Consider the following 71,087-nt stretch of genomic DNA (forward strand, 5'->3'; position numbering starts at 1 on the left):
CACTCAATCCCTACTCTGATTGGCACTGAAAAACAACACTAGGCTTCGCCTTCCAACCAGGACCTCCTACCTGAAGTCACCCTGCCTCCAGGAGAAAGTCGGCTTGCGTTCCTATTGCCACTAAAGCACAGTTTTTCCTGTAGCACTGCAGGCTTCTGAAGAGGCACGGGCCCAGAGGTCTAGCTAGGGCGCGCCTTGGTTGAGGCCGTTCACTACATGCAGAACACCCTGCCTCGAGGAGTTGATTCAGGGAAGGACGAAGTGTGTGCTCTGTGTCTCTTTTGACTTGTCAGAAACCACAGGGATGTATGCTGCGTGTGCCCATGGAAATGGGGGCGGGATGGTACTAGCCTTGCTTTTCCATTTGGAAAGCCCCATTCATGCTCCCTGGAAGCTCCCTGAAATTCTCTGCTGTTGTCAGGCCTCTGGACGCCGTAGGCATGGGTCTGGGAAGAAAATGGGTTTTCTCTGGCTACACAGGGTGCTTCCATGGCCGGGGTGGGGCTCATCTAGCCATGCTCTAGAGCTAAAGGGAATCTCAACGTGAGTCCTTGCCTCGAGGTAAGGCCCCGAGTAGCCATGCAGAACGGGAGGCAGGCAGCTCTTCCCATGAGCTCTTAGTCGCTGTTCTGCTTTATTTTAAAGAAGGTACCCTTTGAGAACTCCTAGGCCCCTCGGGTGAGCATCATTTTCGTTCCAAGATCACTGAGTACCCCCACACCCCTGTGGGCCTACTGAGCAACATCGAGGCCCATAGGTCCCTCGGAGGCCCTCTGTGTCTGCCGAGTGATGGGCAACACAGTGCACGTTACTTCAGGCGTGCTACATTTCCAGAGCCCTCGAACAACATCAGAACCACATTTCTAGGCAGTCCAACATGGCCTGGAAGTCTTCGACATTGCCCTCGTTTGAGCTGCCATGAGAAAACACTCTGCTTAGAATTCTTAGAGGACCTCGTACCTGAAGTCTCTCTACTCAAGGAGAAAGTCAGCATCCTACCATGCGGTGTCGCTCACGGGACACTCAACGTGAGGACTTGCCTCGAGGTAAGGCCCTGAATTGCTCTGCAGAAGCGGAGGCGTGCAGCAGTTTCCATGAGGCGGTAGCCGCTGCTCTGCAGCATTTGAACGCCAGTACGCTTTGCGGGACACCTAGATGCCTCGCCTGGAAACCCTATTCCCTGCAAGAACACTGAGTACCCCCAGGCTCCCCTGGCTCTTCTAAACAACATCCAGGCCCGTAGGCCTTCGTACTCACACTGTGTATGCCGAGTGATGGGCAAAACAGTACACTCTTTCTTGGGACAGCTTGATTTCCCCAGCACTACCACAGGTTCACGGGCACGGTTCTAGCAGGTTCCAACATGCCGTGGAAGTCGCACTCAATCCCTACTCTGATTGGCACTGAAAAACAACACTAGGCTTCGCCTTCCAACCAGGACCTCCTACCTGAAGTCACCCTGCCTCCAGGAGAAAGTCGGCTTGCGTTCCTATTGCCACTAAAGCACAGTTTTTCCTGTAGCACTGCAGGCTTCTGAAGAGGCACGGGCCCAGAGGTCTAGCTAGGGCGCGCCTTGGTTGAGGCCGTTCACTACATGCAGAACACCCTGCCTCGAGGAGTTGATTCAGGGAAGGACGAAGTGTGTGCTCTGTGTCTCTTTTGACTTGTCAGAAACCACAGGGATGTATGCTGCGTGTGCCCATGGAAATGGGGGCGGGATGGTACTAGCCTTGCTTTTCCATTTGGAAAGCCCCATTCATGCTCCCTGGAAGCTCCCTGAAATTCTCTGCTGTTGTCAGGCCTCTGGACGCCGTAGGCATGGGTCTGGGAAGAAAATGGGTTTTCTCTGGCTACACAGGGTGCTTCCATGGCCGGGGTGGGGCTCATCTAGCCATGCTCTAGAGCTAAAGGGAATCTCAACGTGAGTCCTTGCCTCGAGGTAAGGCCCCGAGTAGCCATGCAGAACGGGAGGCAGGCAGCTCTTCCCATGAGCTCTTAGTTGCTGTTCTGCTTTATTTTAAAGAAGGTACCCTTTGAGAACTCCTAGGCCCCTCGGGTGAGCATCATTTTCGTTCCAAGATCACTGAGTACCCCCACACCCCTGTGGGCCTACTGAGCAACATCGAGGCCCATAGGTCCCTCGGAGGCCCTCTGTGTCTGCCGAGTGATGGGCAACACACTGCACGTTACTTCAGGCGTGCTACATTTCCAGAGCCCTCGAACAACAGCAGAACCAGATTTCTAGGCAGTCCAACATGGCCTGGAAGTCTTCGACATTGCCCTCGTTTGAGCTGCCATGAGAAAACACTCTGCTTAGAATTCTTAGAGGACCTCGTACCTGAAGTCTCTCTACTCAAGGAGAAAGTCAGCATCCTACCATGCGGTGTCGCTCACGGGACACTCAACGTGAGGACTTGCCTCGAGGTAAGGCCCTGAATTGCTCTGCAGAAGCGGAGGCGTGCAGCAGTTTCCATGAGGCGGTAGCCGCTGCTCTGCAGCATTTGAACGCCAGTACGCTTTGCGGGACACCTAGGTGCCTCGCCTGGAAACCCTATTCCCTGCAAGAACACTGAGTACCCCCAGGCTCCCCTGGCTCTTCTAAACAACATCCAGGCCCGTAGGCCTTCGTACTCACACTGTGTATGCCGAGTGATGGGCAAAACAGTACACTCTTTCTTGGGACAGCTTGATTTCCCCAGCACTACCACAGGTTCACGGGCACGGTTCTAGCAGGTTCCAACATGCCGTGGAAGTCGCACTCATTCCCTACTCTGATTGGCACTGAAAAACAACACTAGGCTTCGCCTTCCAACCAGGACCTCCTACCTGAAGTCACCCTGCCTCCAGGAGAAAGTCGGCTTGCGTTCCTATTGCCACTAAAGCACAGTTTTTCCTGTAGCACTGCAGGCTTCTGAAGAGGCACGGGCCCAGAGGTCTAGCTAGGGCGCGCCTTGGTTGAGGCCGTTCACTACATGCAGAACACCCTGCCTCGAGGAGTTGATTCAGGGAAGGACGAAGTGTGTGCTCTGTGTCTCTTTTGACTTGTCAGAAACCACAGGGATGTATGCTGCGTGTGCCCATGGAAATGGGGGCGGGATGGTACTAGCCTTGCTTTTCCATTTGGAAAGCCCCATTCATGCTCCCTGGAAGCTCCCTGAAATTCTCTGCTGTTGTCAGGCCTCTGGACGCCGTAGGCATGGGTCTGGGAAGAAAATGGGTTTTCTCTGGCTACACAGGGTGCTTCCATGGCCGGGGTGGGGCTCATCTAGCCATGCTCTAGAGCTAAAGGGAATCTCAACGTGAGTCCTTGCCTCGAGGTAAGGCCCCGAGTAGCCATGCAGAACGGGAGGCAGGCAGCTCTTCCCATGAGCTCTTAGTCGCTGTTCTGCTTTATTTTAAAGAAGGTACCCTTTGAGAACTCCTAGGCCCCTCGGGTGAGCATCATTTTCGTTCCAAGATCACTGAGTACCCCCACACCCCTGTGGGCCTACTGAGCAACATCGAGGCCCATAGGTCCCTCGGAGGCCCTCTGTGTCTGCCGAGTGATGGGCAACACACTGCACGTTACTTCAGGCGTGCTACATTTCCAGAGCCCTCGAACAACAGCAGAACCACATTTCTAGGCAGTCCAACATGGCCTGGAAGTCTTCGACATTGCCCTCGTTTGAGCTGCCATGAGAAAACACTCTGCTTAGAATTCTTAGAGGACCTCGTACCTGAAGTCTCTCTACTCAAGGAGAAAGTCAGCATCCTACCATGCGGTGTCGCTCACGGGACACTCAACGTGAGGACTTGCCTCGAGGTAAGGCCCTGAATTGCTCTGCAGAAGCGGAGGCGTGCAGCAGTTTCCATGAGGCGGTAGCCGCTGCTCTGCAGCATTTGAACGCCAGTACGCTTTGCGGGACACCTAGGTGCCTCGCCTGGAAACCCTATTCCCTGCAAGAACACTGAGTACCCCCAGGCTCCCCTGGCTCTTCTAAACAACATCCAGGCCCGTAGGCCTTCGTACTCACACTGTGTATGCCGAGTGATGGGCAAAACAGTACACTCTTTCTTGGGACAGCTTGATTTCCCCAGCACTACCACAGGTTCACGGGCACGGTTCTAGCAGGTTCCAACATGCCGTGGAAGTCGCACTCATTCCCTACTCTGATTGGCACTGAAAAACAACACTAGGCTTCGCCTTCCAACCAGGACCTCCTACCTGAAGTCACCCTGCCTCCAGGAGAAAGTCGGCTTGCGTTCCTATTGCCACTAAAGCACAGTTTTTCCTGTAGCACTGCAGGCTTCTGAAGAGGCACGGGCCCAGAGGTCTAGCTAGGGCGCGCCTTGGTTGAGGCCGTTCACTACATGCAGAACACCCTGCCTCGAGGAGTTGATTCAGGGAAGGACGAAGTGTGTGCTCTGTGTCTCTTTTGACTTGTCAGAAACCACAGGGATGTATGCTGCGTGTGCCCATGGAAATGGGGGCGGGATGGTACTAGCCTTGCTTTTCCATTTGGAAAGCCCCATTCATGCTCCCTGGAAGCTCCCTGAAATTCTCTGCTGTTGTCAGGCCTCTGGACGCCGTAGGCATGGGTCTGGGAAGAAAATGGGTTTTCTCTGGCTACACAGGGTGCTTCCATGGCCGGGGTGGGGCTCATCTAGCCATGCTCTAGAGCTAAAGGGAATCTCAACGTGAGTCCTTGCCTCGAGGTAAGGCCCCGAGTAGCCATGCAGAACGGGAGGCAGGCAGCTCTTCCCATGAGCTCTTAGTCGCTGTTCTGCTTTATTTTAAAGAAGGTACCCTTTGAGAACTCCTAGGCCCCTCGGGTGAGCATCATTTTCGTTCCAAGATCACTGAGTACCCCCACACCCCTGTGGGCCTACTGAGCAACATCGAGGCCCATAGGTCCCTCGGAGGCCCTCTGTGTCTGCCGAGTGATGGGCAACACACTGCACGTTACTTCAGGCGTGCTACATTTCCAGAGCCCTCGAACAACAGCAGAACCACATTTCTAGGCAGTCCAACATGGCCTGGAAGTCTTCGACATTGCCCTCGTTTGAGCTGCCATGAGAAAACACTCTGCTTAGAATTCTTAGAGGACCTCGTACCTGAAGTCTCTCTACTCAAGGAGAAAGTCAGCATCCTACCATGCGGTGTCGCTCACGGGACACTCAACGTGAGGACTTGCCTCGAGGTAAGGCCCTGAATTGCTCTGCAGAAGCGGAGGCGTGCAGCAGTTTCCATGAGGCGGTAGCCGCTGCTCTGCAGCATTTGAACGCCAGTACGCTTTGCGGGACACCTAGGTGCCTCGCCTGGAAACCCTATTCCCTGCAAGAACACTGAGTACCCCCAGGCTCCCCTGGCTCTTCTAAACAACATCCAGGCCCGTAGGCCTTCGTACTCACACTGTGTATGCCGAGTGATGGGCAAAACAGTACACTCTTTCTTGGGACAGCTTGATTTCCCCAGCACTACCACAGGTTCACGGGCACGGTTCTAGCAGGTTCCAACATGCCGTGGAAGTCGCACTCATTCCCTACTCTGATTGGCACTGAAAAACAACACTAGGCTTCGCCTTCCAACCAGGACCTCCTACCTGAAGTCACCCTGCCTCCAGGAGAAAGTCGGCTTGCGTTCCTATTGCCACTAAAGCACAGTTTTTCCTGTAGCACTGCAGGCTTCTGAAGAGGCCCGGGCCCAGAGGTCTAGCTAGGGCGCGCCTTGGTTGAGGCCGTTCACTACATGCAGAACACCCTGCCTCGAGGAGTTGATTCAGGGAAGGACGAAGTGTGTGCTCTGTGTCTCTTTTGACTTGTCAGAAACCACAGGGATGTATGCTGCGTGTGCCCATGGAAATGGGGGCGGGATGGTACTAGCCTTGCTTTTCCATTTGGAAAGCCCCATTCATGCTCCCTGGAAGCTCCCTGAAATTCTCTGCTGTTGTCAGGCCTCTGGACGCCGTAGGCATGGGTCTGGGAAGAAAATGGGTTTTCTCTGGCTACACAGGGTGCTTCCATGGCCGGGGTGGGGCTCATCTAGCCATGCTCTAGAGCTAAAGGGAATCTCAACGTGAGTCCTTGCCTCGAGGTAAGGCCCCGAGTAGCCATGCAGAACGGGAGGCAGGCAGCTCTTCCCATGAGCTCTTAGTCGCTGTTCTGCTTTATTTTAAAGAAGGTACCCTTTGAGAACTCCTAGGCCCCTCGGGTGAGCATCATTTTCGTTCCAAGATCACTGAGTACCCCCACACCCCTGTGGGCCTACTGAGCAACATCGAGGCCCATAGGTCCCTCGGAGGCCCTCTGTGTCTGCCGAGTGATGGGCAACACACTGCACGTTACTTCAGGCGTGCTACATTTCCAGAGCCCTCGAACAACAGCAGAACCACATTTCTAGGCAGTCCAACATGGCCTGGAAGTCTTCGACATTGCCCTCGTTTGAGCTGCCATGAGAAAACACTCTGCTTAGAATTCTTAGAGGACCTCGTACCTGAAGTCTCTCTACTCAAGGAGAAAGTCAGCATCCTACCATGCGGTGTCGCTCACGGGACACTCAACGTGAGGACTTGCCTCGAGGTAAGGCCCTGAATTGCTCTGCAGAAGCGGAGGCGTGCAGCAGTTTCCATGAGGCGGTAGCCGCTGCTCTGCAGCATTTGAACGCCAGTACGCTTTGCGGGACACCTAGGTGCCTCGCCTGGAAACCCTATTCCCTGCAAGAACACTGAGTACCCCCAGGCTCCCCTGGCTCTTCTAAACAACATCCAGGCCCGTAGGCCTTCGTACTCACACTGTGTATGCCGAGTGATGGGCAAAACAGTACACTCTTTCTTGGGACAGCTTGATTTCCCCAGCACTACCACAGGTTCACGGGCACGGTTCTAGCAGGTTCCAACATGCCGTGGAAGTCGCACTCATTCCCTACTCTGATTGGCACTGAAAAACAACACTAGGCTTCGCCTTCCAACCAGGACCTCCTACCTGAAGTCACCCTGCCTCCAGGAGAAAGTCGGCTTGCGTTCCTATTGCCACTAAAGCACAGTTTTTCCTGTAGCACTGCAGGCTTCTGAAGAGGCACGGGCCCAGAGGTCTAGCTAGGGCGCGCCTTGGTTGAGGCCGTTCACTACATGCAGAACACCCTGCCTCGAGGAGTTGATTCAGGGAAGGACGAAGTGTGTGCTCTGTGTCTCTTTTGACTTGTCAGAAACCACAGGGATGTATGCTGCGTGTGCCCATGGAAATGGGGGCGGGATGGTACTAGCCTTGCTTTTCCATTTGGAAAGCCCCATTCATGCTCCCTGGAAGCTCCCTGAAATTCTCTGCTGTTGTCAGGCCTCTGGACGCCGTAGGCATGGGTCTGGGAAGAAAATGGGTTTTCTCTGGCTACACAGGGTGCTTCCATGGCCGGGGTGGGGCTCATCTAGCCATGCTCTAGAGCTAAAGGGAATCTCAACGTGAGTCCTTGCCTCGAGGTAAGGCCCCGAGTAGCCATGCAGAACGGGAGGCAGGCAGCTCTTCCCATGAGCTCTTAGTCGCTGTTCTGCTTTATTTTAAAGAAGGTACCCTTTGAGAACTCCTAGGCCCCTCGGGTGAGCATCATTTTCGTTCCAAGATCACTGAGTACCCCCACACCCCTGTGGGCCTACTGAGCAACATCGAGGCCCATAGGTCCCTCGGAGGCCCTCTGTGTCTGCCGAGTGATGGGCAACACACTGCACGTTACTTCAGGCGTGCTACATTTCCAGAGCCCTCGAACAACAGCAGAACCACATTTCTAGGCAGTCCAACATGGCCTGGAAGTCTTCGACATTGCCCTCGTTTGAGCTGCCATGAGAAAACACTCTGCTTAGAATTCTTAGAGGACCTCGTACCTGAAGTCTCTCTACTCAAGGAGAAAGTCAGCATCCTACCATGCGGTGTCGCTCACGGGACACTCAACGTGAGGACTTGCCTCGAGGTAAGGCCCTGAATTGCTCTGCAGAAGCGGAGGCGTGCAGCAGTTTCCATGAGGCGGTAGCCGCTGCTCTGCAGCATTTGAACGCCAGTACGCTTTGCGGGACACCTAGGTGCCTCGCCTGGAAACCCTATTCCCTGCAAGAACACTGAGTACCCCCAGGCTCCCCTGGCTCTTCTAAACAACATCCAGGCCCGTAGGCCTTCGTACTCACACTGTGTATGCCGAGTGATGGGCAAAACAGTACACTCTTTCTTGGGACAGCTTGATTTCCCCAGCACTACCACAGGTTCACGGGCACGGTTCTAGCAGGTTCCAACATGCCGTGGAAGTCGCACTCATTCCCTACTCTGATTGGCACTGAAAAACAACACTAGGCTTCGCCTTCCAACCAGGACCTCCTACCTGAAGTCACCCTGCCTCCAGGAGAAAGTCGGCTTGCGTTCCTATTGCCACTAAAGCACAGTTTTTCCTGTAGCACTGCAGGCTTCTGAAGAGGCCCGGGCCCAGAGGTCTAGCTAGGGCGCGCCTTGGTTGAGGCCGTTCACTACATGCAGAACACCCTGCCTCGAGGAGTTGATTCAGGGAAGGACGAAGTGTGTGCTCTGTGTCTCTTTTGACTTGTCAGAAACCACAGGGATGTATGCTGCGTGTGCCCATGGAAATGGGGGCGGGATGGTACTAGCCTTGCTTTTCCATTTGGAAAGCCCCATTCATGCTCCCTGGAAGCTCCCTGAAATTCTCTGCTGTTGTCAGGCCTCTGGACGCCGTAGGCATGGGTCTGGGAAGAAAATGGGTTTTCTCTGGCTACACAGGGTGCTTCCATGGCCGGGGTGGGGCTCATCTAGCCATGCTCTAGAGCTAAAGGGAATCTCAACGTGAGTCCTTGCCTCGAGGTAAGGCCCCGAGTAGCCATGCAGAACGGGAGGCAGGCAGCTCTTCCCATGAGCTCTTAGTCGCTGTTCTGCTTTATTTTAAAGAAGGTACCCTTTGAGAACTCCTAGGCCCCTCGGGTGAGCATCATTTTCGTTCCAAGATCACTGAGTACCCCCACACCCCTGTGGGCCTACTGAGCAACATCGAGGCCCATAGGTCCCTCGGAGGCCCTCTGTGTCTGCCGAGTGATGGGCAACACACTGCACGTTACTTCAGGCGTGCTACATTTCCAGAGCCCTCGAACAACAGCAGAACCACATTTCTAGGCAGTCCAACATGGCCTGGAAGTCTTCGACATTGCCCTCGTTTGAGCTGCCATGAGAAAACACTCTGCTTAGAATTCTTAGAGGACCTCGTACCTGAAGTCTCTCTACTCAAGGAGAAAGTCAGCATCCTACCATGCGGTGTCGCTCACGGGACACTCAACGTGAGGACTTGCCTCGAGGTAAGGCCCTGAATTGCTCTGCAGAAGCGGAGGCGTGCAGCAGTTTCCATGAGGCGGTAGCCGCTGCTCTGCAGCATTTGAACGCCAGTACGCTTTGCGGGACACCTAGGTGCCTCGCCTGGAAACCCTATTCCCTGCAAGAACACTGAGTACCCCCAGGCTCCCCTGGCTCTTCTAAACAACATCCAGGCCCGTAGGCCTTCGTACTCACACTGTGTATGCCGAGTGATGGGCAAAACAGTACACTCTTTCTTGGGACAGCTTGATTTCCCCAGCACTACCACAGGTTCACGGGCACGGTTCTAGCAGGTTCCAACATGCCGTGGAAGTCGCACTCATTCCCTACTCTGATTGGCACTGAAAAACAACACTAGGCTTCGCCTTCCAACCAGGACCTCCTACCTGAAGTCACCCTGCCTCCAGGAGAAAGTCGGCTTGCGTTCCTATTGCCACTAAAGCACAGTTTTTCCTGTAGCACTGCAGGCTTCTGAAGAGGCACGGGCCCAGAGGTCTAGCTAGGGCGCGCCTTGGTTGAGGCCGTTCACTACATGCAGAACACCCTGCCTCGAGGAGTTGATTCAGGGAAGGACGAAGTGTGTGCTCTGTGTCTCTTTTGACTTGTCAGAAACCACAGGGATGTATGCTGCGTGTGCCCATGGAAATGGGGGCGGGATGGTACTAGCCTTGCTTTTCCATTTGGAAAGCCCCATTCATGCTCCCTGGAAGCTCCCTGAAATTCTCTGCTGTTGTCAGGCCTCTGGACGCCGTAGGCATGGGTCTGGGAAGAAAATGGGTTTTCTCTGGCTACACAGGGTGCTTCCATGGCCGGGGTGGGGCTCATCTAGCCATGCTCTAGAGCTAAAGGGAATCTCAACGTGAGTCCTTGCCTCGAGGTAAGGCCCCGAGTAGCCATGCAGAACGGGAGGCAGGCAGCTCTTCCCATGAGCTCTTAGTCGCTGTTCTGCTTTATTTTAAAGAAGGTACCCTTTGAGAACTCCTAGGCCCCTCGGGTGAGCATCATTTTCGTTCCAAGATCACTGAGTACCCCCACACCCCTGTGGGCCTACTGAGCAACATCGAGGCCCATAGGTCCCTCGGAGGCCCTCTGTGTCTGCCGAGTGATGGGCAACACACTGCACGTTACTTCAGGCGTGCTACATTTCCAGAGCCCTCGAACAACAGCAGAACCACATTTCTAGGCAGTCCAACATGGCCTGGAAGTCTTCGACATTGCCCTCGTTTGAGCTGCCATGAGAAAACACTCTGCTTAGAATTCTTAGAGGACCTCGTACCTGAAGTCTCTCTACTCAAGGAGAAAGTCAGCATCCTACCATGCGGTGTCGCTCACGGGACACTCAACGTGAGGACTTGCCTCGAGGTAAGGCCCTGAATTGCTCTGCAGAAGCGGAGGCGTGCAGCAGTTTCCATGAGGCGGTAGCCGCTGCTCTGCAGCATTTGAACGCCAGTACGCTTTGCGGGACACCTAGGTGCCTCGCCTGGAAACCCTATTCCCTGCAAGAACACTGAGTACCCCCAGGCTCCCCTGGCTCTTCTAAACAACATCCAGGCCCGTAGGCCTTCGTACTCACACTGTGTATGCCGAGTGATGGGCAAAACAGTACACTCTTTCTTGGGACAGCTTGATTTCCCCAGCACTACCACAGGTTCACGGGCACGGTTCTAGCAGGTTCCAACATGCCGTGGAAGTCGCACTCATTCCCTACTCTGATTGGCACTGAAAAACAACACTAGGCTTCGCCTTCCAACCAGGACCTCCTACCTGAAGTCACCCTGCCTCCAGGAGAAAGTCGGCTTGCGTTCCTATTGCCACTAAAGCACAGTTTTTCCTGTAGCACTGCAGGCTTCTGAAGAGGCCCGGGCCCAGAGGTCTAGCTAGGGCGCGCCTTGGTTGAGGCCGTTCACTACATGCAGAACACCCTGCCTCGAGGAGTTGATTCAGGGAAGGACGAAGTGTGTGCTCTGTGTCTCTTTTGACTTGTCAGAAACCACAGGGATGTATGCTGCGTGTGCCCATGGAAATGGGGGCGGGATGGTACTAGCCTTGCTTTTCCATTTGGAAAGCCCCATTCATGCTCCCTGGAAGCTCCCTGAAATTCTCTGCTGTTGTCAGGCCTCTGGACGCCGTAGGCATGGGTCTGGGAAGAAAATGGGTTTTCTCTGGCTACACAGGGTGCTTCCATGGCCGGGGTGGGGCTCATCTAGCCATGCTCTAGAGCTAAAGGGAATCTCAACGTGAGTCCTTGCCTCGAGGTAAGGCCCCGAGTAGCCATGCAGAACGGGAGGCAGGCAGCTCTTCCCATGAGCTCTTAGTCGCTGTTCTGCTTTATTTTAAAGAAGGTACCCTTTGAGAACTCCTAGGCCCCTCGGGTGAGCATCATTTTCGTTCCAAGATCACTGAGTACCCCCACACCCCTGTGGGCCTACTGAGCAACATCGAGGCCCATAGGTCCCTCGGAGGCCCTCTGTGTCTGCCGAGTGATGGGCAACACACTGCACGTTACTTCAGGCGTGCTACATTTCCAGAGCCCTCGAACAACATCAGAACCACAATTCTAGGCAGTCCAACATGGCCTGGAAGTCTTCGACATTGCCCTCGTTTGAGCTGCCATGAGAAAACACTCTGCTTAGAATTCTTAGAGGACCTCGTACCTGAAGTCTCTCTACTCAAGGAGAAAGTCAGCATCCTACCATGCGGTGTCGCTCACGGGACACTCAACGTGAGGACTTGCCTCGAGGTAAGGCCCTGAATTGCTCTGCAGAAGCGGAGGCGTGCAGCAGTTTCCATGAGGCGGTAGCCGCTGCTCTGCAGCATTTGAACGCCAGTACGCTTTGCGGGACACCTAGGTGCCTCGCCTGGAAACCCTATTCCCTGCAAGAACACTGAGTACCCCCAGGCTCCCCTGGCTCTTCTAAACAACATCCAGGCCCGTAGGCCTTCGTACTCACACTGTGTATGCCGAGTGATGGGCAAAACAGTACACTCTTTCTTGGGACAGCTTGATTTCCCCAGCACTACCACAGGTTCACGGGCACGGTTCTAGCAGGTTCCAACATGCCGTGGAAGTCGCACTCATTCCCTCCTCTGATTGGCACTGAAAAAAAACACTAGGCTTCGCCTTCCAACCAGGACCTCCTACCTGAAGTCACCCTGCCTCCAGGAGAAAGTCGGCTTGCGTTCCTATTGCCACTAAAGCACAGTTTTTCCTGTAGCACTGCAGGCTTCTGAAGAGGCACGGGCCCAGAGGTCTAGCTAGGGCGCGCCTTGGTTGAGGCCGTTCACTACATGCAGAACACCCTGCCTCGAGGAGTTGATTCAGGGAAGGACGAAGTGTGTGCTCTGTGTCTCTTTTGTCTTGTCAGAAACCACAGGGATGTATGCTGCGTGTGCCCATGGAAATGGGGGCGGGATGGTACTAGCCTTGCTTTTCCATTTGGAAAGCCCCATTCATGCTCCCTGGAAGCTCCCTGAAATTCTCTGCTGTTGTCAGGCCTCTGGACGCCGTAGGCATGGGTCTGGGAAGAAAATGGGTTTTCTCTGGCTACACAGGGTGCTTCCATGGCCGGGGTGGGGCTCATCTAGCCATGCTCTAGAGCTAAAGGGAATCTCAACGTGAGTCCTTGCCTCGAGGTAAGGCCCCGAGTAGCCATGCAGAACGGGAGGCAGGCAGCTCTTCCCATGAGCTCTTAGTCGCTGTTCTGCTTTATTTTAAAGAAGGTACCCTTTGAGAACTCCTAGGCCCCTCGGGTGAGCATCATTTTCGTTCCAAGATCACTGAGTACCCCCACACCCCTGTGGGCCTACTGAGCAACATCGAGGCCCATAGGTCCCTCGGAGGCCCTCTGTGTGTGCCGAGTGATGGGCAACACACTGCACGTTACTTCAGGCGTGCTACATTTCCAGAGCCCTCGAACAACAGCAGAACCACATTTCTAGGCAGTCCAACATGGCCTGGAAGTCTTCGACATTGCCCTCGTTTGAGCTGCCATGAGAAAACACTCTGCTTAGAATTCTTAGAGGACCTCGTACCTGAAGTCTCTCTACTCAAGGAGAAAGTCAGCATCCTACCATGCGGTGTCGCTCACGGGACACTCAACGTGAGGACTTGCCTCGAGGTAAGGCCCTGAATTGCTCTGCAGAAGCGGAGGCGTGCAGCAGTTTCCATGAGGCGGTAGCCGCTGCTCTGCAGCATTTGAACGCCAGTACGCTTTGCGGGACACCTAGGTGCCTCGCCTGGAAACCCTATTCCCTGCAAGAACACTGAGTACCCCCAGGCTCCCCTGGCTCTTCTAAACAACATCCAGGCCCGTAGGCCTTCGTACTCACACTGTGTATGCCGAGTGATGGGCAAAACAGTACACTCTTTCTTGGGACAGCTTGATTTCCCCAGCACTACCACAGGTTCACGGGCACGGTTCTAGCAGGTTCCAACATGCCGTGGAAGTCGCACTCATTCCCTACTCTGATTGGCACTGAAAAAAAACACTAGGCTTCGCCTTCCAACCAGAACCTCCTACCTGAAGTCACCCTGCCTCCAGGAGAAAGTCGGCTTGCGTTCCTATTGCCACTAAAGCACAGTTTTTCCTGTAGCACTGCAGGCTTCTGAAGAGGCACGGGCCCAGAGGTCTAGCTAGGGCGCGCCTTGGTTGAGGCCGTTCACTACATGCAGAACACCCTGCCTCGAGGAGTTGATTCAGGGAAGGACGAAGTGTGTGCTCTGTGTCTCTTTTGTCTTGTCAGAAACCACAGGGATGTATGCTGCGTGTGCCCATGGAAATGGGGGCGGGATGGTACTAGCCTTGCTTTTCCATTTGGAAAGCCCCATTCATGCTCCCTGGAAGCTCCCTGAAATTCTCTGCTGTTGTCAGGCCTCTGGACGCCGTAGGCATGGGTCTGGGAAGAAAATGGGTTTTCTCTGGCTACACAGGGTGCTTCCATGGCCGGGGTGGGGCTCATCTAGCCATGCTCTAGAGCTAAAGGGAATCTCAACGTGAGTCCTTGCCTCGAGGTAAGGCCCCGAGTAGCCATGCAGAACGGGAGGCAGGCAGCTCTTCCCATGAGCTCTTAGTGGCTGTTCTGCTTTATTTTAAAGAAGGTACCCTTTGAGAACTCCTAGGCCCCTCGGGTGAGCATCATTTTCGTTCCAAGATCACTGAGTACCCCCACACCCCTGTGGGCCTACTGAGCAACATCGAGGCCCATAGGTCCCTCGGAGGCCCTCTGTGTCTGCCGAGTGATGGGCAACACACTGCACGTTACTTCAGGCGTGCTACATTTCCAGAGCCCTCGAACAACAGCAGAACCACATTTCTAGGCAGTCCAACATGGCCTGGAAGTCTTCGACATTGCCCTCGTTTGAGCTGCCATGAGAAAACACTCTGCTTAGAATTCTTAGAGGACCTCGTACCTGAAGTCTCTCTACTCAAGGAGAAAGTCAGCATCCTACCATGCGGTGTCGCTCACGGGACACTCAACGTGAGGACTTGCCTCGAGGTAAGGCCCTGAATTGCTCTGCAGAAGCGGAGGCGTGCAGCAGTTTCCATGAGGCGGTAGCCGCTGCTCTGCAGCATTTGAACGCCAGTACGCTTTGCGGGACACCTAGGTGCCTCGCCTGGAAACCCTATTCCCTGCAAGAACACTGAGTACCCCCAGGCTCCCCTGGCTCTTCTAAACAACATCCAGGCCCGTAGGCCTTCGTACTCACACTGTGTATGCCGAGTGATGGGCAAAACAGTACACTCTTTCTTGGGACAGCTTGATTTCCCCAGCACTACCACAGGTTCACGGGCACGGTTCTAGCAGGTTCCAACATGCCGTGGAAGTCGCACTCATTCCCTACTCTGATTGGCACTGAAAAACAACACTAGGCTTCGCCTTCCAACCAGGACCTCCTACCTGAAGTCACCCTGCCTCCAGGAGAAAGTCGGCTTGCGTTCCTATTGCCACTAAAGCACAGTTTTTCCTGTAGCACTGCAGGCTTCTGAAGAGGCACGGGCCCAGAGGTCTAGCTAGGGCGCGCCTTGGTTGAGGCCGTTCACTACATGCAGAACACCCTGCCTCGAGGAGTTGATTCAGGGAAGGACGAAGTGTGTGCTCTGTGTCTCTTTTGACTTGTCAGAAACCACAGGGATGTATGCTGCGTGTGCCCATGGAAATGGGGGCGGGATGGTACTAGCCTTGCTTTTCCATTTGGAAAGCCCCATTCATGCTCCCTGGAAGCTCCCTGAAATTCTCTGCTGTTGTCAGGCCTCTGGACGCCGTAGGCATGGGTCTGGGAAGAAAATGGGTTTTCTCTGGCTACACAGGGTGCTTCCATGGCCGGGGTGGGGCTCATCTAGCCATGCTCTAGAGCTAAAGGGAATCTCAACGTGAGTCCTTGCCTCGAGGTAAGGCCCCGAGTAGCCATGCAGAACGGGAGGCAGGCAGCTCTTCCCATGAGCTCTTAGTCGCTGTTCTGCTTTATTTTAAAGAAGGTACCCTTTGAGAACTCCTAGGCCCCTCGGGTGAGCATCATTTTCGTTCCAAGATCACTGAGTACCCCCACACCCCTGTGGGCCTACTGAGCAACATCGAGGCCCATAGGTCCCTCGGAGGCCCTCTGTGTCTGCCGAGTGATGGGCAACACACTGCACGTTACTTCAGGCGTGCTACATTTCCAGAGCCCTCGAACAACATCAGAACCACAATTCTAGGCAGTCCAACATGGCCTGGAAGTCTTCGACATTGCCCTCGTTTGAGCTGCCATGAGAAAACACTCTGCTTAGAATTCTTAGAGGACCTCGTACCTGAAGTCTCTCTACTCAAGGAGAAAGTCAGCATCCTACCATGCGGTGTCGCTCACGGGACACTCAACGTGAGGACTTGCCTCGAGGTAAGGCCCTGAATTGCTCTGCAGAAGCGGAGGCGTGCAGCAGTTTCCATGAGGCCGTAGTCGCTGCTCTGCAGCATTTGAACGCCAGTACGCTTTGCGGGACACCTAGGTGCCTCGCCTGGAAACCCTATTCCCTGCAAGAACACTGAGTACCCCCAGGCTCCCCTGGCTCTTCTAAACAACATCCAGGCCCGTAGGCCTTCGTACTCACACTGTGTATGCCGAGTGATGGGCAAAACAGTACACTCTTTCTTGGGACAGCTTGATTTCCCCAGCACTACCACAGGTTCACGGGCACGGTTCTAGCAGGTTCCAACATGCCGTGGAAGTCGCACTCATTCCCTACTCTGATTGGCACTGAAAAACAACACTAGGCTTCGCCTTCCAACCAGGACCTCCTACCTGAAGTCACCCTGCCTCCAGGAGAAAGTCGGCTTGCGTTCCTATTGCCACTAAAGCACAGTTTTTCCTGTAGCACTGCAGGCTTCTGAAGAGGCACGGGCCCAGAGGTCTAGCTAGGGCGCGCCTTGGTTGAGGCCGTTCACTACATGCAGAACACCCTGCCTCGAGGAGTTGATTCAGGGAAGGACGAAGTGTGTGCTCTGTGTCTCTTTTGTCTTGTCAGAAACCACAGGGATGTATGCTGCGTGTGCCCATGGAAATGGGGGCGGGATGGTACTAGCCTTGCTTTTCCATTTGGAAAGCCCCATTCATGCTCCCTGGAAGCTCCCTGAAATTCTCTGCTGTTGTCAGGCCTCTGGACGCCGTAGGCATGGGTCTGGGAAGAAAATGGGTTTTCTCTGGCTACACAGGGTGCTTCCATGGCCGGGGTGGGGCTCATCTAGCCATGCTCTAGAGCTAAAGGGAATCTCAACGTGAGTCCTTGCCTCGAGGTAAGGCCCCGAGTAGCCATGCAGAACGGGAGGCAGGCAGCTCTTCCCATGAGCTCTTAGTCGCTGTTCTGCTTTATTTTAAAGAAGGTACCCTTTGAGAACTCCTAGGCCCCTCGGGTGAGCATCATTTTCGTTCCAAGATCACTGAGTACCCCCACACCCCTGTGGGCCTACTGAGCAACATCGAGGCCCATAGGTCCCTCGGAGGCCCTCTGTGTGTGCCGAGTGATGGGCAACACACTGCACGTTACTTCAGGCGTGCTACATTTCCAGAGCCCTCGAACAACAGCAGAACCACATTTCTAGGCAGTCCAACATGGCCTGGAAGTCTTCGACATTGCCCTCGTTTGAGCTGCCATGAGAAAACACTCTGCTTAGAATTCTTAGAGGACCTCGTACCTGAAGTCTCTCTACTCAAGGAGAAAGTCAGCATCCTACCATGCGGTGTCGCTCACGGGACACTCAACGTGAGGACTTGCCTCGAGGTAAGGCCCTGAATTGCTCTGCAGAAGCGGAGGCGTGCAGCAGTTTCCATGAGGCGGTAGCCGCTGCTCTGCAGCATTTGAACGCCAGTACGCTTTGCGGGACACCTAGGTGCCTCGCCTGGAAACCCTATTCCCTGCAAGAACACTGAGTACCCCCAGGCTCCCCTGGCTCTTCTAAACAACATCCAGGCCCGTAGGCCTTCGTACTCACACTGTGTATGCCGAGTGATGGGCAAAACAGTACACTCTTTCTTGGGACAGCTTGATTTCCCCAGCACTACCACAGGTTCACGGGCACGGTTCTAGCAGGTTCCAACATGCCGTGGAAGTCGCACTCATTCCCTACTCTGATTGGCACTGAAAAAAAAACAATAGGCTTCGCCTTCCAACCAGGACCTCCTACCTGAAGTCACCCTGCCTCCAGGAGAAAGTCGGCTTGCGTTCCTATTGCCACTAAAGCACAGTTTTTCCTGTAGCACTGCAGGCTTCTGAAGAAGCAAGGGCCCAGAGGTCTAGCTAGGGCGCGCCTTGGTTGAGGCCGTTCACTACATGCAGAACACCCTGCCTCGAGGAGTTGATTCAGGGAAGGACGAAGTGTGTGCTCTGTGTCTCTTTTGACTTGTCAGAAACCACAGGGATGTATGCTGCGTGTGCCCATGGAAATGGGGGCGGGATGGTACTAGCCTTGCTTTTCCATTTGGAAAGCCCCATTCATGCTCCCTGGAAGCTCCCTGAAATTCTCTGCTGTTGTCAGGCCTCTGGACGCCGTAGGCATGGGTCTGGGAAGAAAATGGGTTTTCTCTGGCTACACAGGGTGCTTCCATGGCCGGGGTGGGGCTCATCTAGCCATGCTCTAGAGCTAAAGGGAATCTCAACGTGAGTCCTTGCCTCGAGGTAAGGCCCCGAGTAGCCATGCAGAACGGGAGGCAGGCAGCTCTTCCCATGAGCTCTTAGTGGCTGTTCTGCTTTATTTTAAAGAAGGTACCCTTTGAGAACTCCTAGGCCCCTCGGGTGAGCATCATTTTCGTTCCAAGATCACTGAGTACCCCCACACCCCTGTGGGCCTACTGAGCAACATCGAGGCCCATAGGTCCCTCGGAGGCCCTCTGTGTCTGCCGAGTGATGGGCAACACACTGCACGTTACTTCAGGCGTGCTACATTTCCAGAGCCCTCGAACAACAGCAGAACCACATTTCTAGGCAGTCCAACATGGCCTGGAAGTCTTCGACATTGCCCTCGTTTGAGCTGCCATGAGAAAACACTCTGCTTAGAATTCTTAGAGGACCTCGTACCTGAAGTCTCTCTACTCAAGGAGAAAGTCAGCATCCTACCATGCGGTGTCGCTCACGGGACACTCAACGTGAGGACTTGCCTCGAGGTAAGGCCCTGAATTGCTCTGCAGAAGCGGAGGCGTGCAGCAGTTTCCATGAGGCGGTAGCCGCTGCTCTGCAGCATTTGAACGCCAGTACGCTTTGCGGGACACCTAGGTGCCTCGCCTGGAAACCCTATTCCCTGCAAGAACACTGAGTACCCCCAGGCTCCCCTGGCTCTTCTAAACAACATCCAGGCCCGTAGGCCTTCGTACTCACACTGTGTATGCCGAGTGATGGGCAAAACAGTACACTCTTTCTTGGGACAGCTTGATTTCCCCAGCACTACCACAGGTTCACGGGCACGGTTCTAGCAGGTTCCAACATGCCGTGGAAGTCGCACTCATTCCCTACTCTGATTGGCACTGAAAAACAACACTAGGCTTCGCCTTCCAACCAGGACCTCCTACCTGAAGTCACCCTGCCTCCAGGAGAAAGTCGGCTTGCGTTCCTATTGCCACTAAAGCACAGTTTTTCCTGTAGCACTGCAGGCTTCTGAAGAGGCACGGGCCCAGAGGTCTAGCTAGGGCGCGCCTTGGTTGAGGCCGTTCACTACATGCAGAACACCCTGCCTCGAGGAGTTGATTCAGGGAAGGACGAAGTGTGTGCTCTGTGTCTCTTTTGACTTGTCAGAAACCACAGGGATGTATGCTGCGTGTGCCCATGGAAATGGGGGCGGGATGGTACTAGCCTTGCTTTTCCATTTGGAAAGCCCCATTCATGCTCCCTGGAAGCTCCCTGAAATTCTCTGCTGTTGTCAGGCCTCTGGACGCCGTAGGCATGGGTCTGGGAAGAAAATGGGTTTTCTCTGGCTACACAGGGTGCTTCCATGGCCGGGGTGGGGCTCATCTAGCCATGCTCTAGAGCTAAAGGGAATCTCAACGTGAGTCCTTGCCTCGAGGTAAGGCCCCGAGTAGCCATGCAGAACGGGAGGCAGGCAGCTCTTCCCATGAGCTCTTAGTCGCTGTTCTGCTTTATTTTAAAGAAGGTACCCTTTGAGAACTCCTAGGCCCCTCGGGTGAGCATCATTTTCGTTCCAAGATCACTGAGTACCCCCACACCCCTGTGGGCCTACTGAGCAACATCGAGGCCCATAGGTCCCTCGGAGGCCCTCTGTGTCTGCCGAGTGATGGGCAACACACTGCACGTTACTTCAGGCGTGCTACATTTCCAGAGCCCTCGAACAACATCAGAACCACAATTCTAGGCAGTCCAACATGGCCTGGAAGTCTTCGACATTGCCCTCGTTTGAGCTGCCATGAGAAAACACTCTGCTTAGAATTCTTAGAGGACCTCGTACCTGAAGTCTCTCTACTCAAGGAGAAAGTCAGCATCCTACCATGCGGTGTCGCTCACGGGACACTCAACGTGAGGACTTGCCTCGAGGTAAGGCCCTGAATTGCTCTGCAGAAGCGGAGGCGTGCAGCAGTTTCCATGAGGCCGTAGTCGCTGCTCTGCAGCATTTGAACGCCAGTACGCTTTGCGGGACACCTAGGTGCCTCGCCTGGAAACCCTATTCCCTGCAAGAACACTGAGTACCCCCAGGCTCCCCTGGCTCTTCTAAACAACATCCAGGCCCATAGGCCTTCGTACTCACACTGTGTATGCCGAGTGATGGGCAAAACAGTACACTCTTTCTTGGGACAGCTTGATTTCCCCAGCACTACCACAGGTTCACGGGCACGGTTCTAGCAGGTTCCAACATGCCGTGGAAGTCGCACTCATTCCCTACTCTGATTGGCACTGAAAAAAAACACTAGGCTTCGCCTTCCAACCAGGACCTCCTACCTGAAGTCACCCTGCCTCCAGGAGAAAGTCGGCTTGCGTTCCTATTGCCACTAAAGCACAGTTTTTCCTGTAGCACTGCAGGCTTCTGAAGAGGCACGGGCCCAGAGGTCTAGCTAGGGCGCGCCTTGGTTGAGGCCGTTCACTACATGCAGAACACCCTGCCTCGAGGAGTTGATTCAGGGAAGGACGAAGTGTGTGCTCTGTGTCTCTTTTGTCTTGTCAGAAACCACAGGGATGTATGCTGCGTGTGCCCATGGAAATGGGGGCGGGATGGTACTAGCCTTGCTTTTCCATTTGGAAAGCCCCATTCATGCTCCCTGGAAGCTCCCTGAAATTCTCTGCTGTTGTCAGGCCTCTGGACGCCGTAGGCATGGGTCTGGGAAGAAAATGGGTTTTCTCTGGCTACACAGGGTGCTTCCATGGCCGGGGTGGGGCTCATCTAGCCATGCTCTAGAGCTAAAGGGAATCTCAACGTGAGTCCTTGCCTCGAGGTAAGGCCCCGAGTAGCCATGCAGAACGGGAGGCAGGCAGCTCTTCCCATGAGCTCTTAGTGGCTGTTCTGCTTTATTTTAAAGAAGGTACCCTTTGAGAACTCCTAGGCCCCTCGGGTGAGCATCATTTTCGTTCCAAGATCACTGAGTACCCCCACACCCCTGTGGGCCTACTGAGCAACATCGAGGCCCATAGGTCCCTCGGAGGCCCTCTGTGTGTGCCGAGTGATGGGCAACACACTGCACGTTACTTCAGGCGTGCTACATTTCCAGAGCCCTCGAACAACAGCAGAACCACATTTCTAGGCAGTCCAACATGGCCTGGAAGTCTTCGACATTGCCCTCGTTTGAGCTGCCATGAGAAAACACTCTGCTTAGAATTCTTAGAGGACCTCGTACCTGAAGTCTCTCTACTCAAGGAGAAAGTCAGCATCCTACCATGCGGTGTCGCTCACGGGACACTCAACGTGAGGACTTGCCTCGAGGTAAGGCCCTGAATTGCTCTGCAGAAGCGGAGGCGTGCAGCAGTTTCCATGAGGCGGTAGCCGCTGCTCTGCAGCATTTGAACGCCAGTACGCTTTGCGGGACACCTAGGTGCCTCGCCTGGAAACCCTATTCCCTGCAAGAACACTGAGTACCCCCAGGCTCCCCTGGCTCTTCTAAACAACATCCAGGCCCGTAGGCCTTCGTACTCACACTGTGTATGCCGAGTGATGGGCAAAACAGTACACTCTTTCTTGGGACAGCTTGATTTCCCCAGCACTACCACAGGTTCACGGGCACGGTTCTAGCAGGTTCCAACATGCCGTGGAAGTCGCACTCATTCCCTACTCTGATTGGCACTGAAAAAACAACACTAGGCTTCGCCTTCCAACCAGGACCTCCTACCTGAAGTCACCCTGCCTCCAGGAGAAAGTCGGCTTGCGTTCCTATTGCCACTAAAGCACAGTTTTTCCTGTAGCACTGCAGGCTTCTGAAGAGGCACGGGCCCAGAGGTCTAGCTAGGGCGCGCCTTGGTTGAGGCCGTTCACTACATGCAGAACACCCTGCCTCGAGGAGTTGATTCAGGGAAGGACGAAGTGTGTGCTCTGTGTCTCTTTTGACTTGTCAGAAACCACAGGGATGTATGCTGCGTGTGCCCATGGAAATGGGGGCGGGATGGTACTAGCCTTGCTTTTCCATTTGGAAAGCCCCATTCATGCTCCCTGGAAGCTCCCTGAAATTCTCTGCTGTTGTCAGGCCTCTGGACGCCGTAGGCATGGGTCTGGGAAGAAAATGGGTTTTCTCTGGCTACACAGGGTGCTTCCATGGCCGGGGTGGGGCTCATCTAGCCATGCTCTAGAGCTAAAGGGAATCTCAACGTGAGTCCTTGCCTCGAGGTAAGGCCCCGAGTAGCCATGCAGAACGGGAGGCAGGCAGCTCTTCCCATGAGCTCTTAGTCGCTGTTCTGCTTTATTTTAAAGAAGGTACCCTTTGAGAACTCCTAGGCCCCTCGGGTGAGCATCATTTTCGTTCCAAGATCACTGAGTACCCCCACACCCCTGTGGGCCTACTGAGCAACATCGAGGCCCATAGGTCCCTCGGAGGCCCTCTGTGTCTGCCGAGTGATGGGCAACACACTGCACGTTACTTCAGGCGTGCTACATTTCCAGAGCCCTCGAACAACAGCAGAACCACATTTCTAGGCAGTCCAACATGGCCTGGAAGTCTTCGACATTGCCCTCGTTTGAGCTGCCATGAGAAAACACTCTGCTTAGAATTCTTAGAGGACCTCGTACCTGAAGTCTCTCTACTCAAGGAGAAAGTCAGCATCCTACCATGCGGTGTCGCTCACGGGACACTCAACGTGAGGACTTGCCTCGAGGTAAGGCCCTGAATTGCTCTGCAGAAGCGGAGGCGTGCAGCAGTTTCCATGAGGCCGTAGTCGCTGCTCTGCAGCATTTGAACGCCAGTACGCTTTGCGGGACACCTAGGTGCCTCGCCTGGAAACCCTATTCCCTGCAAGAACACTGAGTACCCCCAGGCTCCCCTGGCTCTTCTAAACAACATCCAGGCCCATAGGCCTTCGTACTCACACTGTGTATGCCGAGTGATGGGCAAAACAGTACACTCTTTCTTGGGACAGCTTGATTTCCCCAGCACTACCACAGGTTCACGGGCACGGTTCTAGCAGGTTCCAACATGCCGTGGAAGTCGCACTCATTCCCTACTCTGATTGGCACTGAAAAAAAACACTAGGCTTCGCCTTCCAACCAGGACCTCCTACCTGAAGTCACCCTGCCTCCAGGAGAAAGTCGGCTTGCGTTCCTATTGCCACTAAAGCACAGTTTTTCCTGTAGCACTGCAGGCTTCTGAAGAGGCACGGGCCCAGAGGTCTAGCTAGGGCGCGCCTTGGTTGAGGCCGTTCACTACATGCAGAACACCCTGCCTCGAGGAGTTGATTCAGGGAAGGACGAAGTGTGTGCTCTGTGTCTCTTTTGTCTTGTCAGAAACCACAGGGATGTATGCTGCGTGTGCCCATGGAAATGGGGGCGGGATGGTACTAGCCTTGCTTTTCCATTTGGAAAGCCCCATTCATGCTCCCTGGAAGCTCCCTGAAATTCTCTGCTGTTGTCAGGCCTCTGGACGCCGTAGGCATGGGTCTGGGAAGAAAATGGGTTTTCTCTGGCTACACAGGGTGCTTCCATGGCCGGGGTGGGGCTCATCTAGCCATGCTCTAGAGCTAAAGGGAATCTCAACGTGAGTCCTTGCCTCGAGGTAAGGCCCCGAGTAGCCATGCAGAACGGGAGGCAGGCAGCTCTTCCCATGAGCTCTTAGTCGCTGTTCTGCTTTATTTTAAAGAAGGTACCCTTTGAGAACTCCTAGGCCCCTCGGGTGAGCATCATTTTCGTTCCAAGATCACTGAGTACCCCCACACCCCTGTGGGCCTACTGAGCAACATCGAGGCCCATAGGTCCCTCGGAGGCCCTCTGTGTCTGCCGAGTGATGGGCAACACACTGCACGTTACTTCAGGCGTGCTACATTTCCAGAGCCCTCGAACAACAGCAGAACCACATTTCTAGGCAGTCCAACATGGCCTGGAAGTCTTCGACATTGCCCTCGTTTGAGCTGCCATGAGAAAACACTCTGCTTAGAATTCTTAGAGGACCTCGTACCTGAAGTCTCTCTACTCAAGGAGAAAGTCAGCATCCTACCATGCGGTGTCGCTCACGGGACACTCAACGTGAGGACTTGCCTCGAGGTAAGGCCCTGAATTGCTCTGCAGAAGCGGAGGCGTGCAGCAGTTTCCATGAGGCGGTAGCCGCTGCTCTGCAGCATTTGAACGCCAGTACGCTTTGCGGGACACCTAGGTGCCTCGCCTGGAAACCCTATTCCCTGCAAGAACACTGAGTACCCCCAGGCTCCCCTGGCTCTTCTAAACAACATCCAGGCCCGTAGGCCTTCGTACTCACACTGTGTATGCCGAGTGATGGGCAAAACAGTACACTCTTTCTTGGGACAGCTTGATTTCCCCAGCACTACCACAGGTTCACGGGCACGGTTCTAGCAGGTTCCAACATGCCGTGGAAGTCGCACTCATTCCCTACTCTGATTGGCACTGAAAAAACAACACTAGGCTTCGCCTTCCAACCAGGACCTCCTACCTGAAGTCACCCTGCCTCCAGGAGAAAGTCGGCTTGCGTTCCTATTGCCACTAAAGCACAGTTTTTCCTGTAGCACTGCAGGCTTCTGAAGAGGCACGGGCCCAGAGGTCTAGCTAGGGCGCGCCTTGGTTGAGGCCGTTCACTACATGCAGAACACCCTGCCTCGAGGAGTTGATTCAGGGAAGGACGAAGTGTGTGCTCTGTGTCTCTTTTGACTTGTCAGAAACCACAGGGATGTATGCTGCGTGTGCCCATGGAAATGGGGGCGGGATGGTACTAGCCTTGCTTTTCCATTTGGAAAGCCCCATTCATGCTCCCTGGAAGCTCCCTGAAATTCTCTGCTGTTGTCAGGCCTCTGGACGCCGTAGGCATGGGTCTGGGAAGAAAATGGGTTTTCTCTGGCTACACAGGGTGCTTCCATGGCCGGGGTGGGGCTCATCTAGCCATGCTCTAGAGCTAAAGGGAATCTCAACGTGAGTCCTTGCCTCGAGGTAAGGCCCCGAGTAGCCATGCAGAACGGGAGGCAGGCAGCTCTTCCCATGAGCTCTTAGTCGCTGTTCTGCTTTATTTTAAAGAAGGTACCCTTTGAGAACTCCTAGGCCCCTCGGGTGAGCATCATTTTCGTTCCAAGATCACTGAGTACCCCCACACCCCTGTGGGCCTACTGAGCAACATCGAGGCCCATAGGTCCCTCGGAGGCCCTCTGTGTCTGCCGAGTGATGGGCAACACACTGCACGTTACTTCAGGCGTGCTACATTTCCAGAGCCCTCGAACAACAGCAGAACCACATTTCTAGGCAGTCCAACATGGCCTGGAAGTCTTCGACATTGCCCTCGTTTGAGCTGCCATGAGAAAACACTCTGCTTAGAATTCTTAGAGGACCTCGTACCTGAAGTCTCTCTACTCAAGGAGAAAGTCAGCATCCTACCATGCGGTGTCGCTCACGGGACACTCAACGTGAGGACTTGCCTCGAGGTAAGGCCCTGAATTGCTCTGCAGAAGCGGAGGCGTGCAGCAGTTTCCATGAGGCGGTAGCCGCTGCTCTGCAGCATTTGAACGCCAGTACGCTTTGCGGGACACCTAGGTGCCTCGCCTGGAAACCCTATTCCCTGCAAGAACACTGAGTACCCCCAGGCTCCCCTGGCTCTTCTAAACAACATCCAGGCCCGTAGGCCTTCGTACTCACACTGTGTATGCCGAGTGATGGGCAAAACAGTACACTCTTTCTTGGGACAGCTTGATTTCCCCAGCACTACCACAGGTTCACGGGCACGGTTCTAGCAGGTTCCAACATGCCGTGGAAGTCGCACTCATTCCCTACTCTGATTGGCACTGAAAAACAACACTAGGCTTCGCCTTCCAACCAGGACCTCCTACCTGAAGTCACCCTGCCTCCAGGAGAAAGTCGGCTTGCGTTCCTATTGCCACTAAAGCACAGTTTTTCCTGTAGCACTGCAGGCTTCTGAAGAGGCACGGGCCCAGAGGTCTAGCTAGGGCGCGCCTTGGTTGAGGCCGTTCACTACATGCAGAACACCCTGCCTCGAGGAGTTGATTCAGGGAAGGACGAAGTGTGTGCTCTGTGTCTCTTTTGACTTGTCAGAAACCACAGGGATGTATGCTGCGTGTGCCCATGGAAATGGGGGCGGGATGGTACTAGCCTTGCTTTTCCATTTGGAAAGCCCCATTCATGCTCCCTGGAAGCTCCCTGAAATTCTCTGCTGTTGTCAGGCCTCTGGACGCCGTAGGCATGGGTCTGGGAAGAAAATGGGTTTTCTCTGGCTACACAGGGTGCTTCCATGGCCGGGGTGGGGCTCATCTAGCCATGCTCTAGAGCTAAAGGGAATCTCAACGTGAGTCCTTGCCTCGAGGTAAGGCCCCGAGTAGCCATGCAGAACGGGAGGCAGGCAGCTCTTCCCATGAGCTCTTAGTCGCTGTTCTGCTTTATTTTAAAGAAGGTACCCTTTGAGAACTCCTAGGCCCCTCGGGTGAGCATCATTTTCGTTCCAAGATCACTGAGTACCCCAACACCCCTGTGGGCCTACTGAGCAACATCGAGGCCCATAGGTCCCTCGGAGGCCCTCTGTGTCTGCCGAGTGATGGGCAACACACTGCACGTTACTTCAGGCGTGCTACATTTCCAGAGCCCTCGAACAACATCAGAACCACAATTCTAGGCAGTCCAACATGGCCTGGAAGTCTTCGACATTGCCCTCGTTTGAGCTGCCATGAGAAAACACTCTGCTTAGAATTCTTAGAGGACCTCGTACCTGAAGTCTCTCTACTCAAGGAGAAAGTCAGCATCCTACCATGCGGTGTCGCTCACGGGACACTCAACGTGAGGACTTGCCTCGAGGTAAGGCCCTGAATTGCTCTGCAGAAGCGGAGGCGTGCAGCAGTTTCCATGAGGCCGTAGTCGCTGCTCTGCAGCATTTGAACGCCAGTACGCTTTGCGGGACACCTAGGTGCCTCGCCTGGAAACCCTATTCCCTGCAAGAACACTGAGTACCCCCAGGCTCCCCTGGCTCTTCTAAACAACATCCAGGCCCGTAGGCCTTCGTACTCACACTGTGTATGCCGAGTGATGGGCAAAACAGTACACTCTTTCTTGGGACAGCTTGATTTCCCCAGCACTACCACAGGTTCACGGGCACGGTTCTAGCAGGTTCCAACATGCCGTGGAAGTCGCACTCATTCCCTACTCTGATTGGCACTGAAAAAAAACACTAGGCTTCGCCTTCCAACCAGGACCTCCTACCTGAAGTCACCCTGCCTCCAGGAGAAAGTCAGCTTGCGTTCCTATTGCCACTAAAGCACAGTTTTTCCTGTAGCACTGCAGGCTTCTGAAGAGGCACGGGCCCAGAGGTCTAGCTAGGGCGCACCTTGGTTGAGGCCGTTCACTACATGCAGAACACCCTGCCTCGAGGAGTTGATTCAGGGAAGGACGAAATGTGTGCTCTGTGTCTCTTTTGACTTGTCAGAAACCACAGGGATGTATGCTGCGTGTGCCCATGGAAATGGGGGCGGGATGGTACTAGCCTTGCTTTTCCATTTGGAAAGCCCCATTCATGCTCCCTGGAAGCTCCCTGAAATTCTCTGCTGTTGTCAGGCCTCTGGACGCCGTAGGCATGGGTCTGGGAAGAAAATGGGTTTTCTCTGGCTACACAGGGTGCTTCCATGGCCGGGGTGGGGCTCATCTAGCCATGCTCTAGAGCTAAAGGGAATCTCAACGTGAGTCCTTGCCTCGAGGTAAGGCCCCGAGTAGCCATGCAGAACGGGAGGCAGGCAGCTCTTCCCATGAGCTCTTAGTCGCTGTTCTGCTTTATTTTAAAGAAGGTACCCTTTGAGAACTCCTAGGCCCCTTGGGTGAGCATCATTTTCGTTCCAAGATCACTGAGTACCCCCACACCCCTGTGGGCCTACTGAGCAACATCGAGGCCCATAGGTCCCTCGGAGGCCCTCTGTGTGTGCCGAGTGATGGGCAACACAGTGCACGTTACTTCAGGCGTGCTACATTTCCAGAGCCCTCGAACAACAGCAGAACCACATTTCTAGGCAGTCCAACATGGCCTGGAAGTCTTCGACATTGCCCTCGTTTGAGCTGCCATGAGAAAACACTCTGCTTAGAATTCTTAGAGGACCTCGTACCTGAAGTCTCTCTACTCAAGGAGAAAGTCAGCATCCTACCATGCGGTGTCGCTCACGGGACACTCAACGTGAGGACTTGCCTCGAGGTAAGGCCCTGAATTGCTCTGCAGAAGCGGAGGCGTGCAGCAGTTTCCATGAGGCGGTAGCCGCTGCTCTGCAGCATTTGAACGCCAGTACGCTTTGCGGGACACCTAGGTGCCTCGCCTGGAAACCCTATTCCCTGCAAGAACACTGAGTACCCCCAGGCTCCCCTGGCTCTTCTAAACAACATCCAGGCCCGTAGGCCTTCGTACTCACACTGTGTATGCCGAGTGATGGGCAAAACAGTACACTCTTTCTTGGGACAGCTTGATTTCCCCAGCACTACCACAGGTTCACGGGCACGGTTCTAGCAGGTTCCAACATGCCGTGGAAGTCGCACTCATTCCCTACTCTGATTGGCACTGAAAAAAAAACAATAGGCTTCGCCTTCCAACCAGGACCTCCTACCTGAAGTCACCCTGCCTCCAGGAGAAAGTCGGCTTGCGTTCCTATTGCCACTAAAGCACAGTTTTTCCTGTAGCACTGCAGGCTTCTGAAGAAGCAAGGGCCCAGAGGTCTAGCTAGGGCGCGCCTTGGTTGAGGCCGTTCACTACATGCAGAACACCCTGCCTCGAGGAGTTGATTCAGGGAAGGACGAAGTGTGTGCTCTGTGTCTCTTTTGACTTGTCAGAAACCACAGGGATGTATGCTGCGTGTGCCCATGGAAATGGGGGGCGGGATGGTACTAGCCTTGCTTTTCCATTTGGAAAGCCCCATTCATGCTCCCTGGAAGCTCCCTGAAATTCTCTGCTGTTGTCAGGCCTCTGGACGCCGTAGGCATGGGTCTGGGAAGAAAATGGGTTTTCTCTGGCTACACAGGGTGCTTCCATGGCCGGGGTGGGGCTCATCTAGCCATGCTCTAGAGCTAAAGGGAATCTCAACGTGAGTCCTTGCCTCGAGGTAAGGCCCCGAGTAGCCATGCAGAACGGGAGGCAGGCAGCTCTTCCCATGAGCTCTTAGTCGCTGTTCTGCTTTATTTTAAAGAAGGGTACCCTTTGAGAACTCCTAGGCCCCTCGGGTGAGCATCATTTTCGTTCCAAGATCACTGAGTACCCCCACACCCCTGTGGGCCTACTGAGCAACATCGAGGCCCATAGGTCCCTCGGAGGCCCTCTGTGTGTGCCGAGTGATGGGCAACACACTGCACGTTACTTCAGGCGTGCTACATTTCCAGAGCCCTCGAACAACAGCAGAACCACATTTCTAGGCAGTCCAACATGGCCTGGAAGTCTTCGACATTGCCCTCGTTTGAGCTGCCATGAGAAAACACTCTGCTTAGAATTCTTAGAGGACCTCGTACCTGAAGTCTCTCTACTCAAGGAGAAAGTCAGCATCCTACCATGCGGTGTCGCTCACGGGACACTCAACGTGAGGACTTGCCTCGAGGTAAGGCCCTGAATTGCTCTGCAGAAGCGGAGGCGTGCAGCAGTTTCCATGAGGCGGTAGCCGCTGCTCTGCAGCATTTGAACGCCAGTACGCTTTGCGGGACACCTAGGTGCCTCGCCTGGAAACCCTATTCCCTGCAAGAACACTGAGTACCCCCAGGCTCCCCTGGCTCTTCTAAACAACATCCAGGCCCGTAGGCCTTCGTACTCACACTGTGTATGCCGAGTGATGGGCAAAACAGTACACTCTTTCTTGGGACAGCTTGATTTCCCCAGCACTACCACAGGTTCACGGGCACGGTTCTAGCAGGTTCCAACATCCGTGGAATTCGCACTCATTCCCTACTCTGATTGGCACTGAAAAACAACACTAGGCTTCGCCTTCCAACCAGGACCTCCTACCTGAAGTCACCCTGCCTCCAGGAGAAAGTCGGCTTGCGTTCCTATTGCCACTAAAGCACAGTTTTTCCTGTAGCACTGCAGGCTTCTGAAGAGGCACGGGCCCAGAGGTCTAGCTAGGGCGCGCCTTGGTTGAGGCCGTTCACTACATGCAGAACACCCTGCCTCGAGGAGTTGATTCAGGGAAGGACGAAGTGTGTGCTCTGTGTCTCTTTTGACTTGTCAGAAACCACAGGGATGTATGCTGCGTGTGCCCATGGAAATGGGGGCGGGATGGTACTAGCCTTGCTTTTCCATTTGGAAAGCCCCATTCATGCTCCCTGGAAGCTCCCTGAAATTCTCTGCTGTTGTCAGGCCTCTGGACGCCGTAGGCATGGGTCTGGGAAGAAAATGGGTTTTCTCTGGCTACACAGGGTGCTTCCATGGCCGGGGTGGGGCTCATCTAGCCATGCTCTAGAGCTAAAGGGAATCTCAACGTGAGTCCTTGCCTCGAGGTAAGGCCCCGAGTAGCCATGCAGAACGGGAGGCAGGCAGCTCTTCCCATGAGCTCTTAGTCGCTGTTCTGCTTTATTTTAAAGAAGGTACCCTTTGAGAACTCCTAGGCCCCTCGGGTGAGCATCATTTTCGTTCCAAGATCACTGAGTACCCCCACACCCCTGTGGGCCTACTGAGCAACATCGAGGCCCATAGGTCCCTCGGAGGCCCTCTGTGTCTGCCGAGTGATGGGCAACACAGTGCACGTTACTTCAGGCGTGCTACATTTCCAGAGCCCTCGAACAACAGCAGAACCACATTTCTAGGCAGTCCAACATGGCCTGGAAGTCTTCGACATTGCCCTCGTTTGAGCTGCCATGAGAAAACACTCTGCTTAGAATTCTTAGAGGACCTCGTACCTGAAGTCTCTCTACTCAAGGAGAAAGTCAGCATCCTACCATGCGGTGTCGCTCACGGGACACTCAACGTGAGGACTTGCCTCGAGGTAAGGCCCTGAATTGCTCTGCAGAAGCGGAGGCGTGCAGCAGTTTCCATGAGGCGGTAGCCGCTGCTCTGCAGCATTTGAACGCCAGTACGCTTTGCGGGACACCTAGGTGCCTCGCCTGGAAACCCTATTCCCTGCAAGAACACTGAGTACCCCCAGGCTCCCCTGGCTCTTCTAAACAACATCCAGGCCCGTAGGCCTTCGTACTCACACTGTGTATGCCGAGTGATGGGCAAAACAGTACACTCTTTCTTGGGACAGCTTGATTTCCCCAGCACTACCACAGGTTCACGGGCACGGTTCTAGCAGGTTCCAACATGCCGTGGAAGTCGCACTCATTCCCTACTCTGATTGGCACTGAAAAAAAAACAATAGGCTTCGCCTTCCAACCAGGACCTCCTACCTGAAGTCACCCTGCCTCCAGGAGAAAGTCGGCTTGCGTTCCTATTGCCACTAAAGCACAGTTTTTCCTGTAGCACTGCAGGCTTCTGAAGAGGCACGGGCCCAGAGGTCTAGCTAGGGCGCGCCTTGGTTGAGGCCGTTCACTACATGCAGAACACCCTGCCTCGAGGAGTTGATTCAGGGAAGGACGAAGTGTGTGCTCTGTGTCTCTTTTGACTTGTCAGAAACCACAGGGATGTATGCTGCGTGTGCCCATGGAAATGGGGGGCGGGATGGTACTAGCCTTGCTTTTCCATTTGGAAAGCCCCATTCATGCTCCCTGGAAGCTCCCTGAAATTCTCTGCTGTTGTCAGGCCTCTGGACGCCGTAGGCATGGGTCTGGGAAGAAAATGGGTTTTCTCTGGCTACACAGGGTGCTTCCATGGCCGGGGTGGGGCTCATCTAGCCATGCTCTAGAGCTAAAGGGAATCTCAACGTGAGTCCTTGCCTCGAGGTAAGGCCCCGAGTAGCCATGCAGAACGGGAGGCAGGCAGCTCTTCCCATGAGCTCTTAGTCGCTGTTCTGCTTTATTTTAAAGAAGGGTACCCTTTGAGAACTCCTAGGCCCCTCGGGTGAGCATCATTTTCGTTCCAAGATCACTGAGTACCCCCACACCCCTGTGGGCCTACTGAGCAACATCGAGGCCCATAGGTCCCTCGGAGGCCCTCTGTGTCTGCCGAGTGATGGGCAACACACTGCACGTTACTTCAGGCGTGCTACATTTCCAGAGCCCTCGAACAACAGCAGAACCACATTTCTAGGCAGTCCAACATGGCCTGGAAGTCTTCGACATTGCCCTCGTTTGAGCTGCCATGAGAAAACACTCTGCTTAGAATTCTTAGAGGACCTCGTACCTGAAGTCTCTCTACTCAAGGAGAAAGTCAGCATCCTACCATGCGGTGTCGCTCACGGGACACTCAACGTGAGGACTTGCCTCGAGGTAAGGCCCTGAATTGCTCTGCAGAAGCGGAGGCGTGCAGCAGTTTCCATGAGGCGGTAGCCGCTGCTCTGCAGCATTTGAACGCCAGTACGCTTTGCGGGACACCTAGGTGCCTCGCCTGGAAACCCTATTCCCTGCAAGAACACTGAGTACCCCCAGGCTCCCCTGGCTCTTCTAAACAACATCCAGGCCCGTAGGCCTTCGTACTCACACTGTGTATGCCGAGTGATGGGCAAAACAGTACACTCTTTCTTGGGACAGCTTGATTTCCCCAGCACTACCACAGGTTCACGGGCACGGTTCTAGCAGGTTCCAACATCCGTGGAAGTCGCACTCATTCCCTACTCTGATTGGCACTGAAAAACAACACTAGGCTTCGCCTTCCAACCAGGACCTCCTACCTGAAGTCACCCTGCCTCCAGGAGAAAGTCGGCTTGCGTTCCTATTGCCACTAAAGCACAGTTTTTCCTGTAGCACTGCAGGCTTCTGAAGAGGCACGGGCCCAGAGGTCTAGCTAGGGCGCGCCTTGGTTGAGGCCGTTCACTACATGCAGAACACCCTGCCTCGAGGAGTTGATTCAGGGAAGGACGAAGTGTGTGCTCTGTGTCTCTTTTGACTTGTCAGAAACCACAGGGATGTATGCTGCGTGTGCCCATGGAAATGGGGGCGGGATGGTACTAGCCTTGCTTTTCCATTTGGAAAGCCCCATTCATGCTCCCTGGAAGCTCCCTGAAATTCTCTGCTGTTGTCAGGCCTCTGGACGCCGTAGGCATGGGTCTGGGAAGAAAATGGGTTTTCTCTGGCTACACAGGGTGCTTCCATGGCCGGGGTGGGGCTCATCTAGCCATGCTCTAGAGCTAAAGGGAATCTCAACGTGAGTCCTTGCCTCGAGGTAAGGCCCCGAGTAGCCATGCAGAACGGGAGGCAGGCAGCTCTTCCCATGAGCTCTTAGTCGCTGTTCTGCTTTATTTTAAAGAAGGTACCCTTTGAGAACTCCTAGGCCCCTCGGGTGAGCATCATTTTCGTTCCAAGATCACTGAGTACCCCCACACCCCTGTGGGCCTACTGAGCAACATCGAGGCCCATAGGTCCCTCGGAGGCCCTCTGTGTCTGCCGAGTGATGGGCAACACACTGCACGTTACTTCAGGCGTGCTACATTTCCAGAGCCCTCGAACAACAGCAGAACCACATTTCTAGGCAGTCCAACATGGCCTGGAAGTCTTCGACATTGCCCTCGTTTGAGCTGCCATGAGAAAACACTCTGCTTAGAATTCTTAGAGGACCTCGTACCTGAAGTCTCTCTACTCAAGGAGAAAGTCAGCATCCTACCATGCGGTGTCGCTCACGGGACACTCAACGTGAGGACTTGCCTCGAGGTAAGGCCCTGAATTGCTCTGCAGAAGCGGAGGCGTGCAGCAGTTTCCATGAGGCGGTAGCCGCTGCTCTGCAGCATTTGAACGCCAGTACGCTTTGCGGGACACCTAGGTGCCTCGCCTGGAAACCCTATTCCCTGCAAGAACACTGAGTACCCCCAGGCTCCCCTGGCTCTTCTAAACAACATCCAGGCCCGTAGGCCTTCGTACTCACACTGTGTATGCCGAGTGATGGGCAAAACAGTACACTCTTTCTTGGGACAGCTTGATTTCCCCAGCACTAACACAGGTTCACGGGCACGGTTCTAGCAGGTTCCAACATGCCGTGGAAGTCGCACTCATTCCCTACTCTGATTGGCACTGAAAAAAAAACACTAGGCTTCGCCTTCCAACCAGGACCTCCTACCTGAAGTCACCCTGCCTCCAGGAGAAAGTCGGCTTGCGTTCCTATTGCCACTAAAGCACAGTTTTTCCTGTAGCACTGCAGGCTTCTGAAGAGGCACGGGCCCAGAGGTCTAGCTAGGGCGCGCCTTGGTTGAGGCCGTTCACTACATGCAGAACACCCTGCCTCGAGGAGTTGATTCAGGGAAGGACGAAGTGTGTGCTCTGTGTCTCTTTTGACTTGTCAGAAACCACAGGGATGTATGCTGCGTGTGCCCATGGAAATGGGGGCGGGATGGTACTAGCCTTGCTTTTCCATTTGGAAAGCCCCATTCATGCTCCCTGGAAGCTCCCTGAAATTCTCTGCTGTTGTCAGGCCTCTGGACGCCGTAGGCATGGGTCTGGGAAGAAAATGGGTTTTCTCTGGCTACACAGGGTGCTTCCATGGCCGGGGTGGGGCTCATCTAGCCATGCTCTAGAGCTAAAGGGAATCTCAACGTGAGTCCTTGCCTCGAGGTAAGGCCCCGAGTAGCCATGCAGAACGGGAGGCAGGCAGCTCTTCCCATGAGCTCTTAGTCGCTGTTCTGCTTTATTTTAAAGAAGGTACCCTTTGAGAACTCCTAGGCCCCTCGGGTGAGCATCATTTTCGTTCCAAGATCACTGAGTACCCCCACACCCCTGTGGGCCTACTGAGCAACATCGAGGCCCATAGGTCCCTCGGAGGCCCTCTGTGTCTGCCGAGTGATGGGCAACACACTGCACGTTACTTCAGGCGTGCTACATTTCCAGAGCCCTCGAACAACAGCAGAACCACATTTCTAGGCAGTCCAACATGGCCTGGAAGTCTTCGACATTGCCCTCGTTTGAGCTGCCATGAGAAAACACTCTGCTTAGAATTCTTAGAGGACCTCGTACCTGAAGTCTCTCTACTCAAGGAGAAAGTCAGCATCCTACCATGCGGTGTCGCTCACGGGACACTCAACGTGAGGACTTGCCTCGAGGTAAGGCCCTGAATTGCTCTGCAGAAGCGGAGGCGTGCAGCAGTTTCCATGAGGCGGTAGCCGCTGCTCTGCAGCATTTGAACGCCAGTACGCTTTGCGGGACACCTAGGTGCCTCGCCTGGAAACCCTATTCCCTGCAAGAACACTGAGTACCCCCAGGCTCCCCTGGCTCTTCTAAACAACATCCAGGCCCGTAGGCCTTCGTACTCACACTGTGTATGCCGAGTGATGGGCAAAACAGTACACTCTTTCTTGGGACAGCTTGATTTCCCCAGCACTACCACAGGTTCACGGGCACGGTTCTAGCAGGTTCCAACATGCCGTGGAAGTCGCACTCATTCCCTACTCTGATTGGCACTGAAAAAAAAACACTAGGCTTCGCCTTCCAACCAGGACCTCCTACCTGAAGTCACCCTGCCTCCAGGAGAAAGTCGGCTTGCGTTCCTATTGCCACTAAAGCACAGTTTTTCCTGTAGCACTGCAGGCTTCTGAAGAGGCACGGGCCCAGAGGTCTAGCTAGGGCGCGCCTTGGTTGAGGCCGTTCACTACATGCAGAACACCCTGCCTCGAGGAGTTGATTCAGGGAAGGACGAAGTGTGTGCTCTGTGTCTCTTTTGTCTTGTCAGAAACCACAGGGATGTATGCTGCGTGTGCCCATGGAAATGGGGGCGGGATGGTAGTAGCCTTGCTTTTCCATTTGGAAAGCCCCATTCATGCTCCCTGGAAGCTCCCTGAAATTCTCTGCTGTTGTCAGGCCTCTGGACGCCGTAGGCATGGGTCTGGGAAGAAAATGGGTTTTCTCTGGCTACACAGGGTGCTTCCATGGCCGGGGTGGGGCTCATCTAGCCATGCTCTAGAGCTAAAGGGAATCTCAACGTGAGTCCTTGCCTCGAGGTAAGGCCCCGAGTAGCCATGCAGAACGGGAGGCAGGCAGCTCTTCCCATGAGCTCTTAGTCGCTGTTCTGCTTTATTTTAAAGAAGGTACCCTTTGAGAACTCCTAGGCCCCTCGGGTGAGCATCATTTTCGTTCCAAGATCACTGAGTACCCCCACACCCCTGTGGGCCTACTGAGCAACATCGAGGCCCATAGGTCCCTCGGAGGCCCTCTGTGTCTGCCGAGTGATGGGCAACACACTGCACGTTACTTCAGGCGTGCTACATTTCCAGAGCCCTCGAACAACAGCAGAACCACATTTCTAGGCAGTCCAACATGGCCTGGAAGTCTTCGACATTGCCCTCGTTTGAGCTGCCATGAGAAAACACTCTGCTTAGAATTCTTAGAGGACCTCGTACCTGAAGTCTCTCTACTCAAGGAGAAAGTCAGCATCCTACCATGCGGTGTCGCTCACGGGACACTCAACGTGAGGACTTGCCTCGAGGTAAGGCCCTGAATTGCTCTGCAGAAGCGGAGGCGTGCAGCAGTTTCCATGAGGCGGTAGCCGCTGCTCTGCAGCATTTGAACGCCAGTACGCTTTGCGGGACACCTAGGTGCCTCGCCTGGAAACCCTATTCCCTGCAAGAACACTGAGTACCCCCAGGCTCCCCTGGCTCTTCTAAACAACATCCAGGCCCGTAGGCCTTCGTACTCACACTGTGTATGCCGAGTGATGGGCAAAACAGTACACTCTTTCTTGGGACAGCTTGATTTCCCCAGCACTACCACAGGTTCACGGGCACGGTTCTAGCAGGTTCCAACATGCCGTGGAAGTCGCACTCATTCCCTACTCTGATTGGCACTGAAAAAAAAACACTAGGCTTCGCCTTCCAACCAGGACCTCCTACCTGAAGTCACCCTGCCTCCAGGAGAAAGTCGGCTTGCGTTCCTATTGCCACTAAAGCACAGTTTTTCCTGTAGCACTGCAGGCTTCTGAAGAGGCACGGGCCCAGAGGTCTAGCTAGGGCGCGCCTTGGTTGAGGCCGTTCACTACATGCAGAACACCCTGCCTCGAGGAGTTGATTCAGGGAAGGACGAAGTGTGTGCTCTGTGTCTCTTTTGACTTGTCAGAAACCACAGGGATGTATGCTGCGTGTGCCCATGGAAATGGGGGCGGGATGGTACTAGCCTTGCTTTTCCATTTGGAAAGCCCCATTCATGCTCCCTGGAAGCTCCCTGAAATTCTCTGCTGTTGTCAGGCCTCTGGACGCCGTAGGCATGGGTCTGGGAAGAAAATGGGTTTTCTCTGGCTACACAGGGTGCTTCCATGGCCGGGGTGGGGCTCATCTAGCCATGCTCTAGAGCTAAAGGGAATCTCAACGTGAGTCCTTGCCTCGAGGTAAGGCCCCGAGTAGCCATGCAGAACGGGAGGCAGGCAGCTCTTCCCATGAGCTCTTAGTCGCTGTTCTGCTTTATTTTAAAGAAGGTACCCTTTGAGAACTCCTAGGCCCCTCGGGTGAGCATCATTTTCGTTCCAAGATCACTGAGTACCCCCACACCCCTGTGGGCCTACTGAGCAACATCGAGGCCCATAGGTCCCTCGGAGGCCCTCTGTGTCTGCCGAGTGATGGGCAACACACTGCACGTTACTTCAGGCGTGCTACATTTCCAGAGCCCTCGAACAACATCAGAACCACAATTCTAGGCAGTCCAACATGGCCTGGAAGTCTTCGACATTGCCCTCGTTTGAGCTGCCATGAGAAAACACTCTGCTTAGAATTCTTAGAGGACCTCGTACCTGAAGTCTCTCTACTCAAGGAGAAAGTCAGCATCCTACCATGCGGTGTCGCTCACGGGACACTCAACGTGAGGACTTGCCTCGAGGTAAGGCCCTGAATTGCTCTGCAGAAGCGGAGGCGTGCAGCAGTTTCCATGAGGCGGTAGCCGCTGCTCTGCAGCATTTGAACGCCAGTACGCTTTGCGGGACACCTAGGTGCCTCGCCTGGAAACCCTATTCCCTGCAAGAACACTGAGTACCCCCAGGCTCCCCTGGCTCTTCTAAACAACATCCAGGCCCGTAGGCCTTCGTACTCACACTGTGTATGCCGAGTGATGGGCAAAACAGTACACTCTTTCTTGGGACAGCTTGATTTCCCCAGCACTACCACAGGTTCACGGGCACGGTTCTAGCAGGTTCCAACATGCCGTGGAAGTCGCACTCATTCCCTACTCTGATTGGCACTGAAAAACAACACTAGGCTTCGCCTTCCAACCAGGACCTCCTACCTGAAGTCACCCTGCCTCCAGGAGAAAGTCGGCTTGCGTTCCTATTGCCACTAAAGCACAGTTTTTCCTGTAGCACTGCAGGCTTCTGAAGAGGCACGGGCCCAGAGGTCTAGCTAGGGCGCGCCTTGGTTGAGGCCGTTCACTACATGCAGAACACCCTGCCTCGAGGAGTTGATTCAGGGAAGGACGAAGTGTGTGCTCTGTGTCTCTTTTGTCTTGTCAGAAACCACAGGGATGTATGCTGCGTGTGCCCATGGAAATGGGGGCGGGATGGTACTAGCCTTGCTTTTCCATTTGGAAAGCCCCATTCATGCTCCCTGGAAGCTCCCTGAAATTCTCTGCTGTTGTCAGGCCTCTGGACGCCGTAGGCATGGGTCTGGGAAGAAAATGGGTTTTCTCTGGCTACACAGGGTGCTTCCATGGCCGGGGTGGGGCTCATCTAGCCATGCTCTAGAGCTAAAGGGAATCTCAACGTGAGTCCTTGCCTCGAGGTAAGGCCCCGAGTAGCCATGCAGAACGGGAGGCAGGCAGCTCTTCCCATGAGCTCTTAGTCGCTGTTCTGCTTTATTTTAAAGAAGGTACCCTTTGAGAACTCCTAGGCCCCTCGGGTGAGCATCATTTTCGTTCCAAGATCACTGAGTACCCCCACACCCCTGTGGGCCTACTGAGCAACATCGAGGCCCATAGGTCCCTCGGAGGCCCTCTGTGTCTGCCGAGTGATGGGCAACACACTGCACGTTACTTCAGGCGTGCTACATTTCCAGAGCCCTCGAACAACAGCAGAACCACATTTCTAGGCAGTCCAACATGGCCTGGAAGTCTTCGACATTGCCCTCGTTTGAGCTGCCATGAGAAAACACTCTGCTTAGAATTCTTAGAGGACCTCGTACCTGAAGTCTCTCTACTCAAGGAGAAAGTCAGCATCCTACCATGCGGTGTCGCTCACGGGACACTCAACGTGAGGACTTGCCTCGAGGTAAGGCCCTGAATTGCTCTGCAGAAGCGGAGGCGTGCAGCAGTTTCCATGAGGCGGTAGCCGCTGCTCTGCAGCATTTGAACGCCAGTACGCTTTGCGGGACACCTAGGTGCCTCGCCTGGAAACCCTATTCCCTGCAAGAACACTGAGTACCCCCAGGCTCCCCTGGCTCTTCTAAACAACATCCAGGCCCGTAGGCCTTCGTACTCACACTGTGTATGCCGAGTGATGGGCAAAACAGTACACTCTTTCTTGGGACAGCTTGATTTCCCCAGCACTACCACAGGTTCACGGGCACGGTTCTAGCAGGTTCCAACATGCCGTGGAAGTCGCACTCATTCCCTACTCTGATTGGCACTGAAAAAACAACACTAGGCTTCGCCTTCCAACCAGGACCTCCTACCTGAAGTCACCCTGCCTCCAGGAGAAAGTCGGCTTGCGTTCCTATTGCCACTAAAGCACAGTTTTTCCTGTAGCACTGCAGGCTTCTGAAGAGGCACGGGCCCAGAGGTCTAGCTAGGGCGCGCCTTGGTTGAGGCCGTTCACTACATGCAGAACACCCTGCCTCGAGGAGTTGATTCAGGGAAGGACGAAGTGTGTGCTCTGTGTCTCTTTTGTCTTGTCAGAAACCACAGGGATGTATGCTGCGTGTGCCCATGGAAATGGGGGCGGGATGGTACTAGCCTTGCTTTTCCATTTGGAAAGCCCCATTCATGCTCCCTGGAAGCTCCCTGAAATTCTCTGCTGTTGTCAGGCCTCTGGACGCCGTAGGCATGGGTCTGGGAAGAAAATGGGTTTTCTCTGGCTACACAGGGTGCTTCCATGGCCGGGGTGGGGCTCATCTAGCCATGCTCTAGAGCTAAAGGGAATCTCAACGTGAGTCCTTGCCTCGAGGTAAGGCCCCGAGTAGCCATGCAGAACGGGAGGCAGGCAGCTCTTCCCATGAGCTCTTAGTCGCTGTTCTGCTTTATTTTAAAGAAGGTACCCTTTGAGAACTCCTAGGCCCCTCGGGTGAGCATCATTTTCGTTCCAAGATCACTGAGTACCCCCACACCCCTGTGGGCCTACTGAGCAACATCGAGGCCCATAGGTCCCTCGGAGGCCCTCTGTGTCTGCCGAGTGATGGGCAACACACTGCACGTTACTTCAGGCGTGCTACATTTCCAGAGCCCTCGAACAACAGCAGAACCACATTTCTAGGCAGTCCAACATGGCCTGGAAGTCTTCGACATTGCCCTCGTTTGAGCTGCCATGAGAAAACACTCTGCTTAGAATTCTTAGAGGACCTCGTACCTGAAGTCTCTCTACTCAAGGAGAAAGTCAGCATCCTACCATGCGGTGTCGCTCACGGGACACTCAACGTGAGGACTTGCCTCGAGGTAAGGCCCTGAATTGCTCTGCAGAAGCGGAGGCGTGCAGCAGTTTCCATGAGGCGGTAGCCGCTGCTCTGCAGCATTTGAACGCCAGTACGCTTTGCGGGACACCTAGGTGCCTCGCCTGGAAACCCTATTCCCTGCAAGAACACTGAGTACCCCCAGGCTCCCCTGGCTCTTCTAAACAACATCCAGGCCCGTAGGCCTTCGTACTCACACTGTGTATGCCGAGTGATGGGCAAAACAGTACACTCTTTCTTGGGACAGCTTGATTTCCCCAGCACTACCACAGGTTCACGGGCACGGTTCTAGCAGGTTCCAACATGCCGTGGAAGTCGCACTCATTCCCTACTCTGATTGGCACTGAAAAACAACACTAGGCTTCGCCTTCCAACCAGGACCTCCTACCTGAAGTCACCCTGCCTCCAGGAGAAAGTCGGCTTGCGTTCCTATTGCCACTAAAGCACAGTTTTTCCTGTAGCACTGCAGGCTTCTGAAGAGGCACGGGCCCAGAGGTCTAGCTAGGGCGCGCCTTGGTTGAGGCCGTTCACTACATGCAGAACACCCTGCCTCGAGGAGTTGATTCAGGGAAGGACGAAGTGTGTGCTCTGTGTCTCTTTTGACTTGTCAGAAACCACAGGGATGTATGCTGCGTGTGCCCATGGAAATGGGGGCGGGATGGTACTAGCCTTGCTTTTCCATTTGGAAAGCCCCATTCATGCTCCCTGGAAGCTCCCTGAAATTCTCTGCTGTTGTCAGGCCTCTGGACGCCGTAGGCATGGGTCTGGGAAGAAAATGGGTTTTCTCTGGCTACACAGGGTGCTTCCATGGCCGGGGTGGGGCTCATCTAGCCATGCTCTAGAGCTAAAGGGAATCTCAACGTGAGTCCTTGCCTCGAGGTAAGGCCCCGAGTAGCCATGCAGAATGGGAGGCAGGCAGCTCTTCCCATGAGCTCTTAGTCGCTGTTCTGCTTTATTTTAAAGAAGGTACCCTTTGAGAACTCCTAGGCCCCTCGGGTGAGCATCATTTTCGTTCCAAGATCACTGAGTACCCCCACACCCCTGTGGGCCTACTGAGCAACATCGAGGCCCATAGGTCCCTCGGAGGCCCTCTGTGTCTGCCGAGTGATGGGCAACACACTGCACGTTACTTCAGGCGTGCTACATTTCCAGAGCCCTCGAACAACAGCAGAACCACATTTCTAGGCAGTCCAACATGGCCTGGAAGTCTTCGACATTGCCCTCGTTTGAGCTGCCATGAGAAAACACTCTGCTTAGAATTCTTAGAGGACCTCGTACCTGAAGTCTCTCTACTCAAGGAGAAAGTCAGCATCCTACCATGCGGTGTCGCTCACGGGACACTCAACGTGAGGACTTGCCTCGAGGTAAGGCCCTGAATTGCTCTGCAGAAGCGGAGGCGTGCAGCAGTTTCCATGAGGCGGTAGCCGCTGCTCTGCAGCATTTGAACGCCAGTACGCTTTGCGGGACACCTAGGTGCCTCGCCTGGAAACCCTATTCCCTGCAAGAACACTGAGTACCCCCAGGCTCCCCTGGCTCTTCTAAACAACATCCAGGCCCGTAGGCCTTCGTACTCACACTGTGTATGCCGAGTGATGGGCAAAACAGTACACTCTTTCTTGGGACAGCTTGATTTCCCCAGCACTACCACAGGTTCACGGGCACGGTTCTAGCAGGTTCCAACATGCCGTGGAAGTCGCACTCATTCCCTACTCTGATTGGCACTGAAAAACAACACTAGGCTTCGCCTTCCAACCAGGACCTCCTACCTGAAGTCACCCTGCCTCCAGGAGAAAGTCGGCTTGCGTTCCTATTGCCACTAAAGCACAGTTTTTCCTGTAGCACTGCAGGCTTCTGAAGAGGCACGGGCCCAGAGGTCTAGCTAGGGCGCGCCTTGGTTGAGGCCGTTCACTACATGCAGAACACCCTGCCTCGAGGAGTTGATTCAGGGAAGGACGAAGTGTGTGCTCTGTGTCTCTTTTGACTTGTCAGAAACCACAGGGATGTATGCTGCGTGTGCCCATGGAAATGGGGGCGGGATGGTACTAGCCTTGCTTTTCCATTTGGAAAGCCCCATTCATGCTCCCTGGAAGCTCCCTGAAATTCTCTGCTGTTGTCAGGCCTCTGGACGCCGTAGGCATGGGTCTGGGAAGAAAATGGGTTTTCTCTGGCTACACAGGGTGCTTCCATGGCCGGGGTGGGGCTCATCTAGCCATGCTCTAGAGCTAAAGGGAATCTCAATGTGAGTCCTTGCCTCGAGGTAAGGCCCCGAGTAGCCATGCAGAACGGGAGGCAGGCAGCTCTTCCCATGAGCTCTTAGTCGCTGTTCTGCTTTATTTTAAAGAAGGTACCCTTTGAGAACTCCTAGGCCCCTCGGGTGAGCATCATTTTCGTTCCAAGATCACTGAGTACCCCCACACCCCTGTGGGCCTACTGAGCAACATCGAGGCCCATAGGTCCCTCGGAGGCCCTCTGTGTCTGCCGAGTGATGGGCAACACACTGCACGTTACTTCAGGCGTGCTACATTTCCAGAGCCCTCGAACAACATCAGAACCACAATTCTAGGCAGTCCAACATGGCCTGGAAGTCTTCGACATTGCCCTCGTTTGAGCTGCCATGAGAAAACACTCTGCTTAGAATTCTTAGAGGACCTCGTACCTGAAGTCTCTCTACTCAAGGAGAAAGTCAGCATCCTACCATGCGGTGTCGCTCACGGGACACTCAACGTGAGGACTTGCCTCGAGGTAAGGCCCTGAATTGCTCTGCAGAAGCGGAGGCGTGCAGCAGTTTCCATGAGGCGGTAGCCGCTGCTCTGCAGCATTTGAACGCCAGTACGCTTTGCGGGACACCTAGGTGCCTCGCCTGGAAACCCTATTCCCTGCAAGAACACTGAGTACCCCCAGGCTCCCCTGGCTCTTCTAAACAACATCCAGGCCCGTAGGCCTTCGTACTCACACTGTGTATGCCGAGTGATGGGCAAAACAGTACACTCTTTCTTGGGACAGCTTGATTTCCCCAGCACTACCACAGGTTCACGGGCACGGTTCTAGCAGGTTCCAACATGCCGTGGAAGTCGCACTCATTCCCTACTCTGATTGGCACTGAAAAAAAACACTAGGCTTCGCCTTCCAACCAGAACCTCCTACCTGAAGTCACCCTGCCTCCAGGAGAAAGTCGGCTTGCGTTCCTATTGCCACTAAAGCACAGTTTTTCCTGTAGCACTGCAGGCTTCTGAAGAGGCACGGGCCCAGAGGTCTAGCTAGGGCGCGCCTTGGTTGAGGCCGTTCACTACATGCAGAACACCCTGCCTCGAGGAGTTGATTCAGGGAAGGACGAAGTGTGTGCTCTGTGTCTCTTTTGTCTTGTCAGAAACCACAGGGATGTATGCTGCGTGTGCCCATGGAAATGGGGGCGGGATGGTACTAGCCTTGCTTTTCCATTTGGAAAGCCCCATTCATGCTCCCTGGAAGCTCCCTGAAATTCTCTGCTGTTGTCAGGCCTCTGGACGCCGTAGGCATGGGTCTGGGAAGAAAATGGGTTTTCTCTGGCTACACAGGGTGCTTCCATGGCCGGGGTGGGGCTCATCTAGCCATGCTCTAGAGCTAAAGGGAATCTCAACGTGAGTCCTTGCCTCGAGGTAAGGCCCCGAGTAGCCATGCAGAACGGGAGGCAGGCAGCTCTTCCCATGAGCTCTTAGTCGCTGTTCTGCTTTATTTTAAAGAAGGTACCCTTTGAGAACTCCTAGGCCCCTCGGGTGAGCATCATTTTCGTTCCAAGATCACTGAGTACCCCCACACCCCTGTGGGCCTACTGAGCAACATCGAGGCCCATAGGTCCCTCGGAGGCCCTCTGTGTCTGCCGAGTGATGGGCAACACACTGCACGTTACTTCAGGCGTGCTACATTTCCAGAGCCCTCGAACAACATCAGAACCACATTTCTAGGCAGTCCAACATGGCCTGGAAGTCTTCGACATTGCCCTCGTTTGAGCTGCCATGAGAAAACACTCTGCTTAGAATTCTTAGAGGACCTCGTACCTGAAGTCTCTCTACTCAAGGAGAAAGTCAGCATCCTACCATGCGGTGTCGCTCACGGGACACTCAACGTGAGGACTTGCCTCGAGGTAAGGCCCTGAATTGCTCTGCAGAAGCGGAGGCGTGCAGCAGTTTCCATGAGGCGGTAGCCGCTGCTCTGCAGCATTTGAACGCCAGTACGCTTTGCGGGACACCTAGGTGCCTCGCCTGGAAACCCTATTCCCTGCAAGAACACTGAGTACCCCCAGGCTCCCCTGGCTCTTCTAAACAACATCCAGGCCCGTAGGCCTTCGTACTCACACTGTGTATGCCGAGTGATGGGCAAAACAGTACACTCTTTCTTGGGACAGCTTGATTTCCCCAGCACTACCACAGGTTCACGGGCACGGTTCTAGCAGGTTCCAACATGCCGTGGAAGTCGCACTCATTCCCTACTCTGATTGGCACTGAAAAACAACACTAGGCTTCGCCTTCCAACCAGGACCTCCTACCTGAAGTCACCCTGCCTCCAGGAGAAAGTCGGCTTGCGTTCCTATTGCCACTAAAGCACAGTTTTTCCTGTAGCACTGCAGGCTTCTGAAGAGGCACGGGCCCAGAGGTCTAGCTAGGGCGCGCCTTGGTTGAGGCCGTTCACTACATGCAGAACACCCTGCCTCGAGGAGTTGATTCAGGGAAGGACGAAGTGTGTGCTCTGTGTCTCTTTTGACTTGTCAGAAACCACAGGGATGTATGCTGCGTGTGCCCATGGAAATGGGGGCGGGATGGTACTAGCCTTGCTTTTCCATTTGGAAAGCCCCATTCATGCTCCCTGGAAGCTCCCTGAAATTCTCTGCTGTTGTCAGGCCTCTGGACGCCGTAGGCATGGGTCTGGGAAGAAAATGGGTTTTCTCTGGCTACACAGGGTGCTTCCATGGCCGGGGTGGGGCTCATCTAGCCATGCTCTAGAGCTAAAGGGAATCTCAACGTGAGTCCTTGCCTCGAGGTAAGGCCCCGAGTAGCCATGCAGAACGGGAGGCAGGCAGCTCTTCCCATGAGCTCTTAGTCGCTGTTCTGCTTTATTTTAAAGAAGGTACCCTTTGAGAACTCCTAGGCCCCTCGGGTGAGCATCATTTTCGTTCCAAGATCACTGAGTACCCCCACACCCCTGTGGGCCTACTGAGCAACATCGAGGCCCATAGGTCCCTCGGAGGCCCTCTGTGTCTGCCGAGTGATGGGCAACACACTGCACGTTACTTCAGGCGTGCTACATTTCCAGAGCCCTCGAACAACATCAGAACCACAATTCTAGGCAGTCCAACATGGCCTGGAAGTCTTCGACATTGCCCTCGTTTGAGCTGCCATGAGAAAACACTCTGCTTAGAATTCTTAGAGGACCTCGTACCTGAAGTCTCTCTACTCAAGGAGAAAGTCAGCATCCTACCATGCGGTGTCGCTCACGGGACACTCAACGTGAGGACTTGCCTCGAGGTAAGGCCCTGAATTGCTCTGCAGAAGCGGAGGCGTGCAGCAGTTTCCATGAGGCGGTAGCCGCTGCTCTGCAGCATTTGAACGCCAGTACGCTTTGCGGGACACCTAGGTGCCTCGCCTGGAAACCCTATTCCCTGCAAGAACACTGAGTACCCCCAGGCTCCCCTGGCTCTTCTAAACAACATCCAGGCCCGTAGGCCTTCTTACTCACACTGTGTATGCCGAGTGATGGGCAAAACAGTACACTCTTTCTTGGGACAGCTTGATTTCCCCAGCACTACCACAGGTTCACGGGCACGGTTCTAGCAGGTTCCAACATGCCGTGGAAGTCGCACTCATTCCCTACTCTGATTGGCACTGAAAAAAAACACTAGGCTTCGCCTTCCAACCAGAACCTCCTACCTGAAGTCACCCTGCCTCCAGGAGAAAGTCGGCTTGCGTTCCTATTGCCACTAAAGCACAGTTTTTCCTGTAGCACTGCAGGCTTCTGAAGAGGCACGGGCCCAGAGGTCTAGCTAGGGCGCGCCTTGGTTGAGGCCGTTCACTACATGCAGAACACCCTGCCTCGAGGAGTTGATTCAGGGAAGGACGAAGTGTGTGCTCTGTGTCTCTTTTGTCTTGTCAGAAACCACAGGGATGTATGCTGCGTGTGCCCATGGAAATGGGGGCGGGATGGTACTAGCCTTGCTTTTCCATTTGGAAAGCCCCATTCATGCTCCCTGGAAGCTCCCTGAAATTCTCTGCTGTTGTCAGGCCTCTGGACGCCGTAGGCATGGGTCTGGGAAGAAAATGGGTTTTCTCTGGCTACACAGGGTACTTCCATGGCCGGGGTGGGGCTCATCTAGCCATGCTCTAGAGCTAAAGGGAATCTCAACGTGAGTCCTTGCCTCGAGGTAAGGCCCCGAGTAGCCATGCAGAACGGGAGGCAGGCAGCTCTTCCCATGAGCTCTTAGTCGCTGTTCTGCTTTATTTTAAAGAAGGTACCCTTTGAGAACTCCTAGGCCCCTCGGGTGAGCATCATTTTCGTTCCAAGATCACTGAGTACCCCCACACCCCTGTGGGCCTACTGAGCAACATCGAGGCCCATAGGTCCCTCGGAGGCCCTCTGTGTCTGCCGAGTGATGGGCAACACACTGCACGTTACTTCAGGCGTGCTACATTTCCAGAGCCCTCGAACAACAGCAGAACCACATTTCTAGGCAGTCCAACATGGCCTGGAAGTCTTCGACATTGCCCTCGTTTGAGCTGCCATGAGAAAACACTCTGCTTAGAATTCTTAGAGGACCTCGTACCTGAAGTCTCTCTACTCAAGGAGAAAGTCAGCATCCTACCATGCGGTGTCGCTCACGGGACACTCAACGTGAGGACTTGCCTCGAGGTAAGGCCCTGAATTGCTCTGCAGAAGCGGAGGCGTGCAGCAGTTTCCATGAGGCGGTAGCCGCTGCTCTGCAGCATTTGAACGCCAGTACGCTTTGCGGGACACCTAGGTGCCTCGCCTGGAAACCCTATTCCCTGCAAGAACACTGAGTACCCCCAGGCTCCCCTGGCTCTTCTAAACAACATCCAGGCCCGTAGGCCTTCGTACTCACACTGTGTATGCCGAGTGATGGGCAAAACAGTACACTCTTTCTTGGGACAGCTTGATTTCCCCAGCACTACCACAGGTTCACGGGCACGGTTCTAGCAGGTTCCAACATGCCGTGGAAGTCGCACTCATTCCCTACTCTGATTGGCACTGAAAAACAACACTAGGCTTCGCCTTCCAACCAGGACCTCCTACCTGAAGTCACCCTGCCTCCAGGAGAAAGTCGGCTTGCGTTCCTATTGCCACTAAAGCACAGTTTTTCCTGTAGCACTGCAGGCTTCTGAAGAGGCACGGGCCCAGAGGTCTAGCTAGGGCGCGCCTTGGTTGAGGCCGTTCACTACATGCAGAACACCCTGCCTCGAGGAGTTGATTCAGGGAAGGACGAAGTGTGTGCTCTGTGTCTCTTTTGACTTGTCAGAAACCACAGGGATGTATGCTGCGTGTGCCCATGGAAATGGGGGCGGGATGGTACTAGCCTTGCTTTTCCATTTGGAAAGCCCCATTCATGCTCCCTGGAAGCTCCCTGAAATTCTCTGCTGTTGTCAGGCCTCTGGACGCCGTAGGCATGGGTCTGGGAAGAAAATGGGTTTTCTCTGGCTACACAGGGTGCTTCCATGGCCGGGGTGGGGCTCATCTAGCCATGCTCTAGAGCTAAAGGGAATCTCAACGTGAGTCCTTGCCTCGAGGTAAGGCCCCGAGTAGCCATGCAGAACGGGAGGCAGGCAGCTCTTCCCATGAGCTCTTAGTCGCTGTTCTGCTTTATTTTAAAGAAGGTACCCTTTGAGAACTCCTAGGCCCCTCGGGTGAGCATCATTTTCGTTCCAAGATCACTGAGTACCCCCACACCCCTGTGGGCCTACTGAGCAACATCGAGGCCCATAGGTCCCTCGGAGGCCCTCTGTGTCTGCCGAGTGATGGGCAACACACTGCACGTTACTTCAGGCGTGCTACATTTCCAGAGCCCTCGAACAACATCAGAACCACATTTCTAGGCAGTCCAACATGGCCTGGAAGTCTTCGACATTGCCCTCGTTTGAGCTGCCATGAGAAAACACTCTGCTTAGAATTCTTAGAGGACCTCGTACCTGAAGTCTCTCTACTCAAGGAGAAAGTCAGCATCCTACCATGCGGTGTCGCTCACGGGACACTCAACGTGAGGACTTGCCTCGAGGTAAGGCCCTGAATTGCTCTGCAGAAGCGGAGGCGTGCAGCAGTTTCCATGAGGCGGTAGCCGCTGCTCTGCAGCATTTGAACGCCAGTACGCTTTGCGGGACACCTAGGTGCCTCGCCTGGAAACCCTATTCCCTGCAAGAACACTGAGTACCCCCAGGCTCCCCTGGCTCTTCTAAACAACATCCAGGCCCGTAGGCCTTCGTACTCACACTGTGTATGCCGAGTGATGGGCAAAACAGTACACTCTTTCTTGGGACAGCTTGATTTCCCCAGCACTACCACAGGTTCACGGGCACGGTTCTAGCAGGTTCCAACATGCCGTGGAAGTCGCACTCATTCCCTACTCTGATTGGCACTGAAAAACAACACTAGGCTTCGCCTTCCAACCAGGACCTCCTACCTGAAGTCACCCTGCCTCCAGGAGAAAGTCGGCTTGCGTTCCTATTGCCACTAAAGCACAGTTTTTCCTGTAGCACTGCAGGCTTCTGAAGAGGCACGGGCCCAGAGGTCTAGCTAGGGCGCGCCTTGGTTGAGGCCGTTCACTACATGCAGAACACCCTGCCTCGAGGAGTTGATTCAGGGAAGGACGAAGTGTGTGCTCTGTGTCTCTTTTGACTTGTCAGAAACCACAGGGATGTATGCTGCGTGTGCCCATGGAAATGGGGGCGGGATGGTACTAGCCTTGCTTTTCCATTTGGAAAGCCCCATTCATGCTCCCTGGAAGCTCCCTGAAATTCTCTGCTGTTGTCAGGCCTCTGGACGCCGTAGGCATGGGTCTGGGAAGAAAATGGGTTTTCTCTGGCTACACAGGGTGCTTCCATGGCCGGGGTGGGGCTCATCTAGCCATGCTCTAGAGCTAAAGGGAATCTCAACGTGAGTCCTTGCCTCGAGGTAAGGCCCCGAGTAGCCATGCAGAACGGGAGGCAGGCAGCTCTTCCCATGAGCTCTTAGTCGCTGTTCTGCTTTATTTTAAAGAAGGTACCCTTTGAGAACTCCTAGGCCCCTCGGGTGAGCATCATTTTCGTTCCAAGATCACTGAGTACCCCCACACCCCTGTGGGCCTACTGAGCAACATCGAGGCCCATAGGTCCCTCGGAGGCCCTCTGTGTCTGCCGAGTGATGGGCAACACACTGCACGTTACTTCAGGCGTGCTACATTTCCAGAGCCCTCGAACAACAGCAGAACCACATTTCTAGGCAGTCCAACATGGCCTGGAAGTCTTCGACATTGCCCTCGTTTGAGCTGCCATGAGAAAACACTCTGCTTAGAATTCTTAGAGGACCTCGTACCTGAAGTCTCTCTACTCAAGGAGAAAGTCAGCATCCTACCATGCGGTGTCGCTCACGGGACACTCAACGTGAGGACTTGCCTCGAGGTAAGGCCCTGAATTGCTCTGCAGAAGCGGAGGCGTGCAGCAGTTTCCATGAGGCGGTAGCCGCTGCTCTGCAGCATTTGAACGCCAGTACGCTTTGCGGGACACCTAGGTGCCTCGCCTGGAAACCCTATTCCCTGCAAGAACACTGAGTACCCCCAGGCTCCCCTGGCTCTTCTAAACAACATCCAGGCCCGTAGGCCTTCGTACTCACACTGTGTATGCCGAGTGATGGGCAAAACAGTACACTCTTTCTTGGGACAGCTTGATTTCCCCAGCACTACCACAGGTTCACGGGCACGGTTCTAGCAGGTTCCAACATGCCGTGGAAGTCGCACTCATTCCCTACTCTGATTGGCACTGAAAAACAACACTAGGCTTCGCCTTCCAACCAGGACCTCCTACCTGAAGTCACCCTGCCTCCAGGAGAAAGTCGGCTTGCGTTCCTATTGCCACTAAAGCACAGTTTTTCCTGTAGCACTGCAGGCTTCTGAAGAGGCACGGGCCCAGAGGTCTAGCTAGGGCGCGCCTTGGTTGAGGCCGTTCACTACATGCAGAACACCCTGCCTCGAGGAGTTGATTCAGGGAAGGACGAAGTGTGTGCTCTGTGTCTCTTTTGACTTGTCAGAAACCACAGGGATGTATGCTGCGTGTGCCCATGGAAATGGGGGCGGGATGGTACTAGCCTTGCTTTTCCATTTGGAAAGCCCCATTCATGCTCCCTGGAAGCTCCCTGAAATTCTCTGCTGTTGTCAGGCCTCTGGACGCCGTAGGCATGGGTCTGGGAAGAAAATGGGTTTTCTCTGGCTACACAGGGTGCTTCCATGGCCGGGGTGGGGCTCATCTAGCCATGCTCTAGAGCTAAAGGGAATCTCAACGTGAGTCCTTGCCTCGAGGTAAGGCCCCGAGTAGCCATGCAGAACGGGAGGCAGGCAGCTCTTCCCATGAGCTCTTAGTCGCTGTTCTGCTTTATTTTAAAGAAGGTACCCTTTGAGAACTCCTAGGCCCCTCGGGTGAGCATCATTTTCGTTCCAAGATCACTGAGTACCCCCACACCCCTGTGGGCCTACTGAGCAACATCGAGGCCCATAGGTCCCTCGGAGGCCCTCTGTGTCTGCCGAGTGATGGGCAACACACTGCACGTTACTTCAGGCGTGCTACATTTCCAGAGCCCTCGAACAACATCAGAACCACAATTCTAGGCAGTCCAACATGGCCTGGAAGTCTTCGACATTGCCCTCGTTTGAGCTGCCATGAGAAAACACTCTGCTTAGAATTCTTAGAGGACCTCGTACCTGAAGTCTCTCTACTCAAGGAGAAAGTCAGCATCCTACCATGCGGTGTCGCTCACGGGACACTCAACGTGAGGACTTGCCTCGAGGTAAGGCCCTGAATTGCTCTGCAGAAGCGGAGGCGTGCAGCAGTTTCCATGAGGCGGTAGCCGCTGCTCTGCAGCATTTGAACGCCAGTACGCTTTGCGGGACACCTAGGTGCCTCGCCTGGAAACCCTATTCCCTGCAAGAACACTGAGTACCCCCAGGCTCCCCTGGCTCTTCTAAACAACATCCAGGCCCGTAGGCCTTCGTACTCACACTGTGTATGCCGAGTGATGGGCAAAACAGTACACTCTTTCTTGGGACAGCTTGATTTCCCCAGCACTACCACAGGTTCACGGGCACGGTTCTAGCAGGTTCCAACATGCCGTGGAAGTCGCACTCATTCCCTACTCTGATTGGCACTGAAAAAAAACACTAGGCTTCGCCTTCCAACCAGAACCTCCTACCTGAAGTCACCCTGCCTCCAGGAGAAAGTCGGCTTGCGTTCCTATTGCCACTAAAGCACAGTTTTTCCTGTAGCACTGCAGGCTTCTGAAGAGGCACGGGCCCAGAGGTCTAGCTAGGGCGCGCCTTGGTTGAGGCCGTTCACTACATGCAGAACACCCTGTCTCGAGGAGTTGATTCAGGGAAGGACGAAGTGTGTGCTCTGTGTCTCTTTTGTCTTGTCAGAAACCACAGGGATGTATGCTGCGTGTGCCCATGGAAATGGGGGCGGGATGGTACTAGCCTTGCTTTTCCATTTGGAAAGCCCCATTCATGCTCCCTGGAAGCTCCCTGAAATTCTCTGCTGTTGTCAGGCCTCTGGACGCCGTAGGCATGGGTCTGGGAAGAAAATGGGTTTTCTCTGGCTACACAGGGTGCTTCCATGGCCGGGGTGGGGCTCATCTAGCCATGCTCTAGAGCTAAAGGGAATCTCAACGTGAGTCCTTGCCTCGAGGTAAGGCCCCGAGTAGCCATGCAGAACGGGAGGCAGGCAGCTCTTCCCATGAGCTCTTAGTCGCTGTTCTGCTTTATTTTAAAGAAGGTACCCTTTGAGAACTCCTAGGCCCCTCGGGTGAGCATCATTTTCGTTCCAAGATCACTGAGTACCCCCACACCCCTGTGGGCCTACTGAGCAACATCGAGGCCCATAGGTCCCTCGGAGGCCCTCTGTGTCTGCCGAGTGATGGGCAACACACTGCACGTTACTTCAGGCGTGCTACATTTCCAGAGCCCTCGAACAACAGCAGAACCACATTTCTAGGCAGTCCAACATGGCCTGGAAGTCTTCGACATTGCCCTCGTTTGAGCTGCCATGAGAAAACACTCTGCTTAGAATTCTTAGAGGACCTCGTACCTGAAGTCTCTCTACTCAAGGAGAAAGTCAGCATCCTACCATGCGGTGTCGCTCACGGGACACTCAACGTGAGGACTTGCCTCGAGGTAAGGCCCTGAATTGCTCTGCAGAAGCGGAGGCGTGCAGCAGTTTCCATGAGGCGGTAGCCGCTGCTCTGCAGCATTTGAATGCCAGTACGCTTTGCGGGACACCTAGGTGCCTCGCCTGGAAACCCTATTCCCTGCAAGAACACTGAGTACCCCCAGGCTCCCCTGGCTCTTCTAAACAACATCCAGGCCCGTAGGCCTTCGTACTCACACTGTGTATGCCGAGTGATGGGCAAAACAGTACACTCTTTCTTGGGACAGCTTGATTTCCCCAGCACTACCACAGGTTCACGGGCACGGTTCTAGCAGGTTCCAACATGCCGTGGAAGTCGCACTCATTCCCTACTCTGATTGGCACTGAAAAAAAAACAATAGGCTTCGCCTTCCAACCAGGACCTCCTACCTGAAGTCACCCTGCCTCCAGGAGAAAGTCGGCTTGCGTTCCTATTGCCACTAAAGCACAGTTTTTCCTGTAGCACTGCAGGCTTCTGAAGAAGCAAGGGCCCAGAGGTCTAGCTAGGGCGCGCCTTGGTTGAGGCCGTTCACTACATGCAGAACACCCTGCCTCGAGGAGTTGATTCAGGGAAGGACGAAGTGTGTGCTCTGTGTCTCTTTTGACTTGTCAGAAACCACAGGGATGTATGCTGCGTGTGCCCATGGAAATGGGGGCGGGATGGTACTAGCCTTGCTTTTCCATTTGGAAAGCCCCATTCATGCTCCCTGGAAGCTCCCTGAAATTCTCTGCTGTTGTCAGGCCTCTGGACACCGTAGGCATGGGTCTGGGAAGAAAATGGGTTTTCTCTGGCTACACAGGGTGCTTCCATGGCCGGGGTGGGGCTCATCTAGCCATGCTCTAGAGCTAAAGGGAATCTCAACGTGAGTCCTTGCCTCGAGGTAAGGCCCCGAGTAGCCATGCAGAACGGGAGGCAGGCAGCTCTTCCCATGAGCTCTTAGTCGCTGTTCTGCTTTATTTTAAAGAAGGGTACCCTTTGAGAACTCCTAGGCCCCTCGGGTGAGCATCATTTTCGTTCCAAGATCACTGAGTACCCCCACACCCCTGTGGGCCTACTGAGCAACATCGAGGCCCATAGGTCCTCGGAGGCCCTCTGTGTGTGCCGAGTGATGGGCAACACACTGCACTTTACTTCAGGCGTGCTACATTTCCAGAGCCCTCGAACAACAGCAGAACCACATTTCTAGGCAGTCCAACATGGCCTGGAAGTCTTCGACATTGCCCTCGTTTGAGCTGCCATGAGAAAACACTCTGCTTAGAATTCTTAGAGGACCTCGTACCTGAAGTCTCTCTACTCAAGGAGAAAGTCAGCATCCTACCATGCGGTGTCGCTCACGGGACACTCAACGTGAGGACTTGCCTCGAGGTAAGGCCCTGAATTGCTCTGCAGAAGCGGAGGCGTGCAGCAGTTTCCATGAGGCGGTAGCCGCTGCTCTGCAGCATTTGAACGCCAGTACGCTTTGCGGGACACCTAGGTGCCTCGCCTGGAAACCCTATTCCCTGCAAGAACACTGAGTACCCCCAGGCTCCCCTGGCTCTTCTAAACAACATCCAGGCCCGTAGGCCTTCGTACTCACACTGTGTATGCCGAGTGATGGGCAAAACAGTACACTCTTTCTTGGGACAGCTTGATTTCCCCAGCACTACCACAGGTTCACGGGCACGGTTCTAGCAGGTTCCAACATCCGTGGAAGTCGCACTCATTCCGTACTCTGATTGGCACTGAAAAACAACACTAGGCTTCGCCTTCCAACCAGGACCTCCTACCTGAAGTCACCCTGCCTCCAGGAGAAAGTCGGCTTGCGTTCCTATTGCCACTAAAGCACAGTTTTTCCTGTAGCACTGCAGGCTTCTGAAGAGGCACGGGCCCAGAGGTCTAGCTAGGGCGCGCCTTGGTTGAGGCCGTTCACTACATGCAGAACACCCTGCCTCGAGGAGTTGATTCAGGGAAGGACGAAGTGTGTGCTCTGTGTCTCTTTTGACTTGTCAGAAACCACAGGGATGTATGCTGCGTGTGCCCATGGAAATGGGGGCGGGATGGTACTAGCCTTGCTTTTCCATTTGGAAAGCCCCATTCATGCTCCCTGGAAGCTCCCTGAAATTCTCTGCTGTTGTCAGGCCTCTGGACGCCGTAGGCATGGGTCTGGGAAGAAAATGGGTTTTCTCTGGCTACACAGGGTGCTTCCATGGCCGGGGTGGGGCTCATCTAGCCATGCTCTAGAGCTAAAGGGAATCTCAACGTGAGTCCTTGCCTCGAGGTAAGGCCCCGAGTAGCCATGCAGAACGGGAGGCAGGCAGCTCTTCCCATGAGCTCTTAGTCGCTGTTCTGCTTTATTTTAAAGAAGGTACCCTTTGAGAACTCCTAGGCCCCTCGGGTGAGCATCATTTTCGTTCCAAGATCACTGAGTACCCCCACACCCCTGTGGGCCTACTGAGCAACATCGAGGCCCATAGGTCCCTCGGAGGCCCTCTGTGTCTGCCGAGTGATGGGCAACACACTGCACGTTACTTCAGGCGTGCTACATTTCCAGAGCCCTCGAACAACAGCAGAACCACATTTCTAGGCAGTCCAACATGGCCTGGAAGTCTTCGACATTGCCCTCGTTTGAGCTGCCATGAGAAAACACTCTGCTTAGAATTCTTAGAGGACCTCGTACCTGAAGTCTCTCTACTCAAGGAGAAAGTCAGCATCCTACCATGCGGTGTCGCTCACGGGACACTCAACGTGAGGACTTGCCTCGAGGTAAGGCCCTGAATTGCTCTGCAGAAGCGGAGGCGTGCAGCAGTTTCCATGAGGCCGTAGTCGCTGCTCTGCAGCATTTGAACGCCAGTACGCTTTGCGGGACACCTAGGTGCCTCGCCTGGAAACCCTATTCCCTGCAAGAACACTGAGTACCCCCAGGCTCCCCTGGCTCTTCTAAACAACATCCAGGCCCGTAGGCCTTCGTACTCACTGTGTATGCCGAGTGATGGGCAAAACAGTACACTCTTTCTTGGGACAGCTTGATTTCCCCAGCACTACCACAGGTTCACGGGCACGGTTCTAGCAGGTTCCAACATGCCGTGGAAGTCGCACTCATTCCCTACTCTGATTGGCACTGAAAAAAAAACAATAGGCTTTGCCTTCCAACCAGGACCTCCTACCTGAAGTCACCCTGCCTCCAGGAGAAAGTCGGCTTGCGTTCCTATTGCCACTAAAGCACAGTTTTTCCTGTAGCACTGCAGGCTTCTGAAGAAGCAAGGGCCCAGAGGTCTAGCTAGGGCGCGCCTTGGTTGAGGCCGTTCACTACATGCAGAACACCCTGCCTCGAGGAGTTGATTCAGGGAAGGACGAAGTGTGTGCTCTGTGTCTCTTTTGTCTTGTCAGAAACCACAGGGATGTATGCTGCGTGTGCCCATGGAAATGGGGGCGGGATGGTACTAGCCTTGCTTTTCCATTTGGAAAGCCCCATTCATGCTCCCTGGAAGCTCCCTGAAATTCTCTGCTGTTGTCAGGCCTCTGGACGCCGTAGGCATGGGTCTGGGAAGAAAATGGGTTTTCTCTGGCTACACAGGGTGCTTCCATGGCCGGGGTGGGGCTCATCTAGCCATGCTCTAGAGCTAAAGGGAATCTCAACGTGAGTCCTTGCCTCGAGGTAAGGCCCCGAGTAGCCATGCAGAACGGGAGGCAGGCAGCTCTTCCCATGAGCTCTTAGTCGCTGTTCTGCTTTATTTTAAAGAAGGTACCCTTTGAGAACTCCTAGGCCCCTCGGGTGAGCATCATTTTCGTTCCAAGATCACTGAGTACCCCCACACCCCTGTGGGCCTACTGAGCAACATCGAGGCCCATAGGTCCCTCGGAGGCCCTCTCTGTCTGCCGAGTGATGGGCAACACACTGCACGTTACTTCAGGCGTGCTACATTTCCAGAGCCCTCGAACAACAGCAGAACCACATTTCTAGGCAGTCCAACATGGCCTGGAAGTCTTCGACATTGCCCTCGTTTGAGCTGCCATGAGAAAACACTCTGCTTAGAATTCTTAGAGGACCTCGTACCTGAAGTCTCTCTACTCAAGGAGAAAGTCAGCATCCTACCATGCGGTGTCGCTCACGGGACACTCAACGTGAGGACTTGCCTCGAGGTAAGGCCCTGAATTGCTCTGCAGAAGCGGAGGCGTGCAGCAGTTTCCATGAGGCGGTAGCCGCTGCTCTGCAGCATTTGAACGCCAGTACGCTTTGCGGGACACCTAGGTGCCTCGCCTGGAAACCCTATTCCCTGCAAGAACACTGAGTACCCCCAGGCTCCCCTGGCTCTTCTAAACAACATCCAGGCCCGTAGGCCTTCGTACTCACACTGTGTATGCCGAGTGATGGGCAAAACAGTACACTCTTTCTTGGGACAGCTTGATTTCCCCAGCACTACCACAGGTTCACGGGCACGGTTCTAGCAGGTTCCAACATGCCGTGGAAGTCGCACTCATTCCCTACTCTGATTGGCACTGAAAAACAACACTAGGCTTCGCCTTCCAACCAGGACCTCCTACCTGAAGTCACCCTGCCTCCAGGAGAAAGTCGGCTTGCGTTCCTATTGCCACTAAAGCACAGTTTTTCCTGTAGCACTGCAGGCTTCTGAAGAGGCACGGGCCCAGAGGTCTAGCTAGGGCGCGCCTTGGTTGAGGCCGTTCACTACATGCAGAACACCCTGCCTCGAGGAGTTGATTCAGGGAAGGACGAAGTGTGTGCTCTGTGTCTCTTTTGACTTGTCAGAAACCACAGGGATGTATGCTGCGTGTGCCCATGGAAATGGGGGCGGGATGGTACTAGCCTTGCTTTTCCATTTGGAAAGCCCCATTCATGCTCCCTGGAAGCTCCCTGAAATTCTCTGCTGTTGTCAGGCCTCTGGACGCCGTAGGCATGGGTCTGGGAAGAAAATGGGTTTTCTCTGGCTACACAGGGTGCTTCCATGGCCGGGGTGGGGCTCATCTAGCCATGCTCTAGAGCTAAAGGGAATCTCAACGTGAGTCCTTGCCTCGAGGTAAGGCCCCGAGTAGCCATGCAGAACGGGAGGCAGGCAGCTCTTCCCATGAGCTCTTAGTCGCTGTTCTGCTTTATTTTAAAGAAGGTACCCTTTGAGAACTCCTAGGCCCCTCGGGTGAGCATCATTTTCGTTCCAAGATCACTGAGTACCCCCACACCCCTGTGGGCCTACTGAGCAACATCGAGGCCCATAGGTCCCTCGGAGGCCCTCTGTGTCTGCCGAGTGATGGGCAACACACTGCACGTTACTTCAGGCGTGCTACATTTCCAGAGCCCTCGAACAACAGCAGAACCACATTTCTAGGCAGTCCAACATGGCCTGGAAGTCTTCGACATTGCCCTCGTTTGAGCTGCCATGAGAAAACACTCTGCTTAGAATTCTTAGAGGACCTCGTACCTGAAGTCTCTCTACTCAAGGAGAAAGTCAGCATCCTACCATGCGGTGTCGCTCACGGGACACTCAACGTGAGGACTTGCCTCGAGGTAAGGCCCTGAATTGCTCTGCAGAAGCGGAGGCGTGCAGCAGTTTCCATGAGGCGGTAGCCGCTGCTCTGCAGCATTTGAACGCCAGTACGCTTTGCGGGACACCTAGGTGCCTCGCCTGGAAACCCTATTCCCTGCAAGAACACTGAGTACCCCCAGGCTCCCCTGGCTCTTCTAAACAACATCCAGGCCCGTAGGCCTTCGTACTCACACTGTGTATGCCGAGTGATGGGCAAAACAGTACACTCTTTCTTGGGACAGCTTGATTTCCCCAGCACTACCACAGGTTCACGGGCACGGTTCTAGCAGGTTCCAACATGCCGTGGAAGTCGCACTCATTCCCTACTCTGATTGGCACTGAAAAACAACACTAGGCTTCGCCTTCCAACCAGGACCTCCTACCTGAAGTCACCCTGCCTCCAGGAGAAAGTCGGCTTGCGTTCCTATTGCCACTAAAGCACAGTTTTTCCTGTAGCACTGCAGGCTTCTGAAGAGGCACGGGCCCAGAGGTCTAGCTAGGGCGCGCCTTGGTTGAGGCCGTTCACTACATGCAGAACACCCTGCCTCGAGGAGTTGATTCAGGGAAGGACGAAGTGTGTGCTCTGTGTCTCTTTTGACTTGTCAGAAACCACAGGGATGTATGCTGCGTGTGCCCATGGAAATGGGGGCGGGATGGTACTAGCCTTGCTTTTCCATTTGGAAAGCCCCATTCATGCTCCCTGGAAGCTCCCTGAAATTCTCTGCTGTTGTCAGGCCTCTGGACGCCGTAGGCATGGGTCTGGGAAGAAAATGGGTTTTCTCTGGCTACACAGGGTGCTTCCATGGCCGGGGTGGGGCTCATCTAGCCATGCTCTAGAGCTAAAGGGAATCTCAACGTGAGTCCTTGCCTCGAGGTAAGGCCCCGAGTAGCCATGCAGAACGGGAGGCAGGCAGCTCTTCCCATGAGCTCTTAGTCGCTGTTCTGCTTTATTTTAAAGAAGGTACCCTTTGAGAACTCCTAGGCCCCTCGGGTGAGCATCATTTTCGTTCCAAGATCACTGAGTACCCCCACACCCCTGTGGGCCTACTGAGCAACATCGAGGCCCATAGGTCCCTCGGAGGCCCTCTGTGTCTGCCGAGTGATGGGCAACACACTGCACGTTACTTCAGGCGTGCTACATTTCCAGAGCCCTCGAACAACAGCAGAACCACATTTCTAGGCAGTCCAACATGGCCTGGAAGTCTTCGACATTGCCCTCGTTTGAGCTGCCATGAGAAAACACTCTGCTTAGAATTCTTAGAGGACCTCGTACCTGAAGTCTCTCTACTCAAGGAGAAAGTCAGCATCCTACCATGCGGTGTCGCTCACGGGACACTCAACGTGAGGACTTGCCTCGAGGTAAGGCCCTGAATTGCTCTGCAGAAGCGGAGGCGTGCAGCAGTTTCCATGAGGCGGTAGCCGCTGCTCTGCAGCATTTGAACGCCAGTACGCTTTGCGGGACACCTAGGTGCCTCGCCTGGAAACCCTATTCCCTGCAAGAACACTGAGTACCCCCAGGCTCCCCTGGCTCTTCTAAACAACATCCAGGCCCGTAGGCCTTCGTACTCACACTGTGTATGCCGAGTGATGGGCAAAACAGTACACTCTTTCTTGGGACAGCTTGATTTCCCCAGCACTACCACAGGTTCACGGGCACGGTTCTAGCAGGTTCCAACATGCCGTGGAAGTCGCACTCATTCCCTACTCTGATTGGCACTGAAAAAAAAACAATAGGCTTTGCCTTCCAACCAGGACCTCCTACCTGAAGTCACCCTGCCTCCAGGAGAAAGTCGGCTTGCGTTCCTATTGCCACTAAAGCACAGTTTTTCCTGTAGCACTGCAGGCTTCTGAAGAAGCAAGGGCCCAGAGGTCTAGCTAGGGCGCGCCTTGGTTGAGGCCGTTCACTACATGCAGAACACCCTGCCTCGAGGAGTTGATTCAGGGAAGGACGAAGTGTGTGCTCTGTGTCTCTTTTGTCTTGTCAGAAACCACAGGGATGTATGCTGCGTGTGCCCATGGAAATGGGGGCGGGATGGTACTAGCCTTGCTTTTCCATTTGGAAAGCCCCATTCATGCTCCCTGGAAGCTCCCTGAAATTCTCTGCTGTTGTCAGGCCTCTGGACGCCGTAGGCATGGGTCTGGGAAGAAAATGGGTTTTCTCTGGCTACACAGGGTGCTTCCATGGCCGGGGTGGGGCTCATCTAGCCATGCTCTAGAGCTAAAGGGAATCTCAACGTGAGTCCTTGCCTCGAGGTAAGGCCCCGAGTAGCCATGCAGAACGGGAGGCAGGCAGCTCTTCCCATGAGCTCTTAGTCGCTGTTCTGCTTTATTTTAAAGAAGGTACCCTTTGAGAACTCCTAGGCCCCTTGGGTGAGCATCATTTTCGTTCCAAGATCACTGAGTACCCCCACACCCCTGTGGGCCTACTGAGCAACATCGAGGCCCATAGGTCCCTCGGAGGCCCTCTGTGTGTGCCGAGTGATGGGCAACACACTGCACGTTACTTCAGGCGTGCTACATTTCCAGAGCCCTCGAACAACAGCAGAACCACATTTCTAGGCAGTCCAACATGGCCTGGAAGTCTTCGACATTGCCCTCGTTTGAGCTGCCATGAGAAAACACTCTGCTTAGAATTCTTAGAGGACCTCGTACCTGAAGTCTCTCTACTCAAGGAGAAAGTCAGCATCCTACCATGCGGTGTCGCTCACGGGACACTCAACGTGAGGACTTGCCTCGAGGTAAGGCCCTGAATTGCTCTGCAGAAGCGGAGGCGTGCAGCAGTTTCCATGAGGCGGTAGCCGCTGCTCTGCAGCATTTGAACGCCAGTACGCTTTGCGGGACACCTAGGTGCCTCGCCTGGAAACCCTATTCCCTGCAAGAACACTGAGTACCCCCAGGCTCCCCTGGCTCTTCTAAACAACATCCAGGCCCGTAGGCCTTCGTACTCACACTGTGTATGCCGAGTGATGGGCAAAACAGTACACTCTTTCTTGGGACAGCTTGATTTCCCCAGCACTACCACAGGTTCACGGGCACGGTTCTAGCAGGTTCCAACATGCCGTGGAAGTCGCACTCATTCCCTACTCTGATTGGCACTGAAAAACAACACTAGGCTTCGCCTTCCAACCAGGACCTCCTACCTGAAGTCACCCTGCCTCCAGGAGAAAGTCGGCTTGCGTTCCTATTGCCACTAAAGCACAGTTTTTCCTGTAGCACTGCAGGCTTCTGAAGAGGCACGGGCCCAGAGGTCTAGCTAGGGCGCGCCTTGGTTGAGGCCGTTCACTACATGCAGAACACCCTGCCTCGAGGAGTTGATTCAGGGAAGGACGAAGTGTGTGCTCTGTGTCTCTTTTGACTTGTCAGAAACCACAGGGATGTATGCTGCGTGTGCCCATGGAAATGGGGGCGGGATGGTACTAGCCTTGCTTTTCCATTTGGAAAGCCCCATTCATGCTCCCTGGAAGCTCCCTGAAATTCTCTGCTGTTGTCAGGCCTCTGGACGCCGTAGGCATGGGTCTGGGAAGAAAATGGGTTTTCTCTGGCTACACAGGGTGCTTCCATGGCCGGGGTGGGGCTCATCTAGCCATGCTCTAGAGCTAAAGGGAATCTCAACGTGAGTCCTTGCCTCGAGGTAAGGCCCCGAGTAGCCATGCAGAACGGGAGGCAGGCAGCTCTTCCCATGAGCTCTTAGTCGCTGTTCTGCTTTATTTTAAAGAAGGTACCCTTTGAGAACTCCTAGGCCCCTCGGGTGAGCATCATTTTCGTTCCAAGATCACTGAGTACCCCCACACCCCTGTGGGCCTACTGAGCAACATCGAGGCCCATAGGTCCCTCGGAGGCCCTCTGTGTCTGCCGAGTGATGGGCAACACACTGCACGTTACTTCAGGCGTGCTACATTTCCAGAGCCCTCGAACAACAGCAGAACCACATTTCTAGGCAGTCCAACATGGCCTGGAAGTCTTCGACATTGCCCTCGTTTGAGCTGCCATGAGAAAACACTCTGCTTAGAATTCTTAGAGGACCTCGTACCTGAAGTCTCTCTACTCAAGGAGAAAGTCAGCATCCTACCATGCGGTGTCGCTCACGGGACACTCAACGTGAGGACTTGCCTCGAGGTAAGGCCCTGAATTGCTCTGCAGAAGCGGAGGCGTGCAGCAGTTTCCATGAGGCGGTAGCCGCTGCTCTGCAGCATTTGAACGCCAGTACGCTTTGCGGGACACCTAGGTGCCTCGCCTGGAAACCCTATTCCCTGCAAGAACACTGAGTACCCCCAGGCTCCCCTGGCTCTTCTAAACAACATCCAGGCCCGTAGGCCTTCGTACTCACACTGTGTATGCCGAGTGATGGGCAAAACAGTACACTCTTTCTTGGGACAGCTTGATTTCCCCAGCACTACCACAGGTTCACGGGCACGGTTCTAGCAGGTTCCAACATGCCGTGGAAGTCGCACTCATTCCCTACTCTGATTGGCACTGAAAAACAACACTAGGCTTCGCCTTCCAACCAGGACCTCCTACCTGAAGTCACCCTGCCTCCAGGAGAAAGTCGGCTTGCGTTCCTATTGCCACTAAAGCACAGTTTTTCCTGTAGCACTGCAGGCTTCTGAAGAGGCACGGGCCCAGAGGTCTAGCTAGGGCGCGCCTTGGTTGAGGCCGTTCACTACATGCAGAACACCCTGCCTCGAGGAGTTGATTCAGGGAAGGACGAAGTGTGTGCTCTGTGTCTCTTTTGACTTGTCAGAAACCACAGGGGTGTATGCTGCGTGTGCCCATGGAAATGGGGGCGGGATGGTACTAGCCTTGCTTTTCCATTTGGAAAGCCCCATTCATGCTCCCTGGAAGCTCCCTGAAATTCTCTGCTGTTGTCAGGCCTCTGGACGCCGTAGGCATGGGTCTGGGAAGAAAATGGGTTTTCTCTGGCTACACAGGGTGCTTCCATGGCCGGGGTGGGGCTCATCTAGCCATGCTCTAGAGCTAAAGGGAATCTCCACGTGAGTCCATGCCTCGAGGTAAGGCCCCGAGTAGCCATGCAGAACGGGAGGCAGGCAGCTCTTCCCATGAGCTCTTAGTCGCTGTTCTGCTTTATTTTAAAGAAGGTACCCTTTGAGAACTCCTAGGCCCCTCGGGTGAGCATCATTTTCGTTCCAAGATCACTGAGTACCCCCACACCCCTGTGGGCCTACTGAGCAACATCGAGGCCCATAGGTCCCTCGGAGGCCCTCTGTGTCTGCCGAGTGATGGGCAACACACTGCACGTTACTTCAGGCGTGCTACATTTCCAGAGCCCTCGAACAACAGCAGAACCACATTTCTAGGCAGTCCAACATGGCCTGGAAGTCTTCGACATTGCCCTCGTTTGAGCTGCCATGAGAAAACACTCTGCTTAGAATTCTTAGAGGACCTCGTACCTGAAGTCTCTCTACTCAAGGAGAAAGTCAGCATCCTACCATGCGGTGTCGCTCACGGGACACTCAACGTGAGGACTTGCCTCGAGGTAAGGCCCTGAATTGCTCTGCAGAAGCGGAGGCGTGCAGCAGTTTCCATGAGGCGGTAGCCGCTGCTCTGCAGCATTTGAACGCCAGTACGCTTTGCGGGACACCTAGGTGCCTCGCCTGGAAACCCTATTCCCTGCAAGAACACTGAGTACCCCCAGGCTCCCCTGGCTCTTCTAAACAACATCCAGGCCCGTAGGCCTTCGTACTCACACTGTGTATGCCGAGTGATGGGCAAAACAGTACACTCTTTCTTGGGACAGCTTGATTTCCCCAGCACTACCACAGGTTCACGGGCACGGTTCTAGCAGGTTCCAACATGCCGTGGAAGTTGCACTCATTCCCTACTCTGATTGGCACTGAAAAAAAAACAATAGGCTTCGCCTTCCAACCAGGACCTCCTACCTGAAGTCACCCTGCCTCCAGGAGAAAGTCGGCTTGCGTTCCTATTGCCACTAAAGCACAGTTTTTCCTGTAGCACTGCAGGCTTCTGAAGAAGCAAGGGCCCAGAGGTCTAGCTAGGGCGCGCCTTGGTTGAGGCCGTTCACTACATGCAGAACACCCTGCCTCGAGGAGTTGATTCAGGGAAGGACGAAGTGTGTGCTCTGTGTCTCTTTTGACTTGTCAGAAACCACAGGGATGTATGCTGCGTGTGCCCATGGAAATGGGGGCGGGATGGTACTAGCCTTGCTTTTCCATTTGGAAAGCCCCATTCATGCTCCCTGGAAGCTCCCTGAAATTCTCTGCTGTTGTCAGGCCTCTGGACGCCGTAGGCATGGGTCTGGGAAGAAAATGGGTTTTCTCTGGCTACACAGGGTGCTTCCATGGCCGGGGTGGGGCTCATCTAGCCATGCTCTAGAGCTAAAGGGAATCTCAACGTGAGTCCTTGCCTCGAGGTAAGGCCCCGAGTAGCCATGCAGAACGGGAGGCAGGCAGCTCTTCCCATGAGCTCTTAGTCGCTGTTCTGCTTTATTTTAAAGAAGGTACCCTTTGAGAACTCCTAGGCCCCTCGGGTGAGCATCATTTTCGTTCCAAGATCACTGAGTACCCCCACACCCCTGTGGGCCTACTGAGCAACATCGAGGCCCATAGGTCCCTCGGAGGCCCTCTGTGTCTGCCGAGTGATGGGCAACACACTGCACGTTACTTCAGGCGTGCTACATTTCCAGAGCCCTCGAACAACAGCAGAACCACATTTCTAGGCAGTCCAACATGGCCTGGAAGTCTTCGACATTGCCCTCGTTTGAGCTGCCATGAGAAAACACTCTGCTTAGAATTCTTAGAGGACCTCGTACCTGAAGTCTCTCTACTCAAGGAGAAAGTCAGCATCCTACCATGCGGTGTCGCTCACGGGACACTCAACGTGAGGACTTGCCTCGAGGTAAGGCCCTGAATTGCTCTGCAGAAGCGGAGGCGTGCAGCAGTTTCCATGAGGCGGTAGCCGCTGCTCTGCAGCATTTGAACGCCAGTACGCTTTGCGGGACACCTAGGTGCCTCGCCTGGAAACCCTATTCCCTGCAAGAACACTGAGTACCCCCAGGCTCCCCTGGCTCTTCTAAACAACATCCAGGCCCGTAGGCCTTCGTACTCACACTGTGTATGCCGAGTGATGGGCAAAACAGTACACTCTTTCTTGGGACAGCTTGATTTCCCCAGCACTACCACAGGTTCACGGGCACGGTTCTAGCAGGTTCCAACATGCCGTGGAAGTCGCACTCATTCCCTACTCTGATTGGCACTGAAAAACAACACTAGGCTTCGCCTTCCAACCAGGACCTCCTACCTGAAGTCACCCTGCCTCCAGGAGAAAGTCGGCTTGCGTTCCTATTGCCACTAAAGCACAGTTTTTCCTGTAGCACTGCAGGCTTCTGAAGAGGCACGGGCCCAGAGGTCTAGCTAGGGCGCGCCTTGGTTGAGGCCGTTCACTACATGCAGAACACCCTGCCTCGAGGAGTTGATTCAGGGAAGGACGAAGTGTGTGCTCTGTGTCTCTTTTGACTTGTCAGAAACCACAGGGATGTATGCTGCGTGTGCCCATGGAAATGGGGGCGGGATGGTACTAGCCTTGCTTTTCCATTTGGAAAGCCCCATTCATGCTCCCTGGAAGCTCCCTGAAATTCTCTGCTGTTGTCAGGCCTCTGGACGCCGTAGGCATGGGTCTGGGAAGAAAATGGGTTTTCTCTGGCTACACAGGGTGCTTCCATGGCCGGGGTGGGGCTCATCTAGCCATGCTCTAGAGCTAAAGGGAATCTCAACGTGAGTCCTTGCCTCGAGGTAAGGCCCCGAGTAGCCATGCAGAACGGGAGGCAGGCAGCTCTTCCCATGAGCTCTTAGTCGCTGTTCTGCTTTATTTGAAAGAAGGTACCCTTTGAGAACTCCTAGGCCCCTCGGGTGAGCATCATTTTCGTTCCAAGATCACTGAGTACCCCCACACCCCTGTGGGCCTACTGAGCAACATCGAGGCCCATAGGTCCCTCGGAGGCCCTCTGTGTGTGCCGAGTGATGGGCAACACACTGCACGTTACTTCAGGCGTGCTACATTTCCAGAGCCCTCGAACAACAGCAGAACCACATTTCTAGGCAGTCCAACATGGCCTGGAAGTCTTCGACATTGCCCTCGTTTGAGCTGCCATGAGAAAACACTCTGCTTAGAATTCTTAGAGGACCTCGTACCTGAAGTCTCTCTACTCAAGGAGAAAGTCAGCATCCTACCATGCGGTGTCGCTCACGGGACACTCAACGTGAGGACTTGCCTCGAGGTAAGGCCCTGAATTGCTCTGCAGAAGCGGAGGCGTGCAGCAGTTTCCATGAGGCGGTAGCCGCTGCTCTGCAGCATTTGAACGCCAGTACGCTTTGCGGGACACCTAGGTGCCTCGCCTGGAAACCCTATTCCCTGCAAGAACACTGAGTACCCCCAGGCTCCCCTGGCTCTTCTAAACAACATCCAGGCCCGTAGGCCTTCGTACTCACACTGTGTATGCCGAGTGATGGGCAAAACAGTACACTCTTTCTTGGGACAGCTTGATTTCCCCAGCACTACCACAGGTTCACGGGCACGGTTCTAGCAGGTTCCAACATGCCGTGGAAGTCGCACTCATTCCCTACGCTGATTGGCACTGAAAAACAACACTAGGCTTCGCCTTCCAACCAGGACCTCCTACCTGAAGTCACCCTGCCTCCAGGAGAAAGTCGGCTTGCGTTCCTATTGCCACTAAAGCACAGTTTTTCCTGTAGCACTGCAGGCTTCTGAAGAAGCAAGGGCCCAGAGGTCTAGCTAGGGCGCGCCTTGGTTGAGGCCGTTCACTACATGCAGAACACCCTGCCTCGAGGAGTTGATTCAGGGAAGGACGAAGTGTGTGCTCTGTGTCTCTTTTGACTTGTCAGAAACCACAGGGATGTATGCTGCGTGTGCCCATGGAAATGGGGGCGGGATGGTACTAGCCTTGCTTTTCCATTTGGAAAGCCCCATTCATGCTCCCTGGAAGCTCCCTGAAATTCTCTGCTGTTGTCAGGCCTCTGGACGCCGTAGGCATGGGTCTGGGAAGAAAATGGGTTTTCTCTGGCTACACAGGGTGCTTCCATGGCCGGGGTGGGGCTCATCTAGCCATGCTCTAGAGCTAAAGGGAATCTCAACGTGAGTCCTTGCCTCGAGGTAAGGCCCCGAGTAGCCATGCAGAACGGGAGGCAGGCAGCTCTTCCCATGAGCTCTTAGTCGCTGTTCTGCTTTATTTTAAAGAAGGTACCCTTTGAGAACTCCTAGGCCCCTCGGGTGAGCATCATTTTCGTTCCAAGATCACTGAGTACCCCCACACCCCTGTGGGCCTACTGAGCAACATCGAGGCCCATAGGTCCCTCGGAGGCCCTCTGTGTCTGCCGAGTGATGGGCAACACACTGCACGTTACTTCAGGCGTGCTACATTTCCAGAGCCCTCGAACAACAGCAGAACCACATTTCTAGGCAGTCCAACATGGCCTGGAAGTCTTCGACATTGCCCTCGTTTGAGCTGCCATGAGAAAACACTCTGCTTAGAATTCTTAGAGGACCTCGTACCTGAAGTCTCTCTACTCAAGGAGAAAGTCAGCATCCTACCATGCGGTGTCGCTCACGGGACACTCAACGTGAGGACTTGCCTCGAGGTAAGGCCCTGAATTGCTCTGCAGAAGCGGAGGCGTGCAGCAGTTTCCATGAGGCGGTAGCCGCTGCTCTGCAGCATTTGAACGCCAGTACGCTTTGCGGGACACCTAGGTGCCTCGCCTGGAAACCCTATTCCCTGCAAGAACACTGAGTACCCCCAGGCTCCCCTGGCTCTTCTAAACAACATCCAGGCCCGTAGGCCTTCGTACTCACACTGTGTATGCCGAGTGATGGGCAAAACAGTACACTCTTTCTTGGGACAGCTTGATTTCCCCAGCACTACCACAGGTTCACGGGCACGGTTCTAGCAGGTTCCAACATGCCGTGGAAGTCGCACTCATTCCCTACTCTGATTGGCACTGAAAAACAACACTAGGCTTCGCCTTCCAACCAGGACCTCCTACCTGAAGTCACCCTGCCTCCAGGAGAAAGTCGGCTTGCGTTCCTATTGCCACTAAAGCACAGTTTTTCCTGTAGCACTGCAGGCTTCTGAAGAGGCACGGGCCCAGAGGTCTAGCTAGGGCGCGCCTTGGTTGAGGCCGTTCACTACATGCAGAACACCCTGCCTCGAGGAGTTGATTCAGGGAAGGACGAAGTGTGTGCTCTGTGTCTCTTTTGACTTGTCAGAAACCACAGGGATGTATGCTGCGTGTGCCCATGGAAATGGGGGCGGGATGGTACTAGCCTTGCTTTTCCATTTGGAAAGCCCCATTCATGCTCCCTGGAAGCTCCCTGAAATTCTCTGCTGTTGTCAGGCCTCTGGACGCCGTAGGCATGGGTCTGGGAAGAAAATGGGTTTTCTCTGGCTACACAGGGTGCTTCCATGGCCGGGGTGGGGCTCATCTAGCCATGCTCTAGAGCTAAAGGGAATCTCAACGTGAGTCCTTGCCTCGAGGTAAGGCCCCGAGTAGCCATGCAGAACGGGAGGCAGGCAGCTCTTCCCATGAGCTCTTAGTCGCTGTTCTGCTTTATTTTAAAGAAGGTACCCTTTGAGAACTCCTAGGCCCCTCGGGTGAGCATCTTTTTCGTTCCAAGATCACTGAGTACCCCCACACCCCTGTGGGCCTACTGAGCAACATCGAGGCCCATAGTTCCCTCGGAGGCCCTCTGTGTCTGCCGAGTGATGGGCAACACACTGCACGTTACTTCAGGCGTGCTACATTTCCAGAGCCCTCGAACAACATCAGAACCACAATTCTAGGCAGTCCAACATGGCCTGGAAGTCTTCGACATTGCCCTCGTTTGAGCTGCCATGAGAAAACACTCTGCTTAGAATTCTTAGAGGACCTCGTACCTGAAGTCTCTCTACTCAAGGAGAAAGTCAGCATCCTACCATGCGGTGTCGCTCACGGGACACTCAACGTGAGGACTTGCCTCGAGGTAAGGCCCTGAATTGCTCTGCAGAAGCGGAGGCGTGCAGCAGTTTCCATGAGGCGGTAGCCGCTGCTCTGCAGCATTTGAACGCCAGTACGCTTTGCGGGACACCTAGGTGCCTCGCCTGGAAACCCTATTCCCTGCAAGAACACTGAGTACCCCCAGGCTCCCCTGGCTCTTCTAAACAACATCCAGGCCCGTAGGCCTTCGTACTCACACTGTGTATGCCGAGTGATGGGCAAAACAGTACACTCTTTCTTGGGACAGCTTGATTTCCCCAGCACTACCACAGGTTCACGGGCACGGTTCTAGCAGGTTCCAACATGCCGTGGAAGTCGCACTCATTCCCTACTCTGATTGGCACTGAAAAACAACACTAGGCTTCGCCTTCCAACCAGGACCTCCTACCTGAAGTCACCCTGCCTCCAGGAGAAAGTCGGCTTGCGTTCCTATTGCCACTAAAGCACAGTTTTTCCTGTAGCACTGCAGGCTTCTGAAGAGGCACGGGCCCAGAGGTCTAGCTAGGGCGCGCCTTGGTTGAGGCCGTTCACTACATGCAGAACACCCTGCCTCGAGGAGTTGATTCAGGGAAGGACGAAGTGTGTGCTCTGTGTCTCTTTTGACTTGTCAGAAACCACAGGGATGTATGCTGCGTGTGCCCATGGAAATGGGGGCGGGATGGTACTAGCCTTGCTTTTCCATTTGGAAAGCCCCATTCATGCTCCCTGGAAGCTCCCTGAAATTCTCTGCTGTTGTCAGGCCTCTGGACGCCGTAGGCATGGGTCTGGGAAGAAAATGGGTTTTCTCTGGCTACACAGGGTGCTTCCATGGCCGGGGTGGGGCTCATCTAGCCATGCTCTAGAGCTAAAGGGAATCTCAACGTGAGTCCTTGCCTCGAGGTAAGGCCCCGAGTAGCCATGCAGAACGGGAGGCAGGCAGCTCTTCCCATGAGCTCTTAGTCGCTGTTCTGCTTTATTTTAAAGAAGGTACCCTTTGAGAACTCCTAGGCCCCTCGGGTGAGCATCATTTTCGTTCCAAGATCACTGAGTACCCCCACACCCCTGTGGGCCTACTGAGCAACATCGAGGCCCATAGGTCCCTCGGAGGCCCTCTGTGTCTGCCGAGTGATGGGCAA

The sequence above is a fragment of the Eubalaena glacialis genome, chromosome 1 (assembly GCF_028564815.1).
Source record: "Eubalaena glacialis isolate mEubGla1 chromosome 1, mEubGla1.1.hap2.+ XY, whole genome shotgun sequence".
In the NCBI taxonomy this organism is placed as follows: Eukaryota; Metazoa; Chordata; class Mammalia; order Artiodactyla; family Balaenidae; genus Eubalaena; species Eubalaena glacialis.